Genomic DNA, 72,089 nt, shown 5'->3' with positions numbered 1-72,089 from the left:
AAACAGCCTCCTGCAGGGTAATTGCCATAGCAGCCCATATAAAAGGAACAGTGGAAAGGTGCAAAAGTCATTAACAGGGGAGAAATAGGAAGCAATCAGCAACACTTTAAACAAATTATTGCCATGAAATTACACTCTCAGCTTGAGATAAGTGTCCTGGATCTGTTAAAGCGATATACACCTCACTAGCTTGAATGAGATGAGGAAAGTTTTTCTCTGGTTATTTATGAAGTGCGAGACCACGAAGGACTGTGATGCCTGAGTCAAGGCGGGCTGCCCATGTCTTCCCAGGCTTCCTTTAAAGATGGATTGATTACCTGCGTTAGGGACTGGGGTGCAGAGGCTTTTCAAATCCTCACCTGGGCAAGACACTACCTTTTCGCATGAAATGGAAACTATTGGGCCAACTATATTTTATTCAGAAGTTGTTTTCAGGAGAAAAGCCCTCAAGACTTTTTCCTGTAGGAGTGGGGAGTGTGGGCGTTCGCTGCCAGGAACTCGCTTGGCACCCGAGTCCTCCCTCCCACGGCCGCTCAGCCATCGGTCTGCAGAAAAATCTGCTTTCCCTTTTCAGACTTGGCCTTACTTGAAGTCCTGTCATCCACTCTGGCCCCTCCTTTGGAAGTGGCTTTTCAAAATGTCTTCATTTCCTAGTGACTCAGACTCTGGTGGCTGTTTGCTTCTTCTCTTACACCCTTCAAAGCTCTGATCATGAACTGCTGGCTGATCCCAGACTGCTCTCCCGCCCCTGCCGCCCCATCAGCAGCCACTTGGACCACTGCACTGGGAGTGGGGTTAGAGCACCCCTCCCCTTCAGTGAGCCCCGCTCTGCAGCATGGTTGTCTGTTCTCAAAGCTCTTGTCTGCCTGTCTGTTCTTGGACCCAATGGACTGCCTGTCGTGGGCCACTCACGGAATCAAGTTGGTACCCTGAGGCCCCAGATGCTTTAAGTGCTAGGGTGGGCTCATCTGGCAGTTGCCTCAGTTTCTCCCTCTAGTGCGCAGGTATGTGCCCAGCACTCTTCCATTATATTTGTTCCCCAGATGGTTCATTCCAGGTCTCAAAAGCCAGCCCAGGCTTAGTGCTTATTCTCAGTTAACAGTTTCCTTCTTGTCTTCTTGTTCTAGCCACAAGGCAAACTGTGAGAAAACAAGGCTTTGATTTTCTTTTTAAGACTTTAAGTTGAAACTTGGATGCTCACCTTTGCTGAGAAGTGGGAAGGAATATGTCATGTACACAGTGCACAGTGAATTCAGGCATGGAATAAGACGACTTTTTAAAGTTACCGTGGATGAAGTGAATGAATTTTGATGTCATTGTAATAGGGACTCTTCTTGTCTATACTCAGAAAAGTTGTAGGATTAGAGAATGTAGAAACTATCACACCTAATCTCGAAACAAAGACAATAGTACCATCTGTACATACTTGAACTGTTGTAATTCCAGTCTATTAAATCTAGATATAAGAACTTTCAACCTACAAAGAAGCCCATTCCAGTTAAAACAGTCCCAACATTGTTAGGTAATCCATTCTCATATTTAAATGCCTCCAAGCAATACCATTCTACTGCTTTGTTTTGCCTTCAAGAGATATGTGAAAAGTTAATAATGCTATCTGGAGTTGAAAAATGTAGACAAAACCCTATTCCATTGCAATTCTTCAAATCTTTTTTTCCCCTCCAAATGAAGCATCTCTACTTCTTTTAATTCTTCATTCTGGGACATGGCTTCAGGCTGTTCTACACTTTGGTCTCTGGCTTTAGATTCAATTGGTCAATTGCTATTAAAATTTGGTTCCCATGTGTGATAATGGTGAGAGCCAGAGAGTCCGATTACTAAAGAAGATGCATAGGACCCAAAGTAACAATGCTTATAAATCTGTTGATTGCAGACAAATATATATACATATGTATATATGTGTGTATATATACATATATGTATGTATACGTATATATGTGTATGTATATATAATATAGCAACAACATAATAAAGATACCCTTCACAGTCGTAGGTTGCTTCATGGCAAGAGGTCCAGAAATTCTGGATGGGGTTCTAAGTATTGTCCCTTTTTAGGGGCCATTCTAGACATGTTTTCTTTTTGGAACCATGTGTGTATAGAATACCTCAGAACCAGGGAGCCCAGAATGGATTCTTGACTTGGGGGCTTCTTACACCTTGCTGGCCACTTAGGCATGTTTCTTGCTGTGTGACAAGACCCAGGGACAAAGCCCTCCTGGCTCTCCCCAAGACTGGGCACAAATCATTAGTGTCAATTTTATCAATAAACAATGCTGACAAGCTGATAAAACCACTCTGAAACTTGCCTTGGTTACCAAACAACACTATTATTCAGCACCTTTCACCTCTTGAGCCAGTCATGATGGAAGTGCAGGGACCAGCAGTCCGGGACCTTCTCAGTACCACAGAGCGACTTTTCTTGCTTGATGCCTATGATGCACTAAGGAGTCAGAGAAACAAAGTTTACATTACGAAAGCAAATGGAGGACTAAGAAATAATCTTTTCCTTAGGGAACTGGTTGTCCACAGTTACAGACAATAGTGAAGAGAAAAAGAGAAACAGAGAGAGAGAGATTTTAAGAAATTGGCTCATGCAAATATAGGGGCTGGCAAATCTGCAGAGACTGGCAGGCTGGAGACTCAGGAAAGAGTTGACGTTTAGCTCCAGTCTGAAGGCCATCTGCAGGCAGAATTCCCTCCTCGGAGGAGGAGGTTCTTTTTTTTCTCTTAAGGCTGTTTTGGATGAGGCGCATCCACATGATGAAGGGTATGGGCTTTACTCAAAGTCTGCTAATTTAAGGGTTAACCTCATCCAGAAAATACCTTCTCAAGGACATCTACACTGGAGCCAAGTTCATACATAAAATTAACCATCACAATAGGGAAAACTATGTTTTGGGGGGAAAACAAGGAAATTTCCAGACACAATCCTCATAATGTATATGAGGATTGAGTGGTTAAGGAGGAAAGGCATTATAAGTACGGGGAGTAGCATGAACAATGAATACTAAGTAGCCTAATTAGAAAAATCTGTGTAGGCAGCAGATAGCCATCACTCCTAATACATGGACTGAAGCCAGTCCCATGCAAACAAGTTTTAAAAATTATTGCATTCAGGTGATAGTTAGAAACTGATGAATTGTACTGAATTTTGCCACTCTCCCACCCCCATACACACACTTTAATTGGTTAATATGTAGACATTGTCTCCTAGACTTATCCTTAGAAACCAGACTGATCAGCCACTGATTATTCCTTTGTATGGAGACTAACTGCAAAATCTCTTTGTGAAAAAGAGGGTTGAGTTATAAGGCGAAAGCCTTAAGTCTCCTTTCAAATTTGCTATGTAACTGTGCCTTATAAAAAAGTATACATCATCTGGCCTATTTTCATAATCTTCCATAACAATTCCCATCCAAAGGCAGGCAATTCCTAATTTTATCATATGCAAATTTGTGGGGTGAAAATTTTACTCACTTCTTACAGGCCAAGTTAACTACTCATTTTTATTCCCCCTCCCCAAATTGTCCTTGGTTTTATTTTCCATGTTGTCAAATATTATAGTTATTTCTACTACTCTTGATTGTATATTTACAGCATTTCTAATTATCAAAGAGCATTAACATTTCAGTAACAGAAATAACACTTTGACATTTATGGCAATGATATGTTGTGGTACTTCTCTGAGGATTGACTGAAAGAGGTAAGGTAGTTGTTTTTATCACCTCTCAACCAGATTTTTGAGATCTCTCATGTTCTAGCCTCTAGGGGAGTTTCTGGAAAACAGATGGAAATAAGCAATAAATGGAGCTTTAAGGAGTCTGTCATGGGAATAGTACTATGACAGAGAAATAGTACTGCAGAACCTGGTGGCACGAGACAGGGGTGACATGTTCTATCTGTCTGTGCATGGCTGGCCATAGGACAGATCAAAGGCAGCTTTACAGAAGATGTGATGCTAAGCTGGGTATTGGTGAATGAAGTGATTTCATCCAGAAAGGGATGGGATGGCCTTCTCAGTAGAGGAGCCATCAGGTGCCATTTCAGACAGTGTGAGATGCCTGGTGTAACCAGGAAAGGCCTGCAAGACCTAAATGGCCAGCGGGAACATGGAAGTGAGAGGAGAGGAAGTGAGACTGAAAAGGTAGATGTGCCAGCAGAGCCTGATTGCTAATTCAATATTATTTTAATTCATTTTTGGTACTTATTTATTCTTTGAGTTTTTAAAACAAAAGTAATGCATGCTAATTGTAAATATCAGTATCTCTTTTAAGTTTAATTGTTTTGTAAGGTAAAGGTGGCCAAAGATCTAAATTTTTTAAATTGATTTTTTTTTGGGGGGGAGAGAGAAAGAGAGAGAGATTTGTTGTTCTCTTATTTATGCATTCATTGGTTGATTCTTGTATGTTTCCTGACCAGGGATCAAACCTGCAACCCTGGAGTATTGGGTCTACACTCTAACCAACTGAGCTACTGGGCTAGGGCTGGTGACCAGAGATCCAAAGGTTTAAAATTCACTCTCTTATCTTGTAAGGTCAGTGCAGTACCTGATTTCAACTTGTTTAACCCAGAAACGTACATTTTTGTACCTGCCTTAGAAATAATTACAACACCTTCTCTAACAGAAATCATAGAAAAAACAGAGGAGTGCTGAGCAGTGCTTTGTAATAAGTGCTTGCGATATGTTTAGATATTTGAAGCTTAGTTTATGCAAATAATTTCTTATTAAAAAGCCTAATTGTACCTCCTTAAATAGCTAGTAAAAGCAGTTAAACAACAGTTTATAAGCCAGTGCAAAATAAATGTTATCTAGTACAGTAATAACAATTCCAATGCAATTGAAAACAGACATATTTGTTTTATATTATTTGACTATAAATACAGTCTTGAACTATTTTTAATATTTTAAACCATTTACGGAAATAAAATAATTGTGTTAGAAATGTCTCTAAGAATCCATCCTGCCATTATTTGGTTACATCCACATTAATGGAGTAAGGATCCATTTAAAATACAGAAAATATAGGCCTTGGCTGCTGTGGCTCAGTGGATCAAGTGCCAGCCTGTGAACCAAAGGGTCGTGGGTTCAATTCCCAATCAAGGCACATGTCTGGGTTGCAGGCCAGGTCCCCAGTAGGGGGCATGTGAGAGGCAACCATACACTGATGTTTCTCTCCCTCTTTCTCCCCACCTTCCCCTCTGTCGAAAAAATAAATAAATGAAATCTTTTTAAAAATAAATAAAATACAGAAAAAATAGATTATATAACTTTCATAAATCACTTGAATAATCTCCACAGAAATACAGGCTTTTGTTTCACTTGTCCCAACTAAGCTATGCTTTAGTTTAAATCTCTTACCTCTTTCATCAGATCTTAACAGAGACTGAGCAAATCAATGCATCCTCGTAACAAGCATACTATATCTGTCTTACTAAAAAACAATTGATACTAGCTAGTTGCTTAATTGTGATGATCACTTCTAACCGTCTTCCTCTGAGAGAGATGCATACACTTGCATCCTTTTCATAAGTGAAGAAGCTGCCACTGCAGCAAGTCAACTTACGTGAGCCAATTCAGCAAACCTCTTTGAAGAACAAAAGTTTATGTCTTTAGTCTCTAAGCACATTGACCCCCACAGTGGCAGCTCCTGAGACTCTCAGGCTGGAATACTGAACAAGGACGCCTGCTGACTGCTTTCCCTACGAAGTAAGTGACAGAAGGAATCTGTAGAAGTTGTAGAAGGAGAGATGGTAGAAGTAGACTTCAACATTCTGTTGGTGGTAATATGTTTTAAAACGATTGCAGGGCCAAATGCTATAGATTCTATTCCCAGGTTGTTATTTGAGGGAAAGCTTTTATTTGCAGGGTCATGTTTTAGGGTTACTAAGGGACACCCTTGAACCATTATGCTGAATACTCATTTTTTACAGAGGAAAGATCTTAACTGTGAAGATTTCAAAATGAATTTGTTAAAAGTCCCATTATGTTAAATATTAGATTGTAGGAAGTAGAAACAAAATATTTTGAACTAAAAATATAAACATGGAAAGGAATAACCTGTATCCCACAGCGTATTTAAATACTTCAGGAAAAATTCTGGAGTGCTGCCTTTCTCACCTCCTGCACTAATGGCCCCACGCTATTCATCTCATTAGCTTTCCAGTATTATGATGTATTACTAGTTTAAAAAAAGAATACCCAAGATTTGTACCCAGAGCTCCTAATAGAGACTTCGAATGTATCAGCATAGTGACTGTGAGTGAGGCCAGAGGGTAAGGGGATGGGGCCCTGGTGAAAAATGGCCGCGGGAGGTCCTCAGCATTGTTCTTCCCCTCAAAGCATCGGGTATCTTTTAAAAGTGCTCTAACCCTGGTGTGTGCGTATCCAGTGTAGTTTGCACAGGAAAAGCCAGTGAAGACACGCTAGAGAGGCAATTTCTATCCCTTAAAGCTCTTTTCTCTAGAACGTATTTCTCCTTGAGTAGAAACTGAATGCAAGGAGCAGCATCTGGAGGCTTTGTGATCCGAAACACTCTTCGGTCAGGACATGTGATGGCCCAGCTCCTTCCTCCAGGCAGTGTTTCTGACTCCTCTCCTTACACAGCACTCCAGACTGTGACGGTGAGGTCTCCCGCAGCACTTTCACAGCTGTGGCAGCCAAGGTCAGAATCGCTAGAGACGGCCTAGGAATATAGGGCATTGCCCGCACTCTGGTCTCCGTGATAACTGAGAGGGACCGCAGGGCAGATTGGGCATGCTCTTCCATTGTGTGGGGGTGCGGGGAGGGGGTGGGAGCGAGCTGCAGGGTGGAGTGAGGGCAAGGAGCGGGTAGAGGAAGGAGACTTAGGGAGGAGAAGAGACTGGGAAGTAAGCCCAGGGCTGGTATCTGGGGAAGGGAGAACCAATACCTCTTTTGTTGTCAGGAAAGCCCTGGGCACAAAGGGTGAGTTTGAGTTTCACTGCAGGTCAGTTCAGGGCATTCTGAAAAGGCGGTTTTCAGACGGCAAGCTTAACTGACTGACTCCGAGGTAATTAAATCACTACATTAGGCTGCTGACCATGAAAGCAGAAAAATACAAGCGCACAAAAAGAAGAAAACAAAAACCTTACATTTGTATCTAATTATATCATTAAAATGTTTACTGTCCCATGTAATAATTGCATGGTTCATATTTGATCATGATGGAGTTTCTCTAATTGGTTAAAAGTTTTACCCATTCTTCTTGTGAGACGAAATTTGGCCTTACTTAGTAATTTTTCATTCAGGCTTGCAGGGTTCCATGCCATCTGACTTTGTTTTACTCTGGCCAGGGTTTTGGCAGCTTCTGTGGTAATTTTTGGTTTGATTTCCTCTCTCCAGTGATGTCTGTAATTGTGGACAACCAGTTACCTGAGGAAAGGATTCTTTCGTAGTCCTCCATTTCTTTTCCTAAGGTAAATTTTGTTTCTCCGACTCCTTAATGCACAGTAGGGGTCCAGCCAGAAGTGTCGTTCTGTGTACTGAGAAGGTCACGCAAAAAGAACATGCTGGCCTCTGCAGTTCCATCCTGACTGGGTCATTTTTTCCCTCCTTCAATCAGCATTACTCTTGCTTCCCAATAATCAAGGTTTATATCTTGATTATTCAGGAGTTGAATAATTATTGTATGATACAGACTATCTAGGCACTTAGTTTCTCTTCCTTCTTACCTCCTGTTTTCTTTTAATTTTTTTTCTTTAGCTAGTTGTGCTTTGCCATTTTACAGAGGAACTCCAATAGCTATCACAATAAGGCATGTGGAAGAAAAAATGACATATGGGACAGTAGTGACATCTGTTTTTGCCTTATTCTGGTTAATGGTGGAAGGAGAGAGTATGCTTAATTTAGGACTTGTTAAACAATTTCAAATTGTAAACTGTAATATCTTTAGCATAATGTTTTACTGAAAAAAATATTCTAGCTCTCCTCAATCGGTTGAAAAGATACATGAAGAAATTAATTTTTCTACAAAAGGAAGGAAAACTCAGGGATTCCTTCATCTTGAAACAAAACTTCACCCAAAGAAGTGCATATGTGATTCTTAACATAGATGACCATTTTTTAATGTGGAAATAAGATAGCTACTATTTAAAATCTGATTGTTGACCCACATCCCTTGAGTGCTAAAGTAAGAAAGCTTTCCTGAAGTCATTTAGTTGAACCTTCTGGTTTTGTAGGTGATAAAAATGGGGACTTGGTAGGCAAAGTGACTTAAACAAATCACTAGTCACTGAACACCAGAGCCAGAACCGGGAATCTAGTGTCAATCAATACCCTGTTCAAGGTGCCATGTTATTATGGAGATCTTCTAGTAATGAGCACAAAACAAATTTCTAATTTTGGGACACTATCTTGGGAAGTTTAGTTCATAAGTGAAAATTAAGAAATGAAAAATTAGCCTATGTCCACACGAGGCAGAAATATGAGACCCTGTCAGTCTGTTGTTCTACGGGGCATATGCACATATCTGAGGGAGGTCAGCTTTTCTTCCCGAAATGCAAACTGGTGTGTGGTCAATGTTTATGAAAGAAGTCAATCTGCTAAACTCATTGCTGATTCTTAAGGACTTATCTCAAAGCTCTTTCTCCAGTTAATCGGCTGCATACTTTTATTTCTTTTACCTGCTAGCCATCAGTGTCTTCACAGAAAAATCTTAATTTGTTGTAGCCACAGGGGAGATACTTAAGCACCAGGCTGTCTGTATTAGTTTCCCTGGTTGCCATAAAATATTACTACAAACTGAGTGGCTTAAGACAGCAGTAATTTATTCTCTTACAGTTCTGAAGAGCAGAAGTCCTAAAATCAAGGTGTTGGCAGGGCTATTCTCCCTCCACAGGCTCTCAAACAACTTCTTTTCTTCTTTCAACTTCTGATGAGTGTTAGCATCACTCTAATCTGTCTGTTTTAACATCGCCTTCTCCTATGTGTCTCTATGTTGTCCCCTTTTCTGTATCTTATAAAGACAATTGTCATTGTATTGAGCCTCCTCACGCATCCAGGATGATCTCAAGATTTTTAATTACATCTTCAAAGTCCTTTTTTCCAAATAAGGTCACATTCACAGGATCTGGGAATTAGAGTGCAGACATATGTTGTGGGGGGACATTGTTCAACTCACTCTAGTTACCTTTTCACAAACAGCTCAGTCAACTGTGCAACTTGCTCTTCCACAGCCTGGGTGACCAACTGTCCGTTTTCTTTGCCCAAACTATTTCCTCGGAGTGGGACTTCCAGTGCTGATACAGAGGAAGAACTTGAGTAAACTGGGATGGTGGTGAGTCTGTAACGGAACAGATAGCCTGTGTGACCAACATCTGCATTCTGGAGGCTTGGAAGCCATCATCACACGATGTCAATGCAGGAGAAAGCAAACATCTCTGGGAAAAGGTGGGTTGGCCCTGAGGTGCCCCTTCTTCTCCTTTTGACCTGTGCTTTGACAGCTTTGTTAAGTGAGTCTGAAGCTTCTGCTGGAACAGACCTTAGGAGAGTGATTCTTTCTGTCAGTCACTCTCCAGACTTTATTTCTGCTCATTACCTGTGAGAGAACCTTGCAGTTTCTCCTCAGCTGTTGGCGTTTCTAAGAGCTGCTATGGTAGAAGCAGCTGGCTGGTTCATTCTAGCTACCTGGCCAGTGATACCTCAGCAAAGTGTTTCTTGTGGATTTAGCAATGATTTATGTTATGCTAAAATGCCTTCCTTTTTTTCACCCTGCCCTCTCCCTCATAACCACTCTTTCAGCCTCCTCTGCAGGAGAGTCAAGTGAAGCAGTGAGTAAAAGCTGGGGCTTTGATCTTCTAAGAGGCAGTGTCCCTTTCTCTGCTTGAACCAGAGGTCACTGAGTGAGGAGCAGCAGAGCTGACCTCAGCCAGGGCCCACATGCCTCCCTCTTTGAAGAGTTCATCACAGCCAAGGACAATGAAAGAGGTCTGGTGTTTGCTCGCTGTGGAGCTGTCTGTGTGCTGTAGCCCTCCACCTTGTTCTAATGATTTCTGCTTTGAGAGAACAAGATAATCCTGCCTTCAAACCAACTTTACGAGCTTCTGGCACTGCACATATCCTCTTCTGACCTGGAGCTTCATGGTGATGGAGGCTGTATCTGGTTGCATTTTTAACCCCATTTCATTCTCTGTGCTGAACACGATAAGACTACTTGTGGGAAAACAGCTGCTCTGGATCCAGTGAGAGGCAGTAAATTAAAATACAAAAGTAACATGAATGAAATGGTGGAATCTGGACATGATCTTGATGATGAAACGACCACACTTTCTACTTTTGTCACAGATTGATCTAATTTTTCATTTACACTGATTTTACACTTTTTCATGATTAAAAATTTTAATTGTCTAATTCAGTGATTTACAAAAAAATCTTTTGATTGTTGTCACATGTAATTGTTTAAAAATTTATGTGCAATGCTGTTTTTGAAAGCAAGCTTTTAACAATTTAGATATTCTTAAGAACCATTTTCCATTAGCCATTCATTTATCCCATTTTGATTTATTTATAGTGTTTTGGAGTATATAGCTTTGTACACTTTTCTTAGTGGTTGCTTTCTGTATTATGGCATGCATATGTAGTTTGTCATAGTCTACTGGTGTCAACTTATGTTTTACTAATGCAAATGAAGTAGAGAAAGTTCACTCCCATCTATGTTCCTTTACCTCCCTACTTTTTAAATAAAATTGTCTTTGTATCCCTTAGATACATTGACCACCACCTCACATTGTTTTAAGACCTTTGCTCCAAACATCAAGTGTGACATAAGAAACTCATAGGAAGAAGGATAATTTATTATATTTGCTCATTTTGCCTTTTACCTATTTTTACCCATTCCCATGTTCTATTTTTCCTTTTTGAAATTCCAAGTCTCCTATTATCATTTCCTTTCTGTATAGAAAACTTCCTTTAGCCATTCTTCAAGGGTAGGTTTGCTAGCAATAAATTTTCTTAGTCTTTCTCCATCTGAAAATGTCTTGCTTTCTCCTTTGATATTGAAGAAAGTTTCCACTGGACATAGAATTTGTGGTTGACAGTTCTTTTCTTTCAGTGCTTGAACAATATTGTTCCGTATCCTCTGTCCTCTATGGTTTCAGATGATAAATCCCCTGTCATTTACTCTGGATACTTTCAAGATTTTTTTCTTTGTCTTTAGTTTTCAGAGGTTTAATTTTGTTATGTCTTAGTGTGGATTTCTTTGAGTTTATTCTATCAAGGGTTCAGCCCTCTGAATGTGTAAATTTATGTCTTTCTCCAAATTTGGGAAGTTTTCAGTCACTATTTCTTTAAATACATTTTCAGCTGCACACCATCCTCTCATTCTGGGACTCCAATGGCATAACAATTAGCTCTTTTTCCACTGTCCAACAGCTCCCCAAGAATGTTCATTTCCCTCCCCTCCATTTTTCTTCCTGTAATTTAGAATGGGTAAACTGTATTGATCTATCCTCAGATTCACTGAATTCATCCTCTGTCATCTCTGTTCTACAGTAGAACTTACCCAGTGAGTTTTTTTTTTAATTTATGTTATTGCATTCTTTGTAATTTCTATTTCTTTGCTGACATTTTCTATATTTTTACTTGTTTTCAGAAAATTTATAATTGCATATTGAAGCATTTTAATGATAGCTTCTTCAAAATCCTTGCCAGATAATTCCAACATTTGATTTATCTCAATATTGGCATTTGTTGATTGTTTTGTCTCATTTAAGTTGTGATTTTCCTGGTTTGGTAAAACCAGGTGTTTTTTTTTTTAACATGAAATTTTGATATTATAATGGTCTGGGTCCCATTTAGTTTTCTTTATTTAGCAGGAAGTCTTTGTTGAGATGGAGCTTGAAGGCTGGGCACGTGCGTATGTTCAGCTTTTGGCTGAGCCCCACTGACATCCTTGCAGAAAGTGGAGCATTATTTATACTGCCGTGATGCAGACAGGTGAGGTGCACTTCACTTTCCCTTTGCCTCATTAGCAGTTTCCAGGAGAGAGGGGAGCACTGCTTTCTTGTTTCTGAGTCAAGGTGTAAGCTCAGCCCCCTTGGGCCCTGTTGATACCGCAGAAGCAGATGCAGAAGTGGGGTGAGTATGAAGCAGAATTCTAAGTAGTCCTGCCTCCTGACACCTCTTACCACCTAATTGGTGCTGGTTGGGAGTAGAGGCTCAGCTACTCTGAACCCCACTTCCAACACATCGAACCCCTCTGATGGTGGGGAAAGTGGGGGAGTCATTGTTTGGACAAGCCCTGCTTTGTCCTATATCTCATTCTGACTCATTGATGCCAGGTGGGGAATGGAAGATTAGCTTACTGCTCAGTCCCACCTATACTACCTGAAAGGGTATGTCCCACCTATTCATGTATTTCAGTAGAAGTTCTGCAATATCCATTATATTATGACTCCCAGCATTAAAGCAGATGCATAAGATCAATAAAGAATAAAGAATAAAGACAAAGTTGGATCTCTTCCTTCATAGATCTTGCAGTCTAATGAATAAGACAAAAATTAAAGAAATAAATGTCTAAATAAATATTAAAATCAGGTAAAGTGTCAAGAAGACTTACAAAGGGAAAGGCAGAGAAGTTTTCACAGAAGACATGATATTTTAATTAAATCTTGAGTGAGTAGGAGTTGACTTGATGAAGGGTGTTCCAGGAAGAAGGAACAAATAGTTGATGCAAAAATCATGAACTAGGAAGGACTGGGCACCAGGGAAGGATTATCAAATAGAACTATGGTAATATTAGCAATATATACAATATTAAATTTTCTAGTAGCCACAATAAAAAAGTGAAAGGGAACAGATGAATTTAATTATAATGATACATATTAATCTCAAATATCCCCAAATACTATCAATTGATATACAATAAGCATAAAAATTAATGAAATATTTCATATTCTTGTTTTTATACTAAGCCTTTGAAATCTCATGTGTCTTTTACACTTATGTCTCAGTTTGGACTAGCCATGTTTCTTGAGCTCAGTAACCACATGTAGCTGGTGGCTACTATCCTAGGCAACTCAGATCTAGAGTATGGTAAGTCTTAACTGAGTGATGGATGTTGAAAGTTCAGGCTTAAACCAGAACAAGAATCATAATGCCTGTGTCACCGAGGTGGTTTGACATGGGAGACACTGGGCATGGACTAGACAATTGCAATGTGCCAGATGAGAGAGGTTAGGCAGTGAGGAGGAAGATAAGAGAGTAGTTTGGAGGGATATTTCAAAGAGAGAATTGCCTGAATCCACGAGATTCAGAGCCTGAGTTGTTGTGGCGATGGCTTAGCGTCCTGGTATGAGCTCTCTTCAATGCTGGGAACACTGGAGCAAGAGCAGGTTTGGGTGAGAGGGACATTTGTTTTAGACAAATTTAGACTGAGATGCCCATAGGACATCTTGTTAACTAACAGCTTTGTCAGAAAGAGATGATCACTAGTGCTTATTCCAGGGATCAGCACAGACATAGCAGAGCGAAGGCCCCCATACTGGTTCACTTTCCCACATGTTCTTAGTTTAGTACCAATCACTCAGAGAGCATGGACTTGTATTTCCAAAAGCATGACCAGGCTCTGTCCTATCTCAGGGCATTTGCATTTATAGTTTCCTCTGCCTGGGATGCTCTGCACAGCATGTGCCCTCGTCTTTCAGGCCTGGGCTCCCATGGCACCTCCTCAGTGAGGCTGTCTCTGACCACCCCATTAGAAATTACAGTACTCTACTCTCTACTCTTCCTCTCTGAAAGTATGTATTACTTTCTTATTCTCTACTGTATTTTGTTGAATCCTGAATGCTATCACTGATGATTTGTAAATTATTTTATGGCCCACCATAAAGGAAAAATCACCAAGTAAAATATGACTCACCATTAGTTTTAAAATGTATTACTAAATTACATGTGTTAAAGTGTGAAAAAATTGTGTATTAAAATCAATGAAATCTGATACCCAGTTTAGTCATTTAATTGTCTTTAATGTTGGCCTTTGCTACCATTAAGTAAACACCATGAGAGCAAGGATTTTGGTGTGTTTGTTCACTGTCTAGAACAGGCCCTGGCCCCTAGCAAGTACTCAATGCAATCGTTAGGGAATGAATGGGTAAGCATGTCTTCCACCAAAAGTAACTATGGTGATAAGGCATAGACTTTTAGAAATAGGCATTGCATAACAAAGTTCAGGTCAGCAGCAGTGCCCCAAGCCTGTGCTTGTGTACACCTCAAAGGAAGGGAACAGAATATTCTTGCTAAAGCTCTTATTTTAATTACAAACATACTGTGTCGCTAAACCTGATATGTGTTAATAAATAGCAACAAGACCCACCTCCATTCTTCCTATCACAGGACCAAAGGATATTTAAAAATGAAAAAGGAGAGAGGATTTAGGAGTAGATTAAGCATCCAGTTCCCTTCTACTACACAGCACAAACATTTTTACTCATGTGCCCACACTTGACCTCTCGTTTCCCTCTTTCACCCTGGGCTTCTGTAATAGCCACATGACAAGGGCATCTAATCATTTCTAGCATATGACAACATTTGATTCAGATTCCCTTATCAGCATCACCTTTTCTTCTCTCCTATTTGTTCCACCTCTGCCTTTAAGGAGACCCGGAATGGACCTCAGAGATCAGTGACACGTCCACCACTTCTTCAAACACTTCATGTAGAAAATCGTTCAGAGATGTGATTGCGGGGCCCTAGACCTGGAAAATAACTGTCATCAAGACCTTTACATCTGTTAAAGGAAGTCATTCCAATGACATTGCTTGGCCCCAAATTTATTGTTAGAAATATATATATGAGAGAGAGTGCTTTTTAAATGCACTTACAATAAATTTATCTGCATTCTATTATTTCCATTTGTTAATTATGAATCAGTTTATTTGAATAATTTGACGAGTCCAATTTGGTTTATACATGGTATCTCTCAATAGCATCTGTAAAACAGGCTTTTCAAAGGTTGTTTTTTGCCTTAAAAATGTGTGGATATCATTATAGCAATTTTAATATGTTGCAAAAATTCAATGCATTTACATTACATACAAATGCAAATTCAATAAAATGAAATTAAGTTATATCTAGTATGTATTTTTGTACTTCCTGTTATCATTACTTCTTAATGTTCAGGATAACAGATTCAGTTAGCCATGCCTCTTAATTGACCCTTAAAAGAAACTTAAGCTGCTGAAAATGTTGCTGTTTAAAATCAGAATTACTTCCAGATTTTTCTAGTACTCTAAATAAAAATATATTTTTAAATATGCCAAATTGTTGGGTGGGAGGAAAACCTGACATTTCTACATTTTGATTGACCTGTAAAGACTTTCTTCATGATTCATTTGAAAAAGCATCACCTTGAAAGTCAAGCTATTTTCGGGTGGTGATCACACAGTACAACATACAAGTGATGTGTTACAGAACTGTACACCTGAAACTTATATACATATAGTAACCAATGTCACCCTAATACATTCAGTAAAAAAGAGTCTACCTTTAAGAAAAGAAAGTCAAGCTATTCTCCAAAACTCTGTGTAAATCCACGTTAGCAGATTCACTGTGATCCATGATCCTTGACCAGAAGCAAGAGTGAGAAGATTTTCTCACACATCCATGTCAATCTTTTCTGCACCTGCCCAGCTTTCCAAATACGGTGAGAAAATAAAACATTGTTAATGCATAAGCAATCCCCAGAGAACCATTTATAATTAAATCTTTTATTTTTATAAAGTTATAGGATAACAGGCACATAGTTAATATGAATTGTGATTCTCTGCTTGATTGTTATATTTCCTTTAATTTGTTTTCTAGAATATATGAACAATGTGAACACCAGACAGGTGGAAGAAATCTGAAGCAGTTTGAAATACAAATAATTTGGGGTCAAACAGGTATTGCATTTTGGTTAAATTTTAAAATTTAGTTTTCTGTGTTTTTTATAGTTTTATATATATATAATATTATTTTTATCTGTACCTGAGGATATGTTTTATTGGTTTTTTTTTTGAGAGAAAAAGAGAGAGACATCTGTGTGAGAGAAACTTTGATTGGTTACCTCCCGTATGTACCTGAGTGGGATTTGGACCCACAAGCTAGGTATATGTCTCAATGGGAATCAGACCCATAACCTTTTGGTGTATGGGATGATGCTACAACCAACTGAGCCACCTGGCCAGTGCTGGACTCTTAATTGTAGGAGTAGCTACTACTGTTTGTTCTGTGGAAAGTTCTTTGTATACACTGACTCCTTTCACTCCTACTGCAACACTGGAGCAGGCATCATCCTCATGTGGAGTTGACAGAGTGATCGAATTTGGCCTAGGCCCCACATCTAGTAAGAGCTGGAGTAGACATTCAAACCAGGGTCTGCCTGACTCCAAAGCCTGTGTTCATCACCATCACACTCTCTTGACTCTTAAATATTGTTGTTCAATTGGGAATGTCATTTCATACAAGGCTTAAAGTATTCTTTTTAAGTCCTACACGATTATTGCTCAAAGAGTCTTCAAACAATATTCCACAGTGTGGTGTTTCTTACTTGCAATGGTTAATTAATAAATTGTATATATGCTAGAACTAAATCTACATTAGGTCCTCTGAAAGAAAATAATAACTAGTATTTATTGAACTTTTATCATATGCTAGATACTATACCAGGTCCTGATACATATCATTTCATTGAACATGTACAACATTAAATAGTCCTGAGACAATTTACAGTATAGTTGGAGAGATGAGATATATATTTGCATGCACAAAATAACATTAAAAAAAGAGACAAATAACAATGCACAGCACCATTAAGTCACGTGATAAATTCCCTAGTGAATCGTATAAACGATGTGTGCAATGAGGTTGGAGAGTGTGAACACTGTGGGCTTCCAGGAGCTACTGTGGACTCATTGAATGTGACTGTCTTACTGAATCTTACTGAATTAAAGGGTGAAGTTTGTCTTCATTTACTAAACTATGGAACATGAGACCTAGAAATAACCTTAAGAAATCATTGTAGGCAAAACATCTCCTTTATCACCTTGATAACATGGAAGCAGCTTATTACTCTTATATGGTGGATTGTTTACTTGGCGCTTTCAAATACATTGTTCTGTACATCACTTCATTGGATCACCACCCCACCCAAGGGAGAAAAGCAGGCCTAGGGGTCTGTCTCCATTTTCCAGATGAGAACCTGCAGCTCTGGTTCTTCAAAGAATTGCTTCTGGTCACTTGGTAAAGGAGAAGCCAGGAATTCCCCAGCATTCTTTCTGATGCTAATACTCTTATGACCTAGGAAGAACCTGAATCCATGGTAGTTGGCCATGCTGTGTCCACTGCTGGAGTCATAGTTTCTGTACTGGCATTGGAACACCTTCTTGGGAATAAACATAGTATAAATATTACTTATTTTACGGTGGTGGAAGTCGTCCTGAAGATGGAAACTCAGGGAATAAGTAAGTAAATTGGTCCCTAATGGCAACCCTTGAGTCATCTGCTTGGGGAGGATAAGCTTGTCAGTGCCTTTCTGGCCACAGTGAGCTGAGTGAATATTGGCCACTTCCCTGGAGGGTGCTCCTCGGTTTGACTGGATAGAGAAGAGCATAGATAAGTTATCAATGCACCCTCCCCGGCCAGATATAATCTGAGCCTCCAAACCTTTGTAGATGATCCAGTTGGAAGTTATTCTCTCCACCCTCCTACCCCCCCCCCCAAAAAAAAAAAGAATCTTGGACTTGCCTTTGTTGAATTCAGTAAGAAGGAGTTCAAAGAACTCATTGATTCCTCCCTAGGCCTATGTCAGGGGCAAGGAGTCTAGGGCTTGTGGTAGGAGTCAAGGGTGGGCAGCGGCAAGGAACAAAAACTTTCAAAAGTAAGGAAATGAACTAGTTCTCTTTCATTTTTTTTAAAGATAGGAATTATGGTCATTCTTTAAAGAGGTGCTTACAGGGCTTGCAAAAGCCAGCAGACTCTTTTATTTACAGATCAAATTCAGCCACATCTTTCTTCTTTCAGTTTTTGGCCATCTCAGGCACAGGGTAAGATTCTGGACACAGTCTGGAAAAACAGTACTGTGTACAGGTTGAGAGCATTGCAGCTAATCGCAAGCCTTGGGCACGTTGCCAAACGTTCTGGCTTTCAGTTTCCCTGTCTGTGAAATGGGGCAGTGGTAGTCCCTTAGGGGTAGGGCTTGCGGGGGAGGGTTCCGAGTACAGCCAAGCTCTCGGAACAGTGCCTGGCTCCAAGTAAGTGCTCCAGACGTCTCAGCTGTTCTTACGTCTTGAACAAAACCATTTTTTTACTATTTTAATTTTTCATATACTTAAAATTGTTTTTCTAATTCTGTAACATATTCTTGGAGCTATTGAGACATTTTATTTACACTTGCTTGTATTTTCATCTAATTTCTACCAAGAAGTAAATTTTGTGGGTTTCTTATGGGGTGAGGGGGTGCAGACAGGCATGAATGCTATAAATGAAGCAAGGTTTTAGGTTAAAAACATATTTCTAAAAAGTTGGATTCTGTCTTTTAGACTCTTTTTACCATTTACTTTATTTATATAATTGAAATATTGTACAGTTACCACTTTCATCTATGTGTAAATGATTCCTTTTATTAATTTCAATTTACATATGATCCTTCCAGAAATCAGCCCACTGTGTAATGCAAGGTACATTTACAGTGACTTTGTCCGTAGACAGGGCCTTGGATGGCGGTCCTAAACCTGGTCCCCCAAGCACCAAGCGGTAGTGAAGAAGCAGTTGCTACTCTTTCGGTATTCTTTTTTCAAATATATTATGTTCATGGTACACTCACATTGCTGCTGACTTGGAAGGAGTAGGGGAGAGTTGCTGAGTCTGGTAGCTTCCTCGGGTCATTTGAAGCCCCTGGCAGTAGCTAGTGGGCTTGGCCAGACCCACAGACAGAAGGAGGCTCACACCCACTCAAATACAAAGGGAAAACATATGCACTTTAATTTTTTTCTTGGACTTTCATGTCCTATATTTTTGGTCTTGTAATATTTGAATGTAATATCTTCAACAGTAATGTGGGTTTTAAGATAAATTTTCTAAGCATCATGACAACCCAAATATATTCTTCCTGCAGAAAATACTGAAGTGTAACAGTCTCTTCTTGTCGTGTTTTAAACTTAGAGAGTAGCTGAGAGCTTTTGTGTTCTATGGGACAGTCACCTCCCCCAATCATGTAGAATCATAGGAATAACCATGTTTGTTGAAGAAAGAAAATGTAACCTCACAGTATGTTGTAGATTTATAATATGCTTTTAAAAATGTTTGCAATCAAAAGAACTTTCCTGGCAACCATGTAAGTGATTGGACAAGACAACCTACCAGGAGAGATATGGGGGTGGAAATGAGTGGAATGTTTAATAAAACAAAAACCAATTAGAAGGAATTTTTAGTGCTGTTGATGGTAGTAAAATGGACACTTAAAAATATTCCTAATGGAAGGAGAATAATTTGTAAACCTGTGAGAAAATTTTTCGATAAGTATAATATATTTTATTTGCATATAAATATATATCATATATAATTGTTTATATGTCATATTTATTATATAACATCTATGGAGAATAAATTAGTAAATGTATGGGGAGATTTATAAATCAAGATACCTATATTTATATATTTCTATAGATAAATCAAGAACAAAACATTGCTTTTTCTCCTAGTTTTATTAAGGTACAATTGACATACCACATTGTATACATTTTAAGTGTACAACATAATAAGTTGATATATGTTTACATTGTGAAATGATTACCATGATATGTTTAGTTAACATCCAAGAACAAACACTTTGATCATAATTTCATTTCTAGGGAGTTATTGTACTGAAACAATCAGATGAAAATTAACACATTAAAATTGTCACAAGAATTTTTATAATAGCTAACTGATAGAGGCAATTTAAATAAATGTCCAGAAATGAGAAGTGGTATATTAGAGCTACTCTACTTGAGGTAATATTACATACAAGTAGCAATTATAATTTGTTAATAAGGGATTTCAATGACATGTAAAAATGCTTATGATAGAGAGATAGTTAAATGAAAAAAGAAGAATATAATTTTTCTGTGCAATGTCATCCTAACCATGTAAAACTTGTATAGAAAGAAGGCTGGTTATATCTGGACGTGGGAATCTGAGTTCCTACATCAAATTCCCACATTCAGAGCAATAGGAGGTTTTTTTTAGAAAAAAATACTGAGCTTAATTTTATGAGAAAGAAATAAATCACAAATAACCAAGTTAAAGTAAAGAATTTGTTTAAAAGTGTACATCCCAGGACAGGTCTTTGGGGAGTGATTTTATTCTTCTGCAGCTCTTAAAAATGAGATTTTTAATGGTGAGCCTGAGGCACGTTACATCCTGAGGCACTTCTGAATCAAGGATGATTTTGCTCCGTATGACTTTAATACTAGGAGAGCACATCCTCTTCTCGTTGTTTTGAAACTAGAAGTTGTGTAAGGGATATACACAACTCTGTGTAAGTAGAAGATCCAAGAAAGAGAACCCAGCATTTTCCCATCATTATGTATCATCTGACGATTACAGTCTTGTGGCTGCAAGTTTTATTCACTTAACATTATACTTTTATTAATAATTACTTGATTAGGATCTTACCTGGCCTCAAACAGTCTCCTGCGTGAAAAGGTCTACATCTGAATGATGAGAATAGTTTCCAAGTTTCTTTAGGCAACGCCAAATACGACCTCATGTCAACTGACAGGACAATTTCCAGCACTAATACGTGGGGCAGTGAGGAAGGAGAGGCCCACCAATGTGTTTCACACAGGCCACTGCATCGGGCTTTCCAGGGCTACCGTTAGGAAACTGGCATCTCTCCAGGAAGTGAAAGGCTCCTTTTCACTCCCTGAGCTGCCGTATGTTTTGAGTTGATGCTGATACTTTAAAGGTTTTGTGAAGTGGCCAAAGGGCTTTGCTTGTACATGTGCCTTTGGTCCTGTTTTTGAAGACTATCCCCCACTCCCCAGTGGTCATTCTGGGCATTTTAACAGCTTTGCTTGTGCAATAATATGGATACATATTTTGGTTTAGAATCAAATATGAGCTCTGAATTGAAGACAAGTGTTTAATCTGGCCACCAAAATGCTCTCCTTCAGCCTGTGCCCAAGACAGCTTAAGTCTGTGTGGCACCTGTGTGGATCCCTCATGTGGGACTCCAGACTCAGCTTTCCAGACTCAGGCATTTCAAGTACTCCTTTTTCCAGCTGGTGACCTGACCTGAGATATCAGGTATTTCAAGTGACTCTCAATTGTCCTGCAGTTTCCCTAGGTCTTGCCCCTTTGGCACTTTAACATAACAGTTGTCCTTATAACTAACTTCTGGGAGAGGACAATCCTTCAGTTTAGTTTGTCTGATGGCAAGCATTTGGCTGAATGTTTGACAAATAATGAATTAGTTTTAGAAAGGAATGAGCTTACAGAGAAATGATAGAAGCCTTTTGCATTTGAGCTGGAGGGATGTAGGTCCTAGAATCTTGGAGTGACCCCAGTAAGTGGCTCCATGCTTAGTAGGTTATTGAACCAATAATGAATAAGGGTATACCACATGATTAAAAAACAATAAAACAGTTCCTAGATGGGCAATTTGCATAGTACAAATTGACAGCTGGAAGAAATGGAGACTATAGAAGCAAGTGTCTGGAGTGGGACTTGATTTAAATGCAGCAGTTTGGAGGAGATTTGAAGCACATCATAAAGGAACTAAACTAAGTCTCCTTTTGGGAGTATCTGTTGGAACAGAATATCTGTTGTGATAAAACAATGCAGAAATATTCTCTATAGGACGCAGAGCGTCCCTCTGATGGTGCTGAGGCCTCCTCTGTCACGAGCCTGACAAAGAATGTGTGCTTGAAGAGCAAACTCCTGCCTGTACCCAAGCTTTCTTCACAAATTCTTTAAATACTCATTCTACTCTTTGTCAGAACTGGGCTTTCTTTAAAATCCAGAAATCAAAATGATTATTCTCTCAACTGAGTTTCCATTACTTATTTTTTCATTATTTTATTAATTTATTTACTTTATAAGTATTTACTGAGAATCTGCTCTGTCCCAGACACTGTGATCAGTGCTGGGAATGCAAAAAGACAAAATCCCTGATTCCAAGACACCTTGTGTATTAGAATCTAAGTAAACAGACGATTAAAATACAATGTTCCTAAAGCTTCTCTATTGTAAATATTTAGTTAAATGTCTGCTTCTCTACAGGACCTAATTTAAGCAATGTAAGCACAGAGATTAAGTCTCATATAAATTTGATTCCCTAACATTTGGAACACATCCTATGCATTTAAGTAAAATTATCAAATTTAATTTGAGTTATATAAAGAAGTCATATCCAGTACTTATTTTTTTGCTAATATTACTATAGATAATATAGTAATTTTACTATACTTTTGTATAGTAAAATTTTTGTATTTTGTATTTTGGAAAAACACTATATACATTGAGCCCAAACTGATCTAGATCTGATCCCAAAATGTAATATTTTAAAATATGTATATTTTAAAGGGAATAGTGTCATATAGTGGGAAGAGTTTGGGGTTTGTATTTAAAAGGAATGGATTTCAGTTCTCTGTAGGTGACATCTTACCTTAAGCCTAGTTTCTTCATCTCTAACAGGAGAATAGAAACTAAAACTAACTCAAGAGTTTTAAACGAGATTAGGTTAGACAATATATGTGAGAGTCAATTTTCAACTATAAAATGAGATGAAATGTTAATGGCAAATCAAAGAGTCAATGAAATAGAAAAAGCTATTCAGTGTTGTGGTAGGCAATTATTACTTTATTTTCTGTTCATCACCTGCTCTTTCCCAGTCCCACATGACTTTGTTACACCCCTGCCTGGACCCCAGCTGGGAACATCTGACTGAGTCTAGGTCAGACAGATTCTGTCTTTTTGGAACTGGGACCTTGTGCAGACACGCGGGCGATGGAGGCCACTGGAGTAGCAGCAGAATCCGAGGGGTTCTAGCAGTTCCCCGGGCGGGAGAGCCTTGGCACCCTGGTCTCTGCCCCTTCCCCAGGCCTGGATGTTTAAGCCTTCCCTTCTAATCTGTGAACTGTTCAGTAGATTTTCAGAAAACTCCTTTCTTATCCTTAAGTTAGTCACAGCTTTTGTTTCTCACTGCTACAAGTATTAATTGACAAAGGTTCTCTCATAGGTGGATTTTAATTAATGTTAAATAGTAACTGAGTCTTTGTAGAGTCGGTTCATACTCACTCTCTAAGATGTGAGATGTGCTTTCTGACTCTGAGAAGCTCAGACTGCTTTCTACCCCATGTTTCTCAAACCATCCCCACTGGGGCTGGAAACTGTCTCAATTTGTGCCACGCATCAGCACTTCCCTGGGGAAGCATGTGACAGCTGGAGGCTGTGGGGAAGTTCCCAGGAGCATCTCTCAGGCAGTGTGCAGAAGAGTCTTCTTGACCGCTCCTTGGAATTTACCGTTGCCCTCTCTGGCTTCAGCTGTCTAGTGGTGAATCTTTCACTGCCAATGCCCAGAAGGGCAGCTGTTCTGGCAGTGTCTTCTCAAAACTGTTCAGCTTCTGGGGCCACACTCCTGAAACATGCAAACTCGTGTGAAATGCAGTAGTGATTCAAGGTAGATGACCATTCAGTGTCAGATGCGTGCTCCAGAAAACAAGCCCTGGAAACTCCTCTTTGGGGAGACTTTTTGGAAGATTTGGGACTCCTATTGCTTCTCAGAGGATGCGTTGGACCTGGTCAGACAGAGAAGAATGAAGTGAGGGTGTAGGAAATGGGAGAGCAAAGATGCTGAGGGTGGTAATGAGTAAGGCTTTGACTAGCACGAAGAATAGACAACCGTAAAATGGAGGGAGGAGTCCCGTGGACCCACAGAGCTCCACAACCAGAACTCACGTGAGTGAAGCACAAAAGTGTGGTTTGGCTGGGAACTGGTGTGTGAGATACAGCTTCCCTCAGCCTTTGGGATGACCTGGAGGGAACTGGGGCTGAGAGAGCAGCCAACCCCAGCTGTGATCAGCTGGGACCGTATACGCAGAACACCAGCAAGTATTACCATTTTCAAGATGTGCACGAATGACACGAGTGACAAATGCTGGGAAGAATGACTATGATACTAGTGGAGGACGAGACAGGAGAGGTAGTGTTAAGTCCTACGGCACAGGAAATTGAATGCCATGGTAAAGAATTTGGTATTTCCTGGAGGTCAGGGGAAAACTACTGAAGGGTTTTGATTGACACAAGTTTAGCATTGTCATAAGGCCATGATGTATTAGACCTAAGAAAGACCCAGATACAAGTCCTTTAATCCCCTCATTCTCAGTCTTAGAGGGAGGAGAAAAGACTAGGACATACAGTGTCACTTGCAAACTTTGTCAGGAAGTGCCCACTCCTCTCCCGGTGCAGACTCTGGTCCCTCTGATGGGGACGGTGGTAGAGGGTGACGTCTGTATCTGGCGCAGCCATTTTTAGCCTTTGTGATCTCACGGCACGCATAGACTAATTTCTTTCTGCAACAACTGAAAATATATTATCTTTGCCAGCCTGAACAAAAATAGATATAATTTTGATTGATTTACAAAAAATAGTAATAGCAATCACCTATGCATCTTGCTTCAAAGTGAATTTTTTAAAAATCGGGTGCCTACACTTGCATGTAAGGATTTCTGGTACCAAGAATTAACCAGTCAGATGCCACCTTATTATGCAATGTGACCAACAAGGTGCAAATCTACTATATGGCTTATATATTTATGGTATAAGACAGGGCATTCACTTTGGACAGCTATTGTTGTGTTGGCTGTTGTCATCTTTTTACTTGACAATCTAAGGGAAAAGAGGTCAGTACCCCTGACTAAATAGTCAGGTATTGCATGTTTTAAAAATTCTTAAAAAAAATGCAGTGGATTGGGTGCTGGCCTGAGAACCAAAGGGTCGCTGGTTCAATATCCAGTCAGAGCACATGCCTAGGTTATGGGCCAGGTCCCCAGTTGGGGATGCATGAGAGGCAACCGCACATTGATGTTTCTCTTTCTCTCCTTCTTCCTCCCTCCCCCTCTCTCTAAAAATAAATAAATAAATAAATAAAATCCTTAAAAATAATTCCCTCAGGCACACTGGTTGAAAATCACTGCTCTGGAGTTTTCTTCAGTTAAACTAGTCTGGTTCATGCTGATTAAATCTACAAGGTTTTTTGGGGTTTTTTTCCCCAGACATGTGGATCAACAACTACCCTGATGAACTGCCCATTTTTTCTGTTCCTAAGGGAGCTCCAATCAGTAAATCACAAGCAGATTCCTTCAGGTCTGATACTCAGATCACCTCCCCCGTCTCTGTGGCCTATTATTGCCATCACTCCCCGCAAGTCCTCACACCAGTATTCTGTTATTGCCATTATAACAGAACCTAATCCCACAGCAGCATCTACACCCCACTCCCCACTTCTGGCACAGAGACATCCCGGCACCTCTCTAGAGCTTTCTAAAGTAGAGCTTTCTCTCATCAAGGCATTTCTTAATTGGAGGAACATCCTATGGATCTTCTGAAGTGGGGGCAGGGGCAGGAAAGGGGTGGGGTGATTGGACAGGTTGCACATATAGATCACTAAATAGTCAGGTATTGCATGTTTTAAAATTTTTTGTGGCAAACCAGTTGGAAATCGCTGCTCTAAGCCTTTGGTCTTCTGTTCCTCCTGGGGCAATTGTGATGTTTCAGCCTCATTTACTGGTTCAATTAACCAGCTAAGGAAACTCTTCTGCAGAGATTCTCAGCCTTGGTGCTTATTAGAAACATCTGGGGCAATTAAAAAATTTCTCATGCTCAAGCTACTCCCTGGAAAAATGAAATCACAATCTCTGGTGGATCTTAGCACTATTAATATTTTCAAAGGTCATTTCAATGTGCTGCCCAAGTTGAGGACCGCTGTGTTAGGCTTAGGTGAAGTACCCATATCAGGACATTCAGTCACACCCAGCTATTCCTGGATCCAGTCTGTTTCCACCTGTTTCCCAGGATCCTGCTGGGACTTCAACCTTTAAATTCATCCTTTTCTATAACTCAACCGAAGTCAAAGAACAAGTCAGTGGTAGAGCCAATACTAGAAGCAGGTCTTTCAACCCCACATACTGCTTATTCTACCACACCAACAGGGCTTGAGGCTGATAAATCTGGACGTACCATAGGGAATAGCCTGGGAAGTGCATTTGTCAGTTTCTCTCTGTGTGTGGTGGGTGATGGCAGAGGGATTCTGGAAACCAGGGAAGCAATCCAGTGCTCGTTACAAGAAGCTAGAAATGAAACTATAAACGTAGGACCGAGGTGAAAGCAGCAGGAGTGGCAATGAAGGAGTGGCTCACGAAGACCTTTGAAAGGAATTGCTGTGATTTCTTCAGTGAAGGCATGAAAGGTGAACAAAGGCTGAAGGGGGAGCCTACTTAGGCACATAGGTGAGGAAGAATTTGCATGTTAGTTTTTCTAATTGAAGCATAGGGGTGTAGACTAGAGTTCTAAAAGGACAGAGAAATCAAAGTCAGCCCAGTTGCCTCTTCCTGGAGTGTGCACCCTCTGGCATGCTGACTCTGGCAGTGGCTGTGCGTGCTGCTCAGTGTCACCATCTTTTCCTCAGCACCACTTGTGACAAGCGCACACGCTGGAAGGACACCTGGCCAGGGTCAGGTGAAGTGAATGACACAGAGTGACAGGCTCCCACAGGCCAGTCTGTGCTGCTGACCTCAATGTACCAGAGTATCAGATCTCCCTGGTCTAGAGTCTCAATTCTGCCACCAATGTCCAGGCAACCTCTGGCACTCCCAGGACCTCCTGCAGCCTTTGAAGCTTCGACTCTGACTTGGGGCTAATAAATAATAGTCACCTTTTTATCATTATTTTAAACTTTGTATCAGGTAAATTAACTTGCCACAAATTTATAATAGTGACTCAAGGTGAAATAAGGAAAATCCCAGCATTTCCTTTCCCAGTCCAGGAAGCAGAAAGATTTAAACTCTTGTGTGAAAAGCACAAAGAAACTAAAAGTGGAATCTGTTAAGTTAGATTATGAGAGACTGTCTTTTCAAGGAGATAGTAATCACTAACGCAATTGTAGGTGACAGCTCTGGTCCAATATATTCCCCCCCCTGAGATGGTTAAAGAATTAATAAATGTTATCTTTCCCTAATGTGTGCTTAGGTAACTATTTTTTATATAGAGATATAATATTTTACTATATAAAAACATTAATGGTTATATTAAGATCCTCACGAATTATCAAAAAAGCAGGGAAATTTTACATTTGATACTTGGGAAGACTTCCTCACAGCAAGGCTTATCATTTTATAGAAAATGTTCTCAAGGGAAAGGTTGGTAACTCTGATGTTTGTGTTACTTAGAAGTTAGACTAGCTTTTGCACTAAAATTTTGAATGTGAAGGCAATTCCTTTCTTCAGTGGGAAGAATGATATTCATACATTCAATATTTTAACTTCCCACATCTTTTTAATTTGTTTTTAAGCTTCCCATCATAGGACACTAAGTAGTCCAGAATAAGGCAAAAATTGAATTTTGAATGATCTCAGTATTTTCCTGTGTTTTCAAGCACCTAAACCTAAGTCAGTAGTTAGGCTGTTATTTGTTAGTTCTACAGTGTTGAGTAAAGCAATTGCTAGTCAAAAATGAGAAATTAAGTGACAAGTTAAGCCATATTTACTGCAGCTGTCAGATGACATTTATGTTAAAAAACCATGATTCAAGTAACTAGCTTTAAAGGCAATCACTGTGTGAAACAACTGTATGTATTATTTCATTCCCTCTGCTCAGCAACTTGAAAGTAATGAAAAATTCCCATTTTATAGATGAGGAAATGGAGGGCTCAAAGAAGTTAATAACTTGCCAGGGTCATCAGGTTAGCAGGCAATAGACTTGGGCCTGGAACCCAAGTCTGTCTGATTCCAAAGCTCCTTTCATTGCATCATACACTGCCCCCACAAGAGAGTAGCAGCAGCATTGCTATTGACAGTCAGCTAGATCTGGAAGCGTGAGTCCCAGCTGAAGTCAGGGTGCACAAGGTATGACTTTGGGAAAAGTTCATAGGAGGAAAATCAGGATCAACCTTTAGAGTGAAGACTGGCTGGCTTATATGGAAATCGATGACAGGAAAGGACCCTTTGCCCTTACATAAATAATTTTTTGGCCAGTCATTATCCTGGGTACTTAAAAATTCTGGCATAAAACCATTTCTTTTGTTTAAATTACTGCTAAAATGCTTTCAGAAGGTATCACACACTTAGCTCTGCTTCTCTTTTAACATCTTATGTTAATTAGTGTTCACAAAACTTGTTCTCTATGCGGGAATTCACTGGATGGGACAGAAAAAAGTGCAATATAAGGAAAGTAAATTCTGACACTCTGGAGATTGGGAAGAAAGTTTTGGAGTGGAAACTACATGAGAATGGCAGGGCACAGTGGAGGTTCACAGCAAGGGACCTCTGCTAGTCCAGGAGGTAGTGTGAGGGTGTGGGGAATGAGGGATAAGGTGGGAGAGGGGCCACCAAGGGTCTGTGTATCTTCTGTTCTATAATTTTTAGCTAAGAGTGGCTCTAAATTAGGGTTTGGGGCACATGTGATGGGAAAATCAGATAGTGTGCAGAGTACTAATTAATCTTAGTAATTGTCCAGGTTAACTTGGAAATGGATTGAAGGCCCGGGGGCTATTACTGTTCCTAAAAGTGGAACCTGGAAGACAGCAGGTCTGGAGGTTGATAACAGAATTCCGGCCGGCCGACTGGAAGATTAGCAGACTTCTTCCAGCTTGTTGCACAGGTGGGATCTGCCTCCCGGAGTGAAATGGGAAGCCAGTGAGACACAGGGCCAGACCACCCTGAAAAGGAAACCATGTGCAGAAAAGAAGGAAGACTCAGAAACAGAGTTTCATGTCTATATTCAAAAGAAAAATTACCCCTGCGGCTGTGTGGTGAGGAAGGATGTTTCTGTTAACACGGAGAGCTGGGAAGAGTCTCAGAGGCTGCGGGAGGCCCCCTGTCGTGTTCTCTTGACCTCCCACTTGACTTGTGGCACCTTGCCTGTGACGGACACCATGAGCCTCTCCCAGGCCTCCACTTGGGAGTGTTGAAGTGTTAGTCTCATAATCCAGCCTACAAGTGGTCAGTAAGATGGAGTGCATAGGGCACAGTGCAAATTCCAGTCCCGTCGATAAGTCCTCTGTGGCCTGGGGCTTGCCTGATCAAAAGGTGCAGACTGGGATCAAGATTCCGGATAAGTAGAATGAGTGTCTGGGGAGAGGCCCATTCAGCCCTTTGAGGCCGGCTGCTGTGACTTGTGATCTTTATTTAACCCATGTGGAAGCTGGGATTCTTTTCCCTTTCAGCTCAGTTTCATGGACAGCCTGTCTCTCCAAAGGCCTGAAATATAAATGCAGTGCACGCCACAGTGAGGCATTTCCCCATGCAAAGCCAAAGACGGGTTCTTGAGTCTCCTCTGGGAGGGCAAACTCCAAATACCATAAATGTTTAGTTATAAAAATATTGGGCTCTGTTATCTGCCCCTCCTCTGGACCACATAATGAAATTGATTAACTGCCTCTGGGCCAGGATTCTAACTAACTTTCCCATGTAGCCTGTTTGCTGGCCGTGGAAGTTTTGAGGATCTTATCACCAGACACTTTGAAAATGAGGAAATTGTCTCAGTGATTGATTAATTATGGATTTCTTTGCTTATGTATATATAAATGTAATTTGGGTAAAATAGATAAACTGAGGAAAATGAAATATCCTGGGAAGGAGATGTTGTGATAGCAGATAACGAAAAAATCTTGATTCACAAGGCTCTGTCTTCACTAGAACAGAGGAAGGATACCCACAAGCGTCTGAGACGTAGTCCCACAATATACAGATTCGCACAAACCAAGAACTGCGGATTCTGGAAGTAAAATGGCCCTTCCTCTTCACAAGTGGAGAGGGGGCCTTACCTGGTCATAAAATAACTTTCTCCCACCGAGGGAAATGCTGGAGCACTCTCAGCTCAGCTTGTGTGTGCTTGCTTGGTCTGCAGCCAGAGATGTAAAAATCTACCTCGGATTGATTCACCAACACTGACTGTTCTTTCTCGGATTTCCACTAGAAGTCTTATTCTATGTAAACGTACGGACACTGATGAAAATAATTGACCCTGCAAATATGGTCACCGCAGATGTCTCAAGAATACCTTTGAGAGAGAGAAGGAGCAAGTGAAGGGTCTGAATTGGAAATTGTTTAGACTGGACTGTTAACTGTGTTAATAATGTCAAGTCACTTGCACTACAGTTACGTGATTTGCATTTCATTCATTGGTCATCTGAAAAAACGATGTGCCTGCTGATTTCTGAATTTTCAACATTTCCAACACTTTTTACCTCTGTGAAAACACAGAGTCAGAGTGACATCCTAGTCCATTGTTATCTGATTAGAAAAACTAAGTGAAGAAATAGTAGCTGTTGGTTTCTACACAGAAAAATCCATTTTTACCTTCCACTGTTCTTTTTTTATTTTGTAAATTGTTATTATTGATTAGCTGAAATATGCAAAAGTAGAAAGATTACTATAATGAACCATCATTACCCCATCACCCCAGACATATCTTGGTCTTCACTAGTCTTGTTTCATATAAATCTCCACCAACTCACCTCTGTTTACATTCTGAGGGACATTCGAAAATCATTTCATTTTATATGTAGATATTTCAATATGTTCTAGGGTTTATTTTAAGCCCAAGTATGAGCAACAATTTAATTCCAGAAATAAAGAAAATCTTTGAATAATAACCCTTCTTTGACAAAGAAATTTCTCCCCATTTAAAAAAAAGAAATGCCCTTCTATTTTAATAGAATGTCTCCTATAAAATTACTATTACTAATCTGATTTTTGGGGGAGAGGGGTCCCTGAAAAGGATTTTACAAACTTAAATTTGTGCATGATCCTAAGTAGTGTGGCCTATTGTTTTCCTAAATTGTAAATGAGACTGGTAGATATTTAAATTGTGCCCCAAGATTAGTGGTTTTGCAGCATGGGGGTGGTGCAGGGCACACTTAAATCCTTTAATGAAAAACACAACTTTATTTGAAATAAGGGAATTTGATATGTTTTATTACATTTGGGCTTTATAGCTTTCTACTGTGCTAACAGAAATCTGGAAGTTTACATGTTCCTGGCAACCATGTTGCCTTTTAAAACTTGAAATAAACAAAATCTCTTTGATGAGTGACCCTTAGTGTCATAACTGGTGGGAAAAGCGCAATGAAAGGAGCTGGCCAAAGCCATGAAAGTTTTATGGAACAAGTGCTACCAAAATAGAACCACAGCCTTCTGCTAGGTGACAGTCAGCACAGCACATGTGCTTTTCAATACATTTCTGCTGAAATTCTATGTCAGATCTTGCTGAAGTCACTTTGCTGGAATTGCATTAAAAATCCTGGGTTACAAAACAAAGCCAAGGCTTCACTTAGTCCTTTGGTGGAATATGGACCACAGCATTCTTCCAATTTATATTTGGAAATCAGTGCATAAGCCAGGCATCGACATTTCAGTGGTAAAGGAAAAGGCATCACGTTCTTCTTTCCCCGGGCCAGCTACTTTTTCAGTTCCTTCTCCCTGTGCTCGGAAAACAACCCGGGATCTGAGCTCCTGTGAGAACCTGTCTGATTTAAGCTCTGCCAGGAAAGCCTGAAGTAGTTTACCTTACACTGCCGTGCAAGCTGGGTGAATAAGTGGGCTGATCCAAAGGGGATAAGGTCAGAGCACTGAATAGAACCTCACGGAAATCCATTCCTAAATAGGTTTCACTCAGCATCCCTGCGTCCTGTGCCTGATTTCAGATCTCTGTTTAGGTTACCTTTTAAGTAAGGCTGAGTTGATTTTCAATTCATTATAAAGTAGTATGAACATGTCAAAAAAAAAACCCCCACAAAAAAACAACTCAGAAGGCAAATGCGACGGTCATAGCTTCTTTTCAGAAAGATGGTTATCAGCATGATCAGACATCTCCAGTCCTCACTCCTGGGAACAGGCCTTCGTTTAGATAGTATCTGAGGATTAATTGGCAAAAAGCTGTCTCCTGATATTGAGTTTCTTCCTTCCCTAGCTGACAAGTAAACACCACTCCCTCGAGTTTACTGTGCTTTTCTGATGCTTGAGAGCCCGTCTGAAATGGCCCTGGCAGACCTGCCTTCCTCCACATTGTCGTGCACCTACTGGCCATTCCCAGAGACGAGTGTGTGGTTAGAAAGAAAAACAATGGCTCTCAGTGCCACAGTATAGAATGGCAATAGGAGGAAATGACAGAGACACAGGAAACAGGGAGAGAGGTTTTCTTACACAAACAAGCCCAGGGAGGAACAGACTAGGAAAACAAAGGTAACACTGGAGAAAGCAGCTGCTGTTCCCCTGGGAGAATGTGGTCAGGGCAGGGGCCTCTGATGGCAGTGGAGCCAGGGACCTCGGCGCCTTGTGGCACTTCAGTTACCAAGGCTTTGGGGGCTCCTGAAATCTGAGGCACCAGAGAAGCCTGGAAGGAAACCTAAGAACATACTAACCCCCTCGGTTTCGAGTCTCTGTGAGGTGTTACCCCGTCCCCGTGGGCGTCAGGAGCCAGCTCCCTTGCCTCTTTCTTCCACTCCTTCTGCCTCCCCGTTTGGCACAGGCAGCAGTGGGTATCCACGATCCCCTGCACAGCTCCTGCTCTGGAATCAGAACTGCTCTCTCGGATTGCCTGCTCAGTAGTTCTCTTCCTGCCAAAAGTGGCAGTTCTTAGCCTTTTTAACAGAGGCTGGGCCCTTGCTCAGTCCTTCTTGGTTGAGGAGCTATTCCTCTGGGATTGGGCCCTACCTCATTGCTCCTGTGCCTGAATTCCCATAACTCCGGGTAGACGTCCTTATCACTAAGCCTGCATGCTCTCTTACCATTAGTTACTCCATGATCTTAACACAGTGCCTACATTCAGTAGGTGCTCAGGAAAAGCATAAGAGAGGAAGTTAATTGAACTTGCCTGCACTTTTGTTCCCAGGTACAACTTCCCTGTCCTTGGGCTTCCGATTTGGCCATTCCCTGGTGACGCCTCTTGGCCACTTGCAACATTTACTTCTTTTTTTGATATCTTTCTTTCAGAAAGGAGCCAGAGAGTGTTCTGATAGAGCCATAGAAAACCCTTTTGGGGCTGGAGAGGGTGTCACATGTTAAGAGTATGATCTACAAGGCGAACGGAGAATCCTGACTTTCCTAGTATTTCTTTGTGGAATTAGTCTGGGAAGGTGTTACCCCACGCCCACCCATCCCCACAGAGGGAATGATTCAGCCAGGGATGGCTCCAAGCGTGGCTTGGAGGGATGGCGATGGCTAAGGCTGCCCTGTAGTCCACACGGCCCTCCCTCCTACGCCACCGTGAATAAAGACAACATGTTTTTATAGGTGCCACTTTTCTGTGTGTGTGAGTATTGCTTTTCTCTGAAGGTGGTATTTAATAAAAGCATCTGTGCTAATCTAAGTTGGAGTTTAGATCAAGTTTCCTAAAAGGTAGACGGAAACTTGAAGAAGATGTTGTCAGGTCAATAGGAAGCACTAGCTGAGCCCAGAAGGGGATGGTTCAGAACAAACTTGCTCTCCTAGAGAGGGTTTCGCTTTTGATGTAATCCCCTCTTCAGCTATGAGCCGTACATAGCATGTAGTTTGGCACTTCTTCTCTCATGTTTTGTGATTCCCCTTAAATTTGCCCAGCTGTTCAGGGACACCTACATATTCATACGTATGTGGTGAGGTTATGGAGAAAGGAAAAGGCCCTGGAAGGTGTGGCTCAGTGGATTGAGCACCAGCCTGTGAATCAAAGGGTCGCAGGTTCAATTCCCAGTCAGGGCATACTCCTGGGTTGGGAGTCAAGTCAGGCCCCCAGTAGCAGGTGCATGAGAGGCAACCACACATTGATGTTTCTCTCTTTTCTCCTTCCCTTCACCTTGCTCTAAAAATAAATGAATAAAAGTATTAAAAAAAAACAGAAAGAAAGGAAGACATGGGCCAGTAAATGGCGGTGAGCCCTCCCCCATACTCCACCATCCACCATGGGCCCCGGATGAGGAGCAGAATTTTATAGGGGTCTTCCGTAAATGGCAGCCAGGTAACTCATAGCCTGTGGCCCATGGTACAGTAGGAAGGAGCCCTCACTCAGCTCAAGGGACAGTGGTCAACTAGATGACTGGAAATCAGGTGTGAGGCAGAGGAAAGTAATCCTAAAGTGGAGAGGGAAAACACTACTGGAGTCACAAAGTAATTGTGTGAATAATTGGTTAATGTATGTCCCTCTCATTAACTTAAAAACTCCATGTGGTCAGTAACTGTGTCCAGTGTTACATTCAATAAATATTTGTTGAGCAGGTGACTAGATGCATTTATTACATCATTGATTTTTAAAACTAGTTTCTGATTTATTCATTTAATCATTTCAAAACACAGAAACACACTGACTCTTGTCTCTGAGCTGCACACTGGACAGATATTAAGAATAATGTAGAGCTAACAAATAATGAAGATTCTGCATTATGATATACTTCTCTGACATAGCTCCCAAAACTTACAGAGCTTATCCCCAGAATTCATCTTTGCAAGAACTTATTTTCATTCATCATGCTGAAACTCAGGCGCTACATATGCTATTCATTTTTACTGGACTTACTGACAACTTCTCTATTTCTTCCAGTTGGAATTATCTCTTCCTTTCATGTTTCCAGTGCATACTTAGGATTCTTAAAGCTTTAGCTCCTTTATCTCTCAAACTCCAGAGACGTGCAACAGTGATAGTTTGGTTGAATTTAAGTGAATTTCTAAAGTTAGAACCCATCACTAGATCTGTGAAGGCAGAGATGAGTCTAGATTTGACAATAAGCCGATGAACATAGCACTGTTTTCTAAATGTTCTGGAAGTTAATAGAGCTGATTAGTCTTCATTTTGGACTTATGGAGTGGGGATTTTGAAACTAGAAAGAAACTTAAAAACAACCTCCCCATTTTTCTCATTTTACAAATAAGAATAGAAGCCAGTTTCTATTTTAATTCTGGTACTTCGTATCTGGTTGTCTTAGGCAACTTCCCCTAACATCTTATCTACCAGGTAGATCTGAAAGAGATTAAAGATATGAAAATACTCTGAGAAACTTAAAGTGCCACATAAATGTAATGCTTTTGGAAAGCTAGATGGATACTGACTCTGTATTCTAGTACCTGGGAAGTGCTTTCAGATAAAGCAAATCATGGCTATTCCTTTAAATGAGATAATATGTGTAAAGCTCTTAATATGGTAGGCTCAGAGTCAGCAATGCTCAGTAATGTTCGCTATTATTTTTTTCTTTTCTATCCTGGAAAATATAATAACCTCAGAGCAATACATTGACCAATTGCAGTTGAAAATAAACCTATCTTGGTTTATACTGAAAACAATATATGCATAGAATATTTTTATCTTGATTAACACAATAAGCCCCCAAATAATATTTTCAGGCTGAGGGAGTAAAATCCATGCATAAGATCTGGAATTAAGGGGGTGGGGGAGGAGGTAGAAGAAGGAAAAGAAAGGATAAAAGGTTTTGGAAGAAGACGTGACTTGGGGTGGTGAACATACAATACAAATATTATTATACATAATTCTGATCAATTTTTTATCTCATAGCAGAAGCTGCTGAGTGGGTCATTCTCCAGGTGGGGACATGGAAAGGCCATGTGAATGTGCTATTTTAAAAGTGATTCTAAGGGAAAATTACAAATGAATATCTCAGACCACTGTTACACATTATACAACTTTCCTTCCCAGTTTATGATGTTCTTCTTGTAATAAGAGACTGATGTTTCCTTCAGGGTGTAAATTACTCACAGAGTTTCTAATTTGACATTTGACTTGGCTTAAGTTTTACTTAAAATAGATCCAAACTGAAATGGAATGCTTTGTGAGAGAGTTAACTCCATCCCTGAATGGTTAGTCAGATTCTGCGTGCTGTGTGCTGAGGATGCTGAAGACAGCATCCTTAGGGAGTTGGCCTATATGGTGAATAGAGCCCTTTCCAACTCCTGAGATCTTATTCTAAAGATCTAAGGTGGCAATCACATTTATCTTTTGCTTTTATTGTCTATTTGCATGAGATATTTGGCATTTTGATTAATTTTATGCTGCTTGTTCTTTTTCTATTTATGCATGCTTGATTTTAAACCCACTTGAGAGTTGGTAATGCCTTAGGCAATTGTCACCAAGAGCTCCTCCCAAGACTGTTCACCTTGGGAGAGCCCCCTAGGAGGAGATGAGTAAGTCTGGAGTGATGACAGGACTGTGGATCCTAGAGGTCCAGTCCAGAGAGCTTGATGCAAGGAGGCAGAAAAGGAACAGAAAAATCATTAGAATAATTTAGTTGCAATTTAGGAAGCAAAAAGCTAAGACAGTAAGATTCATAGAGATATTCAAATGCTTTCCTAAGGAAAGTGGAGGAGGCACATCCCAGTTGGTAACTAAGGAGGTGGCCATGGTTTAGTTAGAAACTCTCTTCATGGTGCAAAATGGATTAGAATCTAAATTGCCTAGTAGAGTTGTTCTATTGCTGTCTCCTCATCTCTTCACTGCTAATATTCCACTGGAGTTCTATATTTTTCTTGGGTAAGGTCAGCTCATGAATATGGCCCAGCTTGAATTCCCCCAGAGGCCTCCAAACTTACATAACTTGGAAAACTGGGTCCCTGGGTGTCTGAGCAAATGTTCAAACACCTGCCTTTCTGTCACAGCATGGGAAAAGTAACAGTGGCCAGTTGCTCAATTTTTTGTCCACCAGCTTCAGAAAGACATGGAGGCTGAAGGAGGAGCTGGTAACGAAGTCTTTAGATAAATGAGAGCAGGAACAGTAAAGAAGCTTGATGGTGATGAATGTTAACTAGATTTATTGTGATGACTTATTACCATTTTGTAGTATATCCAAATATCAAAGCATTATGTTGAACACCTTAAACTAATGTATGCCAATTACATCTAAATAAAACTACTTAGAAAAACGTGTACCCCAAACTATGGAACCGTAGCATTTTAGACCTAGCAGAAAGAAAAGAGTGTTTTGTATGAGAAATTCCTCCTTGTTTAAAGGTCTTTGTGGAATTTAGATTCTAGTAGATTCAGTGCTTTAAGGAACATCTTCTCCTTCAAATTTCAATCAGAGGAGGTGTCTATTTTACACTAGCATTCCTACTGGAAAGAGGGACAACTCCTGGTCTGACAAGAAGAGAGTCACTGCTAAGTCACGTGGAGCCAGAAACTGAGGAGCTATCACACGAGAGCTACCTCACTGATGTGGCACCACTTTAAAAAAGAAGGAAAAAGAAGCAGCAGATACCTTACTGTTTACTGATTCTCCACCCTGACTGTACATTGGAATTATCTTGCTTGCTTTTAAGAACAGTACCAAATATTGGGATTCAACCCTAGACCAATTGATTTCCTTGAATCGGCCTCATGGCAACTACCTTATTTTTCTGAGGAGGGTGGGGGAAGACCTATGGGTTCGGTTAACTGCACCAGATTCTAGAGCAAGTGCTGCCAGAGAGAGGCTAGCACCAGCCTCAGGGCAGTGTGATCCCACCAGGAAACACGTTTTAAAGTCCCATTTTTCTCCTTCATTTCATTTTTTCAGTTCCAGATTGTAATAGTAATACTCCATTTCTTCACCTCGTTTCTTTACCGCTGCATTCACCAAACAGCAACTACATCTTGGAAGGATTTCTTTTGCATAATAACTTGGAAACTCCAGGCTGTTTTGTTTATTTAAAGAACTCTTGACCAGAGGCCCTTGGAAAAAACCCAGATTGTGTGGAGTTGATGAAGCTCCCACATTAAGGCACACTATCTTGAGACGAAATTGGCCAAGCAGGTGGGTTCAAAGGGGTAAGAAATGTGATTGGAATAGGTTAAATGTGCAGGAAGGCATTCTTGTCTTCCTTCCTCTCCATTAATTCCAACTCCTAAACTACACTGGTTAACTGGGTCATGTAAGAGGCTCCCAGGCGGCCCAGCCAACCTCAAGAGGAGACATTTGTGGCCCTCTGACCTGAGGGCAGCGTTTTTCTTTACAGACTTGAAATGAGGCTCTAAGGCTCGAAAAGGGACATTGTCAGTGGAGGGTGGCTGACTTTTACAAACCGGAGCAAAAACTCAAAGCTTTCAGTCTTCCTCATCCCCTCCCCACCACATTTCTTTTCACAAAACAACAAATTCTGGCTGGTTATCACTTATGCTCCACCTCATTCTTCTAAGTCAGCTTTTGTGCAGGAAAATAGAGGACTGTTTTCATTGCCTTATCAGCGTCCCAGGAAAGGGGAAAGGAGCGTCTGGCCTGCTATCTGCGCCTTGCTCGGGACAATGAACCGCTGAAAGCAGGCTCCATGGGCGAGGGGCTGCCACTTCAGACCCCCCAAGTGTCTGCAAGGACCTGGGAAGGAGGAGATGAAGGAGGGGCTCTGCTTAGCCTTCTGAAAACATAATAGCCCCTGGGGTGGGCTGCTGCAAACAGGAAGGGTGCGGGCAGGATCTGAGTGCAGCTGCCATTCTGCTCATGCCGCCCATTCCCACAGCCTTTGATCAGCAGGCAAATGGCATTTTGTGCCCTGAGATAAATGCCTGGTCAGAGGGTGTGTGTGGCTGTGGAGGGGGATAAGGATTAAAGATGACGGTGTTTTATAGCCTGCCTTAAGGATGTGTTTTTCAAAGCTGGGATCAGGGAGGTGCTAGGTACAAGGGAACAGGAAGATTTCCTATGGATGCATTCATTCATTCATCAAACACTTTTCCTTCATGCAGTTAAGTTCAAGGCACTATGCTAGACAAAGCAGGAGATATGATGATGAATGATACACAAGCAGTTTCCAGTCTAATATGGTGAATCACAAGCATGGGGAGGTTATTTAAGATGTCAGAAATTAGCAGAGTGGGGTGACAAGAGGTAGGGTACTCTTTAGCCTACATGCTTTCTCCCCCATCATAGACTTAGAAGCACGCCACCTTCGTCTCTGCCCCTCCTCCCCATGGGATGTGTGCCTTGCTGTTGAGAATCACTGAGAATGAAGAATGCTTTGGGCATGTGAACTGGGTGAGGGCAGATTAATAAAAACAAGGGAATCTACTGTTTGGCCTAATTGTAAAGCTGAGGCTCATACAAAAATAAACAAATAAGCAAACAACAGCAACAAAAACACCCAAAGCCTACAAGTAAATAGTGAAGAATGTCATTGCAATCAGAGAGCTGGAGAGCTAAAAGACTGAGAGCAGAGAGGCAAGGCTCCTTCTAGCTAGGACGGTGGTCCAGATTGCGAGGGTGGGTGTGTGAAGAAGTGTCACAGAGGCGTGGTTCCTAGAGGGAGCCTGGAAGGGTGGGCGAGACGAAATTTAGACACGTGGTGACGGGCAAAGGATGCTGGGAAAGCTGGGAAGGGTAGAAAGAACATCTGGGGCAAAAATATGGTAAGTATTGTAGGTAGGGTGAATACACCTAGTAGAAATAGACCACTTTGGCTAAGGATGTCTATGTTAACCCCAAGAGACAGAAGGCTGGAAAAGGAAGTGGAGCCATTCTCTAGATGGCTCTCAGTGGAGATGAAGAACTATCACTTACCAACCTTAACTTTCCCAGAGCCTGAAGGAAGCCCCCCAGATTCTGCAGTATAATGCCCTGCCTCTGGGCCACACACCAAGTTTGAGGGCAAGACACCATGAAAGTTCAATAAATGGTCTAAACCCTTTCTGACACTCTAGGTGAAGACCTCTTACCTAATTTATTTATTCATTCATAAAATAAATATGTCACAAAGGTGTCCTATTTGCCAGGCGTTGTTCCAGGCATTGAGGGATAGAGCATTGAACAAAATATGCAAATTCTTGTCCCCAGTGAAATTCTAATTGGGGAGAAGCAGCCAACAAACGAATGCAGTAAGTCAGGGCTGTGAGGAAGTGTAATGCAGTGTGAGGCTGTAGAGAGAAAGGGAGATGGTGGTGGTGGCAAGTTTGTGCAGGATGGTCAGAGAAGGCCTTTCTCAGAGCGAAGTGATGTTTGGGCAGCAACGTGACTAAAGTGAGGAAAATGTGTTTCAGGCAGAGGGAGTTGGGGGAAATTTGGTCAATTCTATAGTCAAGGCAAAGGGCAGGGACATTGTCAAGTCTTATGACGGATGCATACACCTTCTCTTCGGAAGCGAGGAGATGGGCAAGGGAAAGCCAGTGCTGCGTGCTTGGCCTGGAAACAACCTCCTGCTGCCTCTGGGAGCCTTGCTTCTTGGTGGCCAGTTCTGGGTGTTGCTCAGTGCAGCTTTCTTAGGACGGAGGCAAAGAAAGTTTATCAAAAGCATCTCCGTAGGCCCTGATTTCGGTGAGCAATCCTGGATTAGGAACATGTTGTGGTTTAGCATTCTTCTATGACACTGGAGGTGGTTTTGAAAGGGGATTCTAACAATTTAAAAGGGTGTGGAATTGTTAAAGATGAGGAAGGCCTCCTTCTAAGTCACTTCCTTGTTAATCCAACAAAGTTTTCTCCTCCGAGGTGAAAGAGAAGATAACGACTTTTTTTGCCCACTTGTGAACTAACAGCTCGCCAATAAACAATCAGCTAACGTCAGAGTTTTCTTTGGCAAGTGAAATCCCTGATTAGACACTGCAAAATCTGGTACATTTCTGTATGCCTGCTGTGTCCCCAAACTTATATAAATATAGTTGGAAGGGTTCCAAAAGCTTGTGTGACAAAAATAAAGGTGCGTGTAAAAATTAATAAGCAGAGTGAATTCAGCAAGAAAAATATCCTAATGTTTAAAGAAAACTTTAGACATAATTCAGGAGCCATTGTCAATATTAATTAAAGTTGAGTGTTATTTATCACTAGTAGCAGCCTTCTAAGATATATATTTATTTCATTTTAATAAAATAATGAGGAAATGTAACTTAAAGAGGGATATCAAAACTTTCCTCTATTCTTTCTCTGTTTTTTTTGAATGTCAATTTGTTAAGTGCCATCAGACCCGGAAGACCCTTTTTAGGAGATGAGGCCTGTTTGCACTTTCTCGGGTTCTGGGGGCCCTTCTCTTCCGGCCCCTGCGGGATCCATCTGAGCCACGGACACGCCGGGACCTCTGAAAGAGTCAGCGAATGTTTTAAGTATAAATGGACTATTCAACTACATGCTCTTCAAACTGGGAGTTTTAAACTAGAGAAGGAAAATTATTCCCAAGAGACTTTATTTTGTTCTGTATCAGGTCTCTGGACTTTAACATGCACATGTACATATATACATATGTATTTGCACGCATGCACGAATCTGTAGAAAATATAGCTCTTAACTTTTCCTCTACTCATGACTACTATTTTTTTTCCTTCTTCTCCAAATCTCTTGGAAAATGGTGTGGGACTGCTTTAATGCTCTCATTGTTCCTTTATAGAGCCACATACCCTTGACCATGAGACTCTAGCCTATGTGTGGGATCTAGGTCTTGTCTGAGACATTAGGAGCCATCTGCCTGAGCTCTGGAGTGACTCCGTGGCCCATTGGCCTGGGCCCAGCTGCAGGTGGGTGGGACTACTGAGTGATGAAGGAAGGGGGGGGTCTCATCTCATCTGCTCCAAGACTGGTGTTTTGGCAATGGCTGCTTTTGAGTAGCTTGCCTGACCTAACTGGTAAACCCAAGGGATGAAGCATTGAACGGACTTCCCTGTTTTAGGATTAAAAAAATTTTCTGGGGCAGGTCCATGCTAAAGCAGATACTTTAGGCATGGATACAAATCCATTTGATCCACACTTTCAATAGTTGAGGTCGCCCTGGGTGCAGTTCATCTTTCTTCAGCTATTTCACAGGTCTGAGAAATCGGGTGTGCAACCTAACCTCCCTGAGCTTCTACTCTGGCTGTACTATGGGTAGCAATGTCTTCTTCCTAATGGTACTGAGGCCTTAATTAGACACCTGTGAGGCACCCATCATCACTCTTAGCACATACTTGGTGCATGATGTACATTGGTTCCCTTTCCCTTGTCTACAAACAGAGTGTGGGCATTGACTCAGGTGCTCAGGCCATGTGGTAATTATTCTCAGACCCTCCTGACATACGAACATGATATTAACCATTGCCGTTGTGAAATCATAGGAAATTCCACTTTCTTAAAATCAGCATTAATTCATTCAACACGAATGTCTGCTAGACGCTGCTGAACTCTGGAGTTGTCAGTGAAGTCCAGTGCTCCTCTGCAAGCAGTGCGGAGTTGAGGAGAAAGCACTAGCAGGCAAGGATTACCTGGAGCCAATCAGGCAAGGAGGTGGGAGGATGAGAAAGGTATTGGGCGAAGGCATTTTTAATAAGGGCACAAGATGATTCAGATGGAGGTGGCTCAAGAAACATACTTGGAAAAAAAACTACCTCTCTTAAATACATTTGTTGTAAAAGTCTAATTTTCATGACTAATGATGTCAGGTCACTACGCAAAATAAGATGGTTTTATCACCCTGTCTTAGTATGTGTTCCTACATTTTTTTTTGGTAAGCTTTGATTCTATTTACCAAGAAAATCAGCCTGTCTCCCACACCATGTCCATCATCACATTCACAGAAAACAAGCAATCAGAAAACTAAATTCGCCCAGCTCTCTCAAACTGTTAGACCTCTATGGGTGTGTCCCGTCAGCTGTCAGGTCTGCGCTGAGGTCCCAGCACTGCAGACAGTTCTGTGCGGGCTAACTGCTGCAGACACACGGATGCATCCCTGGTCTCAGTGGCACACCAGTGTCCAGGGTTCATTCAGCTGTATTCAGTTTGATTAAAGAATAAGCATTAAGTGTGTATCATGGTCATTGTATAATAACTGTTGAACCCTTTTGTTTGAGTGTTGCTGTAACAATGACTTAAGCGTTGGAATTGTGTTTATGTATAACTATAACAAATTGAAAAGTGAAAAAGTTTAACTAACTAGCTGATTATGTTACCTTCATGTTGTACCAGTGGTTTTATTATTTTCTAACTTCACCAGAATGACTATTTTGGTGGGTAACAAGTACAGCTTTGAATAAGTATTTCTTCCATCTGGCATATATTATTCTTGTTATGGCCTAACTTCATAAAGATCTATTTCATAAGAAGAAGCCACTTCTGTTCTTGCACAAGGCCGGGTGTGTACTTTTGCCGACTTAAAACGGCCCCTACAGACTGAGGCGCCCGGCTCTGCAGCATCCAGGCTCATTCATTCGCAGAATGATCGCCCTTCCACCAGAGGTGGGATTGCTGATGTAACAGGGCTGGTGTTCACTGTTTTGATTTGTCATAGTGTCTGGAAAAAGGGTAAGCACTGTATTCTTGGAAGGTAGAGCCAGTTGCAGGTTTCTCTTCTTCTCAAGACTTTTTTCCCCCACTTGAAATGGCCGGTGTGAGATGCAGATGGCTAAGTGATTCCGTTACGCCTGGTGTCTCACACATCTTTACCAATCAGGAAGGGCTGTAGAGAATTACATGGAATTAATCCCACCCAGGTCTAGGGACAGCCCTTGCTCCTCAAACTCTAGTTACATGGCTTACAATGTCACAGAGCCCCTTGGTAGGATTAAAGCTGTGTGTCTTCGGGCAGTTTGTCTATTATTCTTTGTGGGCAGCGTGCACGTGTGTGTGTGTGTGTGTGTGTGTGTGTGTGTGTTCCTAAACCCGTGTCAGTATTTGTCAGGGGTTAGCATGAAGCCACATTCATTTTATCCAACCTACCAAGCCATGGGACCTTTTGAAAATGGCTACTTCTTTTATATTCATAAAAACCATGCCACTTAGTTGACTTCTTGTGACTTTTTAGAGTGTTTGTTTTGAAGTTTCATTTTATACAGGAAATAGACATAATCACCAATAAATTTAACTTTAATAACTAGACCCTGGGAGCCTTTCCTGGTTGGCAAAAAAATTCCCTGCATGCTGCAAATCCTCCCGATGGGATATCCTATTTCTTATCTGGAGTTGAAAGTCAGGATTAATCCAGATGATTAAGAAAATCTTCTGAAAGATATCCTGCATCCTCTTTAAAATTAAACTCTGCTTGGAAGTTTCCTTTCATTTCTTACTAAAAACATAGCATTGATAATAAAAGTGAAAGGAGATCACAGGAATTTTGGTGTTTTCCACAGGTAGTTTTGGTACACTTGGGATTCTCTCAATTTACAACACCACACACACACAAAAATGATACAAACATTTTGAATCAACTGATTATTAATAATCAATATCCATTTGACAATGTATTTAATATACCGAAAAAGTTGCAGGAGTATATCAAGTGTTTAATTCTTTCAGTGAAATTACCCATTTAGAAAGCTTCCATATCATAACACACAGTGCTGTATATATGTGCTTGAGTGAGTACACACACAGAGTTAATATGCTTTGTCAGTTCTGAAAGCCAGAAACCTTTCTGCAGATAGGATTACGGAGGTTTCTCACCCTTCCCTTTTGCTTTCTAAGGCGTGGAACAATGTGGCTCCTTCCCAGACAGTCAGACGTGCTATAAAAAGTAACATCGGCCATGGGAACTATAAAGGGAGGAGGGATATGCCATAAACAGGGATAAACATCTTCCTTTATGCAAAGCTGCCAGACCCCTTTGAGCGGAGAGCTGCTCCTTGTCCCCACTGCGGCCTCTCTTTCCTGTCCAGGGACCAATGAAGTCGGGCTTTCCTTCTAAGTGACCATCGTGAGAGGCTTAGATAAGGCACAAGTTGCCCTCAATAGACTTCAAAACCCCCATCTCTGGGACAAAGTTGGAAAGCTATACTTTTGTTACCGCTCTATCAAGGAGAAAAAACCCAAGGCAAACAAACATGCACTGGACAAAGCGTACTTTATGTGCTGGGAAACCCTGATCCTTGACTATTGTCTCCAATCTTATTTATGCAACAGAGATGATTTTTCAGAGGTTTAGCAAAATTATCAGCAGGGCAATTTTAATACTGTCTGTTTATTTGGTTAATGCCCTCTCCATTTTCTAGGGGAAGAAAACATTCAAGTAACTTCCTTGAAACAAAAGTTACAGAGGGAAGAATATAATGTTCATTTCTGAATAGGAAAGGCTTCTCACTGTGAAACGCTTTGATAGAATAAAAAGTGTACCTTAGGATAAGCCTTAAGGAACTTATGTACATGTAGTGAGTAGATGTATAATATTTATATTTGTATTGTATAGTATATAGAATAGACATTATCATTTTAATTCGTTTATGGTTTAGTAAGTGCAACTACTAGCTAGGATGGCTCTTTCTGACAAACTCTGAAAGCCAAGTCGGTTTTGAATCACATGTAGCTTTCAGCTTGCGGGAGAGACAGGAAATGGGGGGCAGGCGGAAAGTGCAGAGGCAGAGAGATGGAGCGGGGCAAGCATGAGTTTTGGGACCTGATGGCCCAGGTTCTGAATCTCACCTCTGCACCTTGACTCCTAACAGATCCTGACAAGTATTATTTTGTTTTGAGTTTTAAACTCTCATACTGGGATGAGATAGTCCCTTGCAGACCTGCAGGGACACTTGTAAAAACCCCCACTGTAAAATAGTCATGAAAAATAAGCTTTAAGTGATTAGGTACCAAGAGTAGATAGCTTTGGAATGGCTTTGTTTTCTGCTCTGCCCCCCTTTGAGAGGCTGAGAAAGCCTCGAGAAGCTTTTGATATATTATGCCAATGAATTGTCAAACTAGAATTTATTGTTTCATCAACAAATATTTATTACTGATTCTGTGCCAGACACCAGAGGAATTCTGCAAAGTGCTTCAGGAAGCCACAGACATTTGATTTAAATTTTATTCTGAACATCCACTTTAACTGTTTGAAAAAGGAATGGGAATGACATTCATGTTTAATGTGCTAAATACTAAATTTTAACTCTTTTGATGCCACTCATGCCTTAACTTCTGTTCCCAGATGAACTCATTTTTGTATTGCCTCAGAACATAGCTTGTTCTGCTTCTGAAATTATTTTTACTTCCAAATATGCCATTGGTTAGCAGTGTAATGTGCTTAAATGTTCCTTTGAACACTCAGACCTACTCAGGTGTACTCAGGTAGAACTGTACAAGCACATACAGTGTTACATGAATGTTGGGTCTGATTAAATGCCAAGTCAGGCCCGAGGATCTGCTCTGTTTCCAGTGTAATTGCATAGTCGTACAACAATCAATGACAAGCTATCTTGTTCAATGCAGTTTGCGGCACTTACTGTAAATTTTGGGTGCTTCTCTTTTAACTTTTATAATATTTATAAGAAAGAATAAACAGCTATTATATATTGTTGGTGATTCAATTTCTGAAATAAAATGTTCCTACTCACTTTTTGAAGAGTATATTGAAATTGCAAGGGTAGCCGTGCAACAGTTTTAGCATTTGTAAGGACTAAGATCTTGAATTAGGATTTTTTTCAATACTGTGCAACAAGAACAAAATACAGCAAAGAAGGAAATATTGAGGCCTATTTAAAATTATTTTCTAAATCCAAATACTAGTTGTGCTCAATGATTGATTTCATAATAAGTCAATATTATAAATTAATTATATAAAAGAAGGGCTCTAAGAAAATAATGTTTTTTCTGTCTGCCTTGGGCATAAAGTATTATTAAACATGTATGTAAACCATGGCTCTATGTGTGACTTTCTCCGAAAGGAGGATCATGGGAAAGAGAGGAGCCAAAGTCTATAGTAACTCGGTTTAAGACAATGCTATTTTCCTTGTTCCTGGATAAAATGGAAGCTTAAACCCCAAGCATGTCATTTGTATAGCACCGCAGACAAAAGTGTTCTACAACACAAGTGGATGTTGAATAGAATTGCAAGTGAGATGTTCTTGAGATGGTCATGTTTGACTCATTTTATTCACAAGGTCCCTTTTGTGAAAACATTATCAAATTGCATTCTTTATTTTTCCCCCAGATTCCAAACCACATGTATATCTGGACAAAGGTCATGTGGACTCTTGGTCATGTGGACTTCTGTGGGGCTTATTTCTCCTTTAATCAAAATGTCAATCCACTTTTAATTCTTTAAAACTCACAAGAAAAATCACTTGGGTGTTTGAAAGCAAAAGCACCGGCTTTATAAATATTCCTGTGGGAATGTTTTTCTTGCTGTGATCAACATTCAGAGTGGATTACATCCTTAGTGTCCATCAATGTTCTGTTAACACCAAGGAGTAAATAGCACTTCCTATTCCCAGATCTTACCAACTGAACGGAAGGAAAGAAGAAATAAGGACCGGCCTTCCAGCTGCTGAAGCTGAGGCTTCCCTTAGGTGATACATATTGGATGGAGGCTGTATGTTGTCTCAAAAAGTTTTTGTGCATTTGGAGGTGGGGTGGGGTGGGATGGGGGCATTAGAAAAGCTTTTATTACACGCAGTGCTCCGCATGAGTAATACTGTTTAATTATTACTCCGCTTGCAGTTTAAATGTTGACCTTTACGTTAATGGGGATTTACAAGTTACTTTTTGATCTGTTCCACTCATACATTATATAATTAAATACATGCAAATTCACAGGTAAAAACCAGGGATATATTTTATTTCATCTTATTCTTTAGGGCATTGGTGTGATAAAGCTGTTTTTCCAGCAACTCACTGTCACCTGGTGGCCTGATCCCTCTGATCCACTTGGTCCACTGAGGTCACACACCTCTCCTACAATGTTTGCAAATTACCATCTACTTACTTTTCATTTCTCAATTTCTATCTTCCTCTATTGCCCTTTTTTTCTGGTTGACTTGTCTCACATTTTTTGTTTGTTTTCTGAAAAGAACATCATGTTCTGTTTCTAAGATTACTCCCTTTAGTAATTTTCTGCCCACGATCATAGGTATTAATGGAAATAGAGCCCAAATGACCAGACCTAAATCCAGTCATTTGTTATTTTGGAACGACTCTCCCCGACCCCCAAACCAGGTTACGATGCCCAACATATTTATCACTCTTGGAACTGGCATAGCCTGCTGTGGGTCACCACCCAACTAGACTGAGTGTGAACTGGTGGCTGAGCTAGGAAAAGATCCTGATCATCCGATCTCTCTCATCCCTTACACAAGGCACTTTAAACAAAAGACACTCACAGCTAATCATCTGAAAATCCTGCCAATGTAAAAACAAGCAAAACTTCAAAAACATGTTAAAACAGGTGGAAAGGGATATATCCTTATGCTTAACTGAGTATACATTTGAAATCATTGTTTTCCTTTTGCAAAATAAATGAGTGGGGGCAAGAGTAGCCTAGAGGTTAGATTTGGTCTGAGTTCTTGAGATATAAGCTTGACTGGGACTTATTCTGTGTTCTTGAGCAAGTCCCTCCTTGTACCTATTTCCCTAACCATGAAAGAAACAATGTCTCCCTCCCGAGGGTCCTGAGGCTGACTGTCAGTGAAGTGCTTTAGAATCCACTGCTGAAAGGCGCTGAGCAAGTTCAAAGCACCAGTATTAAGAAAGGTTTATCATTTTTATAAGCCAGTAAATCCTTCCCATGGATGTAAAGTGATTCTTTCTAGTTTTATTCTCAACATAGACTAGAAAAAAAAGGCTGTGGATTCTTCCAAACGATCAACTTAACTCTGCACTCCAGCTGTTTACCCGCACAAAACTCTCCCCATCCTCTTTTGATTTGCAGCGTGCCCTGAGCCCAAGACAAAAGAACACGCGATTCGCAAGTGTGACTCATGTGAAAATTGAAACTTCATGCTCCGTTTTATTAAGGGCCTTGCTTTCTTTCTGTGGGTAAGAATAATTGGGAATAAAGACGAACACTGTAAAATAAACAAGAACACTGACTTCGTCCAATAAAGTGAATTTGAATAAACCGTTTACCAGCAAGCCCAGTGGACGAGTGAGGAAACTACAAGTTTGAAAAACTAGCCCTGAACCTGGTCCGTTATTTCAGTAGGCACTTTATTTAAATACATTATTTTAATTAACAGAAACTGTGTCCGATTACAAAATACATGATGATTATTGTACTTGAAGTTTTGTGCGCAGGGATAGTGATCCCAGAAGAAGAGCAGAGGTTGCCTGGCCGGCAGCTTGGGTGAGGGAGAGCAGGGAGGGTGGCGAAGGCCGAAGACCTGACAGGTTAGAGAGGGAACGGAGGGAAGGAGGCTTTCAATGTGCATCAGGTTTGTGCCAGACATTATGCTACGTTCCTCACATTTAAGTCATTTCACCCTAACAATGACTTTGCAACATAGGCATTATGGCTGTTTCCATTTTATTGAAGGTGGGAGCTTATGTCAGTTTTTTCCAGAGTAATAGAACTACTCAGTGATAGAACAGGAATGCCTAAACCCCAGTTTCGAATGACTCCCAGTCTAACCCCTTATCCCACAACCTGGCACCCTTTTGGAAAATAACTCTGTTGATACTGAAAACTATTGTTAAGTTTTCTACTAAGACTTGTTGATAAGCACACCAAGATAATGCTATTAGTTTTCATCTCGGCCTAGTCTCTTTCACTTGGTCTCCTTCACTTCTGTGTGGCCATATTCCCTTTTCCTAAATCATATTTGGATTACAAACTAGCTTTTTGAATAATTAGACTGAATTCTGTTTTACATAGGATGTTGGAAGTGAAATATATACATGTATCAGGTATGATGCTGGATGTCTCCCTAGTGCAATGATGATGAGGGTGGGCAGGCATTGAGATAAAAATTTGAGAATTTTAGAGAAAGTTTGGTATAAAATATAAGAAGAGATAACATCTTTTTGAACATTACTTCAGATTTGTGTGTGTGTGTGCAAGTGCTATATTAAAGAAGGAAAAGTCTAGTTCTGGGAAATTCTATAAAGAGAAATTAATGTCTCGATTACACTGAAGCAACTTTTGCCTCACCTCTCTCTATCCTTCAGTATCTGCCTCCCAAAAGTCTCTAGAAAGAAGCTTTCTAGAGGTCAGAGATCCATGTATGAAAAATTTTCCCAACACATAAAATATAATCTCGCAATCAGGTATACTACTGTACCAAAAGAGAACATAATAAAATTCAAAGCTGGAAAAATTGTGTATTTGGTCATTCTTCATTTACTATCTCATTCTGCTGACTAATGTAGAATGTTAATTTCTCAGGTGACTTGTAAAGGTTTTAAAACTCACAGCTTATTTTGTAAGCTCACTGAATAGGAAGGAGTCTATAGTTGTTTAGAACCTTAATTATCTCTTTTTACTGACAAAATCCAAGCAAGTTACTACCTTTAAATCCCTAGGAATGAACAGTTGGTCTTTTGACTTTCCCTGCCAGAATTAGTGACTTTAAATCTTTGCCAGCACAGGTTAAGAGATCAACTCTTCTCTCAGAGCCCACAGAAGTCAAACTCATCTGACTTGGAGAAAGTGTTTGATTTTGCCCTCCCTTTTCATTTATTCTCTTCTACTTTCCCTGAAGCATCTTTACTGTAGATAACATATACAAGCTTATGATGAGGCAAATTCACTGTGTGCTGGCCCAGTCCACCTGCCCCCTCCCCTTCCCCCCCCCTCCCCTAGCCCCACACAAAAGCAAGAGCCTGATCATATCTAATTGACCAAGCTTTTCTGGGGAGACTCAGGGATGGAGACTCTCAAGGTTATTTTAGGACAAGTTGTTCTTAACCTCTCCTTTCAACCACTCCTAAAGTGGTAACAGAAACTGTTGTGGCTCCCCACTTTGGGGAAGGAATAAGCCTGATTGTCTGAAGATTCTCAAAGTGGGATAGTATTGGGATTCTCTTGTTCAGGATTGCCAATGCTTACTGATAATGAAAAGCACGCTGACTTTTAGCTGGGTTTTGTCACTATTTTAAATTCTCTATATACAGTACATTCGTTCATTGCCTGTATTTGGAAAAACTATTGTCACTCTTCCCTCAGAAAGCCATTGTTTTTCTCTCTTTTCTGCCGAGAAGCATACCGTGCTATCACCTTTTCAAATAAACCAAGGGAGACTTGGGTACAACCCTGGATGGTAAACTCTGCAACAGTAGGAGCCAAAAAAAAAAAAAGGCAAAGGAAGTGATCATTTTTTTTCCGTCCTGAGAGATGACTCCATAAAATGGATTTTATTGCAATTAACTGACAAATAAATTCCAGGTTATCATTACAAGTGCCAGTTGTAATTGTATTACCTTTGAAAAGTCTCCTTCTCAATGGAAGAAGCTTAACCAGAGATTATTAAAACCAAGACATTAACTAATATCCATTTTTTACTTTCATTTTACTCTTTAATATTTCAAGTCTCATATCAGGCACTGTCTCCTCTGAAAAGTTCTTGGAAACCAAAATTAGCTGAGGTTCTATCTTGGGTCATGTCCCTAGCAACAAAGCCTAAGACAAGACTTTTGGTGCATAGGGCTTTTTTTAGTATATCCTCTCAGGATAAAGGGTGAAGGAAGCAGGATGGGGCAGGGAAACGGCAAAAAGAACATAATCTCAGTTGGAGATATTTCCATCCTGATCCCACAGAGAACTCTGGAGCGTGAATGGTATCACAGGCTTTTATATTGCACATTAATGGTTGCTCCTGTTAGGGGGAGGGTTTGCATTACCTTTTGGGAGAGGTAATTCTCATTGGTCAAGAGCAATTTTCCCGTTAAGGGAGCAGCTGTGAGCCATTAGCAGAAAGAGTCAGAGTAGCTGTGGGTCTAGTGCACCAGCTTGGAAAAAAGGGATCCTGGCAGAGCACCAACAATATCCAGAACACTCTATCCCTTGTACCACTCATATCCACTTGTTTCTCACATGAAATTCATTCCATCTAAGAACAGATTTTGCAAGATCTGGTTAGCTAGGGAGGTGGTGTTGAGTGGCCAACTGATATCAATGGCTGAGTCATTCTGCCCACAGTCACTTCATGCCTGGTAAAGTAAATGGTGCTGATGGAGAATGTGATATATTCACCCCTTAGGTCCTTGAGAGCAGTACCAATTCCTGCCTTTCCATTTAATCTCTGAAGCATTATCTTGGAAGTTTCAGGGATGCTTACTTAGTTTTTGTCACTATAATAGCTCTGTCTTTACTAGTCATTGTGATGTTTTTTCCAAATGTTACATCTATTATGATTATAAATTTAGCTGGTCAAGAAATAGCCACCGGGGAGGTTCATGGACCCTGTAGACCTACTTTGAGATGGATGTGGGCTAGAATGGCCAACCCACACATAGTTGTTGTCTAACGGAGGATCCATGATGGTACTTTGGGTCCTGAGGTATCATAGTCAGCTCAGATCTGCGCTTCAACACCCCATTTTCCTCGGTGTATGTTTACCTGAGTAAAGGACCATTGATCCCTTTGTAGAAAGACTAGGGGAATTGATACTATATAAACTTTCCATGGGTTGCAAGATCCTTTCTCATGGCAACTTGGCCACCACTTCAAGCAAAAGATTGTAAGTCTGAGAACTAACCCAAGTCTGTAAACTGAACAAAGGATCATGATTTTCTTTTTTTTTAAATTTTTATTTATTTATTTATTTTTATGGAGGGAAGAGGGCGGAGAGAGAGAAAGAGAGAGAGAGAGAGAGAGAGAGAGAGAGAAACATCAATGTGCAGTTGCTGGGGGCAATGGCCTGCAACCCTGGCATGTGCCCTGACTGGGAATCGAACCTGCGACACTTTGGTTCACAGCCTGCACTCAATCCACTGAGCTGCGCCAGCCAGGGCAGGATCATGATTTTCTGTTGAGGTGACTGACCTTGGTCTTCTCAACTGTTCATGATATATTTTCATTGGTTATGGATTTTAAGCAAGAGTCATTGCTTGCCATGAACCTAATCCTAGAAACACTGTGTTTTATTAACTAGCTCCATAAATCCCTAGTGAGCAAAGCCTGCTAGTCAACCTACTGAATGTCAATAATCACGCCCACCTTGCTGCCATCAGGACTCTGCTATTCTGAGATTCTATCATCCCCATTGCTAGCAAGGAGCATAATTCAATAACAGAATGACCTTTTATAAATCCTAATCTGCACAGGACAGCCACCACTGAGCCTTTCAACAATTCTGGTGCCCCTCTCACCGAGGAGATAAAATTGACATTTTGTAAAAACAAACAAACAAACAAACAAAAATTCTTTAGAGAAGGGTGCAGCTATGTGCTTTTAGCAGCCAATATTCATAACAGCGCTGACTTGGGTATATCAGGCAGAAGAAGGGAATCTTGGCAGGGCAGCAAAATCATCCAGTACACGGTCTTTCCTTTTACAGAGCCCCTCTACACGGTTTTGCCTCAGTCCTTGCCTGTAGTGACATTATCTGTTTACATTTCCCACTAGGGCGAAGATCCATCCAGAGTAGCTAAAGAGAACCATCTTCATTTATCTTTGTATCTCCCAAAGGTAGGACAGTGCCTTTCAGATACAGGTGTTCAATAAATGCTTATTTAAACTCTCATCAGTAATAATAAAGCAATAAATTAATTAATGAAGTAAAAATATAATGCATGTGTATAGTACTTCATCTTTTTGAGTCTGAAAGACCACAAAGTGCCTACAAAACAATAGCTCCCAACACAAAAAATAGAGCAAAAGATGCACAAAACTAAGGTGCAAATTTATTTCTGTTGTAGAATATATTTTTCCACATTTATAAATCCTTACGCTCCAATAAATACAAGTGCAATTTTAGGTCTTTTGTCAATCAATGTACCTTAAATATCTATGATACAACAGAAGTTCATTGGTAGCTCACCAATGTCTCTTGATTCTCTCCAAGTCTCTCAAAAGTATTAACATTCTTGAAAGTAAAATCAGAAATGTCCTAAGTTTAGGATACCAGTAGGATTTAATCTTCAGGTAAGTCCCCCTCAGGCCATAGAGTCTATAAATTATTCTTTTGAAACATAGATGAATTGCTTATTTCAAGAGTGCAGGGGTTGTGACTCAAGAACAAAGTAGGTTCTAGTGTATGTATTTGATGCTGAAAAAGCACCTCAGGAGACTTGGGACTTCAGAAAAGGAAATTACTGTAAGTGTTCAAGGTTTTCTCCAGGCGTTGGTTAGATCTCCATACTGGGGTATTTTTTCCAGTGGAGTCTACTTGTTCTTTCTAAGCCCTGCACTGATAATGAGTTTGACCAGCTTAGCTCTGTTTTCTGTACTATATGAATTCTGTAGAGACCATCTTTTCAATCCATATAATTCATACCAAATTATTACTATTTATCTTTCAGATTAAAAAGCATCCATGATTCTCGTAGCAAACTTGAGAAGTAAAGAAAAACATAAAGGAAAACAATTTAATCCTGCCATCAAAAGAAAACCAATGTTAACAATTGCATTTACTTCCAAATGTTTCTCTCTTTGTGTGTGTATATATACAGATACATATATATATCTTATTTCTTACTTAACACGAATTTGTGTGAATTTTATCATGCCATTAAATAATATTTGAGGACTGCTTTTAGTGACTACATGGTATATTGTCATAGGATTGTATCAATACTAGCATTACTTTATTTAAGCATTTCCTAAATTTTGGACAGTTAGATTTTCTCAATGTTTTATTACTTTTATGAATAATACTGCAGTGAGCACACTTTTTGTCTACCTTCCTAGTCTCTTCATTCAGTGTTCCTTTAGTTAGCAGATATGTACTTAGCGCCCATGATAAGCCAGAGGCACTGTGCAATCAGCTCAGCACACAGCAAAAGACGGACCAGGCCCCTCTCCGCCCTCCCTGCCACCACGGCAGTTACGATCTGCCAGGAAAGCACATCCTGAAAACACTGCAGTTATGAGTGTAATGCCTATTACAAAGAAGGAGTGCAACGGGCCCTGTGTCTTACTCATCTCAGCCCGTCATAACAAAATACCACAGACTGGGTGGCTTGACCAACAGAAATTTATTTTCCCAGTCTGAAGGCTGGGAGTCTGAGATCAGGGTTCCACCACGATGGGGTTCCTGTCAGGGCTCCTCGCCCGGCTTGCAGATGAGCACCTCCGTACTGAGTGCTCACACCACCTTTCCTCAGGACTTGTGCTTGGAGAGAAATCTGTCTCTTCCTCCAGTTCTATTATATTAGGACCCCCTTCCTTATGCCATAATTGAACCTTAATTATCTCCTAAACCCTGGTTTTTTAATGCAATCCCATTGGAGATTAGGATTTCAATGTAAGAACTGGGGTGGCGAGGATGTAGTTCATACCACTTTGGGAGGATTTAAGAAGAGATCTAGTTGAATATTTTCTTCAAATGTTTAAAAATGTGAGGGTTTAATAATTTTTTTTTAATTTGAATGCACTCTTTTAAGGTTGCCCAATTTAATAAAGATACAGAATGCCCATTACATTTTGATTTCAAATAAATAGCAAAAGTATTTTTGGAATAAGTATGCCCCATACAGTATTTGGTACCTTGTAATTTCCCTGGCAATCATTCTTTTCATGCTTTAACGTGATCAATGCTGCTTTTTTTTTAAGTCCATGTAAGAGATTATATCATATCCCATATATTTGTTATTCTGCAGGACATCTATCTTAGGTATTTGTTTGTTAAATTAACATGTGAACAGTGAGATTAAATATTTTTAGAGTGTCCAGGGATAATGTATTACAACTTTTGTCTTAACATTTCTGTGGGTAAACACTTAAAAATGATATTTCTCCTGTATGTTTTTCTAAATTTGTAAATTCTGCTATTATTTGACTAATCTTTAAAATTATTTATACTACATTGGTTCCTAAAACATCAAAACATATATATTATATATTTTTCTTTACTTTAAAATAAAACTTTAAGCAGACAGAGTCTTGCTTAAAAAATCATTCTCAATTTCTTATCAATTCTTCACGGACTCTTTATTATAATGTGAACATTTAACTTCTCTTGAAAAATCTGTACTTCTGGAAAACTACTTTTTGTAAATACTTAGAACAATGTGGCAACGCTGTAGGGCTTTCAGATGACATGTTGGTTGCACCTCCTCACATTAATTCTTTGTCCCAAGGCTGCCATTCACTGTATTTTAGGCAAGGTAACTCTTATCTCAGGGGTAGGGTTTCACCTGCTAGAATACTTTGTGACTCTCAACCACTTTCTCTGCCTTAGAGGCTTTATAACTGTTCCTTGAAAAACACTCAAGCCAAGAAGGTGGCACAATTAGCATTTACCTCAATACTGTCACAGAAACGCTACCCAAGATAATTTTACACTCAGCCATAGACACATTATACGATTTTTTTCAAGGGATTACCAGTTGGAAACGAGAGCTGAAATGTATCCTATACAGTATGATTGTACATACAAAGCGCTAACGTCTAAAGAAACACAGCGTTACCCTATCTATGGAATCTAGCTGCCCAACGAAATATTCGACAAATATTTATTACATGGAAGTATCTGATTTGAATGTCAGTGTTCTCTAAATTACTTTACTGGTCTCCAAACTCCTTTTCAGATTTCCTAAGATTGCTTTTCTTTCCCTTCTCACCTCTAAGTTCATAAACACAGTGCATTGTCTCGCTTATCATCTCTAAAGGGGTAGGCACTACTTGAATGTCCCAAGCTCCTGGCTGGTGAATGCTGAGTTGTAAGCTGTCAGAGATGGGGAACATAAGAACATAAAATTATGTTTTCCTCTTTTAGCTAGGTTTTGATGTAATTCACATAATCAGAAACTATGAATTAAAAATATTCTTGTGAAGAGTTGAGAGGGATATCTTAGTTTTCTGTTTCCAAAGGAGGCACGTATTTTAGAAGTCTGAACTACAAATATTTTAAAACAGAGTTTCAAGTGACAGCTGCATTGCTATGGACTCTTCTTGACCAGTAGTGACTTTCAAATGTTACAGTCCCTTTAGGACCTAAGCTACATGGGAATAAGAAGTTTTATTTATTTTGTTCACCACTCCATTTCTAGTGCCTGGAGCAGTGTGTGACACATGGTATGTTTCCTTTAAACATTTATTGAATTTATGAATAAATAAAATATAGCAAAAAAGAGTTTGCTTGATTCACCTCCTGAGTGTATAATCATGAGCGAATGCTTGGTGAAGTAAGAGGGATACTCATAATTAGCACTAATTTCTTTCTTACTGTCAAGGTGGGTGTTCATCGGGCATACCAACTCTTTCTAATTGATGTTTTGAAAATTCCCCTTGCCAAACATTAGTGACTTTTGTCCTGCCATGTTTACATACCTTAGACCAAGCACAGGCACTTTTTGAAGTTAATTAAAGATTCACTTATGTTAAACATTTCCGGATGATAGCAAGAGACCAACTTGGTAGACAATAGAAATAATCTCTAGTACTTCCCTCTGTGATTTTTCTCAGACAGGTCGTGAAGGGCCTGGTCCTAATGGGATTGATAGAAGCAAGACGGGGTGATGGGGAGACGCTGTGCTACTGCTTACAGCACGAGAGTGCAAGGGAACTCAGAGGCAAAGACCGCTCACTTCATCCTGTGCATATCTGACTGTACATTATCTAGGACAAACAGAAAACTCCCTCACTGCTTTCCCCCGCCACCCAGCGCCTTTCCAGTATGCCTTTCATTTATTTGTTGTTGTGTGTTCGAAGGCTAATTTTATACCAATTTAAAGATAATCTTATCACCTGAAAATATCCTTTTATTTTCTCTCATGATTAAGTAGGTTTTGATTTTATTTATTTAAAAACTGTATTTATAGACTAATATTTTTACTTTAATTTTATTTTAGCAATTGTTCATCGGTTTCTCATCAGAAAATGATAAGCTGTTGTTACCACAGGATGTCATTTAGTTCAGCCAAGAGCAAAGAGACTCATCGTTAACCCTGAGGAAGTTTATCATGGGCAAAACATGTGACTCTCCTTAGGTTCTGAAATATTCAGAAGAGTTTCTGCCGACCCCTGGGGGTCCCAGGTTGAGAATCACATTAGGATGCACATTGGGACCAATTAGGAAGCTCAAAAATACTGGTGCTCAGGCTTCATTCCAGACCAATTAAATTAAAATTTCTGGGCCATAGAGTGACTTTTTTAAAATAATACACTCACAACACTAAAGATGTCCAACACTACAGAAGAGGGATTTAATGCATTCATGGGGTTAAAACCACTACACACACAGTATCGTGTATCTAAAGCAAACGTTAAAAACAAAAGGAAAAAAAAGAAAAGAGAGAAAAAAGTAAAAAGCCGGCTTCAGAGGATCCATCAGTGACTGGCCTTGGGAACTGTGGGTCTGGCCTTGAACGCTAATGGCAACTTCAGGGCAAAGTGAGGGCAAAGTGCCCCCTCTTCCCTGAAGCACCTCCACTCTCGGGGCATCTCTCAATAATAGAACAGGCCACTGCCAAATCCGACAGGAAACAGGAGACTGAGCTCCAGCTCAAGATGTCTCAGGATTAAATTCCCTGCTTTCAATTAAATACACGCGGGCACCATTTATTTTTCAACTGGCGTTCCTCCGGTCAAACAATCCTGCAAATCCTGCAAATGGCTTTCTTTTCTTTCCATGCAGCTTTGGTGTCATCCATTCTCTCAACCCTGACTTCTGCTAACATTTCAGTGACAACCGGGTTACACAGCTGCCTTAGAGTAAGTAAGGGATGAGCAGGATTTTTCCTCCTCCTGTGGTTTCACAGGCCCCAGCCCTGGCCCCCTCGTTCCTCACTGGTGACCATTCAAAATCTCAAGAGAAGTGACGTCTTTATTAAAGATGCCCAATATTGCCCTTTAAGCTTTGCAGATGAACAGAAGCATTCCGAGTGATTAGGGAGATTATTGCTGCTGGAAACCTTGCCTGTGAAGGACAAGATTGATAAGAAATGAACAATAAAATGATGCAGTGTGAAGATTCTCTGATTCAATATGTTTGCAACTGTCTTGTAATAAAAGGAGGAGACTTTCATAGCTTTACTTTGATAAAGTTAGTATATTTGTGGTACCTTATTGATTTTACAAAACAAATGCCTTTTTTTTTTTCTTATCATGTCTTTCTAAAAGCCAGGCATTGTAAGGAACCTTAAATAAAAGTCATCGCCTTCTGGCTAAATTAGGGAATGCAGAGATTGTTCAGTGACTACCCTCAGAGGCCACTTAGCTGAGAAGACAGAACAAAGGCTTTGGAGAAGTCCAGACCTGGGGTTAAACCTATGTTCTATTTTTTTGCTAGCTGTGTGATTTTAGGCAAGTTACTTAACCCTCACAAGGCTCAGATCCTGTAAAGTGAGACTGATAACACTGTCTTGTAAAGTCGTTAGGGTTAAATGGACAATGTCTGCCAAGCTGTTAGCGCTGCCTCTGCTGTTCAGGGGAAATGCACTTCTTTGTTTTTACAGAATTTTTAAAAATTCACTTTCAAATGCTTTTCATGCATTTCAAGCAATGCTTCTACATTGCTTTTCATGTAGATGGGAAATTAAATCAACCATGACATTGTAGGAATTCACAAAAGAGATAACCTGGCTATCGAAAGGCTGGAAACTACTGTAGGACTTTATATTTTCCAATATGCTTTCCTATTTGATTATTTGATGAGTTTAATCATCAAATAATTAATAGGTAAAAGCACAAGCTTCTAAATGTCAATGAATTGGGTTTGCAGTTTTAGGAATTTTTTGCTCTTGATTCTGTTTCCCCAGATTCCCTTGCAAAAATCTCTGTGCTGACAGTAGTATCACATTCTTGTTTCTGCAGCTCTGCTTTTGCCTCTGCACCTCTCTCTCCTCCCAAGACCTAATCCTCACATCTCAGCCAGCTTGAAACCCAAGCCCCTGACCTGGAGGAATTACCCGTCCACGTCATACTTCTTTCAACACCTGTAGGACTTCAATTCACCACCAGCTGGTACTTCATCATATGGCTCATTTTCCACTTTGTATCTATTTCTTAATTTCCCAGCTCGACTGTGAACTCAGGGGCTGACCGTTGTTCAGATCCATTTGCTAGACCTTATGTTCTATATAACCTACAAATTTTAATTACATAAATTGGATCATCATACACCCACATATTCAAATCTTATGCTTTTGAGAATACCTTGGCTTTCTGAGATGAAGAATTTTTCAAACATATATATATATATATATATGTTTATATATATATATAAACATATAAACATATAAACATATATATATGTTTATATATATATATGTAGAAAGTAGATTAAGTGATTTGACTCATAAAGGGACAAACATTTAAAAAAAACTGATGTTTGGTTAGAATGCCAAGCTTAATTATAATATGTATATTTATATTATGCATGTTAGATCATGGGACCAAGCTGAATACGGCAGTCTGTATAATGGCCTTCACATGTTCACTTACACATATAGCATAGAATATCTTGGAGGTGGACAAAATCACCATTAGGACAAGTCCAACTTCTCCAAGCCCATGAGGTTTAAATTCACACTATCTTATTAACAATATACTCTCAGGTACATAGAATTGACTAAATATATCATTGTTTTGTGTGAAGTGGGTTTTCTATAGCCCTGCTGACCTAATATGCCACTTGTTCAGAGTAAGATTTTATCAGAATTCACAATTGCTCCACTGTTCACAGGAAGGCTTAATTTTTTTGTGCATGGGAAGAGAGTTTTGGTAACTGCCTTGAAAGAAGGCATTGTTATTTTCTCATCACTTGAGTTACTATTTCTTTAACCATTTGTTATTTCTTTTAGTGATGAATACTCTCCTACTTTTATATGTTTAAGCTTCTCATTTTTAGTTTTTACCTGATTTAAAAAAATCAGTTTTCAATGACTATTAAGTGTAGATATTTTACAGAAGACTAAACATCTTTCCAATGTATGAATATTTTCCATCATCACTGTCATTTCCTCAGACTGATCTTATTAGCATAATTCTTCACAATGAAAAATACAATGATGAATCATCTCATTGTTGGACAAAAAGCATGACTACTAAAATGTATGTATTATACTAAGTTGTGAGGATTAGAAAAACTGAAATTAAGGTGTAAAAGTAGAATTTAGAATTTTAAGTATTTAATAAAGGCTCCTTCTGGAACTGAGGATTCAGTTGACGTGGGTGGCTAGACCAGGTATAGGGAGTTAACCCACTTAGTTATGGTTAGAAGGGCCAGCCCTAAGGACGTACCCCATGTCGCTGGGGGAATGTTTGTAAACAGGGGGTTAACAAATAACTAAATACTGTATATGGAGGACAATGGGAGCCAGACTTCTCACTCTTAGAGATTAATGGTTCAAATACAAAAATGCAGATCGTCAGAATAAACATTGGGTTGGAATTTGTGGTATTGATGGAGATGCATGAGTTGTTTTCTTTGATACAGGTAAAATAGAGATATACAGGGTCTGGCACAAATAATGCCCCTTTTTTATTACAAAATCTTTTATTACAGTGTCAGAGCATGTAGTTCTGTAATATAGCAATATCATACTCAAGCATACCATATGCCATTTTAGGTGAAATGTTCAAATTAAAACTATGAATTATTATACCCATATTACTGTCCTACAATTCACACTCAAGCAGGCATTACTTCTGCTGGATGCTATACATAATATATGATATAGATATAGATATAGATATAGATATAGATAGATATAAGTAAGATTCCAATTGCATTAGTTTGGTTGGGCTGCCATAACAAAATACCACAGACTGAGTGTCTTAAAAAACAGAAATTTATTTTCTCATAGTTCTGGAGGTTGGAAATCTGAGGTCATGGTGCTAGAATGGTTGGATGTGGCGAGAGCTGTCCTTGGCTTGCACACAGCTGTCTTCTCAATATGTCCTCACATGGCCCGCACCCCCCGCTCATGCATGCATATGGAGAAAGAGAGTGCTGTCTGATGGTTCTTATAAGGACATTAATCAAGGTGAATCAGGGCCCCACCCTTATGAATTCATTTAATAGTTACCTTCTTATCGGCCCTGTCTCCAAATACAGCCACACTGGGAGTTAGAGATTTAATGTATGGATTTAGAGGGACACTGATAGTCAGTCCACAGCACCAATATATGTCAATGAAGATACGTGGCATCCAGATCTTGTTCACTGAAAGGAGCCAGGACTGTCTAGAGAAATGGCCGATTTCAGGGCTAGGGCAAAGAAAATTCAAGATGAGTCTAGAATATCTTATTGTGCCAGATAGTAAGCAAGTGTTCAAATGATGGCACATAAACCACCTTGAGTGACCTCCCCCTTGCCAAGTCTGGGATCATTTAAGCATCAAAATGAAATGATGGATTATAACTCATTTAATAAAATAGAAAACTATCTATCTATTAGTAACTCTATAGATAGATAGATGTTAGGTAAAGAAAAGGAGGAAAGGGAAAGCTCTACCTTACAGTAGAAAGAATAATGGAATTAGGAAATGACCACTTTACAAATACAATTACGATGATCAATTCAAGCAAAAAGAAATCATTGATGTTGGCTAGCTCATGATAGTTTGGTGAAGGTCAGAATACTTATATTGCTGATGTATATCCTAACAAAATGCTTATTAATAACTTATAATAAATAGTATGAACAATGGCAGACATCATCATAAGTAGGCAGTAGAAGTTAATAGAACCCACAGCGGGGCACATGGACATTCAGCGCTTCCTCAGGCAGTACTCCAAGGAGAGCGTGGCACCACTGCTGTGCTCCCTGTCACAGAGCATTCTCTGGATCTGATCATGCGGGAAAATAGAAAAACCCAGGTGGAAGCGCACTCCATGAAATAACAGTTCTGACCTCTTAAAAAATAAGGACATTGAACACAAGGAAAGACGGAAGAACTGTTCCAAGTTGAAGGAACTAAAGGGATATAGCAACTAAACACAAGGAATCCTTGATTGGCTCCTCGATTTATAACAATCTTATTGGAACGATCAGTGACATTTGAATGGAGCTTGTGAATTTGTTGGTTGTAATTTATCAGTGTTAATTTTCTAATGCAGGTGTTCTGTGCTTATGTAAGAGACTGTCCTTATTTTTAGGAAATACACATTAAAATTTGGAATGTTAATGAAGTATTATTTCTGCTACTTCTAGATGGTTCAGAAAAAATATGTACAGTATATGGAGTTATTATGTAATATTAGACATCTTTACACATATGTGTGTATGTATATACACACATGTACATATATGAGAGGAAATGTGCTAAATGTGAACAATTGGCTAACTTGCATGTAGGTAATATGGGAGTTCTTCATACCATTCTTGCAACTTTTGTGTATTTTTGAAATTATTTCAAAATAAAAGGTTAAAACATTAATGAATTCCAGTACAAACAATATAAGAAATTAACTTAAATCAATTAATGAGAATTAACAACTGTAAAACAAATATCCTGAAAGAACACTTTAAGGTGTGATATAGTGGAAGTAATTGTATAGAATAAAAATTCTTTTGGAAAGGGTCAAAATCTATATGAAGAGCAATAGGCTGAGATCAAATCAGGAGATTAAAGAGTGCAGACATAAAGAAAACCTCCTTCACTGCAACTTCATTGCTGAAGTTGTAGATGGTTATTCCATCCTCTTTCTAAAATGAAACATACTGAGGTGTGGACTTACTGGAGAAAAACATTCCTGGACTTGCTTGAAAATTAAATGTAATTATTTTCTAATTTTCTTCAGTGATCCAGGGAAAATGTTGCTGGATTTGCATCATCATGAAATTACTTGGCTCAGCCTTATGTCTGTATTAAGTCTTACTCCTTGGTAATAACTGGAAACAAACACTCAATATTTTTTCATCTGAAGCATTATCTAATCTGTAGACAACTGGAAGAGTGTAATGTGAGGATAGGAGTGCTCCCTTCTTACTGGGATAAAAGGACTTGGGTGCTTCCTGGAGGGCCCACATTTTTTAAACCCTATCCAACAATGACAGATGACCTGGTGCCGTTATTTATTTATTTATTTATTATTTAACATGTTTATTGTATTTTTTCGATTATCATTGAGTTCCCTTACCTCCCCTCACCCCCTGCAATCACGACATTGTTGTCCATGTCCATGAGTCCTTTTCCCTTTTTGTTCAGTCCTTCCACTCCCCATGTCTCCCCCCATTAGCTGTCATCCTGCTTTCTGTCTCTGCTTCTGTCTCTGTGTTGCTTGTTAGTTCAGTTTGTTCATTAGATTCCACATATGAGTGAAATCATATGGTATTTGGATCTGGTACCTTTAGATCAATGTGTATTCTATACTAGTGGTTCTCAAAGTCTTGTCCCCAACCAACAACATCAGCATCACCTGGGAACGTGTTAGAAATGCAGATTCTCAGGCTCTGCCCAGACCTATTGAATTAGAAATGCTAGGTGTGGGGCCCAACCGTCTGAGCTTATTGAGTTCTTCAGGAGATTCTGAAGCACATGTTAAAGGCTGTGAACCGCTGGCTGGTGACTCATGCGCTTAGCGAGTTGGAAAGAACCCTGTCTCTTAAGAAACACTCAGACACCTGTGTCTCCTCAGAAAAGGGACTAACTCCCAATTTCCTTACAGTTAAAAGCCTTCAGGAAAAAAAATCACCATAAAGTAAATGTCTTGAGCTCTCAGGGAACTGCTTAATATGACCATAAATAAAAATTTAAAAACAATTAGAGCATCACCAAAAGCTCATTTTATCCTCTTGTGATTAAATGCACCAAGGACTTGCCACTTGGCTGTTATAATTTTATATCCACCTCTATATTAAGGTTCTTTTTTTGCAGTACTTGCTTTGGGGAACCAAATGCCTGTCATTTTATGGCACCATAGGGTCATTAGAAAAGGCTTTTATGTAATGCATTGGATCACTATGTGAACATAACCTGTGCATTAAATGGAAGTAGCTTAATACAATACCTGCAGGCGAGCCATTATGAAATTTTTCTGAGGGTAAGCAGAGGAGTCTGTTTAAGTTTAATATAAAGTAGGATGGGAAGTCAGACAGCTTTAGAAGAAATGTGGGAAGGATGAGGATTGGGAGGAAGCAGAAGAGGGAAGGTTGCTTCTATAGTCCCCATCTGCTGAGAGCAGAAGTGAACTCTCAGCAGACGTGCCTAGCCGGCCAGCTACAGATTGCTGAGTGGTTTGGGCATCATCCATGCACCAGCTTCGAAACGGTGCAAGAGTACTCAGTCACAGTTTGTTTGAATGTTTCTGACATAGATAGTGTCTTAGTCTGTTTGGGCTACTATAACAAATATACCACAGACTGGGTGGCTTAAACAACAAAGATTGCCTTCCAATGGAGGACGTCCTGAACCGCCACCGGCCCTTTGAAGGGAAAACAGGTTTCCATGAGTATTCTGCGGTATTAGTTCAAGTGATGTGCAATTTCTTGCCTACACCACAGCTGGGACAGGTGGGTACAGTTCAGTTTAGTTACCTTCATCCTCTTTGCTCCCGCCAGTCAGAATTCTGTGCTTTCTCTGGAACATTCAGGAACATGCTATGCTCTTTTACCTCTGATTCTTTCAACACACTGCTCTGTCATCAACAACAACATTAGAGCTACAATTTGTGGAATGTCTACTGTGCTCCTGATGCTTTCATAAGAATATTACATCTATGTGTTTATTTAAACCTCACAAAACTTTCTGGGTAGTTCCTATTGCTATCTCCATTTTTAGATAAATACTGAAACTCGGCATTGTCTGTTTTCCCCCAGGGCTGATAGCAAGTAAATGTTAGAATACAAGTCAATTCTGGTTGTTGTGACCCTTGACCTGGCAAATGCTTACTCATCCTTTAGTTTAGGGCCATTTGGTGCAAGAAGCTTTCTGACTCCAATCTAGGAGCTCCTTTGTTCTCCCATAGCCTTCTCTGCCCCACTGCACTGCAAGGTTTTGTTTTACACCTCTCATTCCCCTCTTGCTTCTGGCTTAGGCCTGTTTTGAGAATGGTATTTCTAAAGATGGGGGTGGGGGTTCATGACATATTATCAATATTTTTGCCTTTGGCACATCTTCGGTTTAAACTGTAATTGTGTACAAAGTTGTTCTTTAGTTGTATTGATGAAAGGTACTTAAACTGCTTGAATTCCATCTGTTTGATTCCTTTTGGTTACATTAGAACATGAGGTGTTCAGGATTAAGGTAAGAAATTACTGAAAGAAGGGCAAGGAGGTTTATACATGTTTGGCGTGTTTGAGAGTCCAGCGCTTATGAGGACACTATACGTCTGCTCTTTGGAGTCGGGCTGCTTGGCAGGGTGTGATCACTGCATTCTGAAGTGGGAGAACAGGATCCTGAACCCAGGTCTACCTCTTATTGGCTGGGAAACTTTGAGCAGATCACTTATAATTCTCTGAGCATCAATCTCCCTTATTTAAACACTTTCTTAATTCTAAAGCTATATGATTTTAGTTCAAAACTATATTTATAATACTGAATAAAAATATGAAATGATAATTCTCTAAGTAAAAGCAGGCAAATATGAATAATCATACATAGAATTTCAAATTCTTTCATTTTAACTAAAGAAAGCAACAATGTGCAGCCTACAGGAAAAAAAGACTATGTGCTTGCAAATGACTGCTTTTTGGTGCCTCTGCATTTGCAGTTCATACAAAAAGCAAGTACCTTTATAGGCCTATTTGGCTATAACCCCAAAAGGCTGAATATGCATAGTTTGGAGCTCTATGATTTTTATCAGCCATGTGATCCAAGCTGACAATAGCAGATTCATCCAGCTTGGTGTTTCATAGAGGTGTGGGCAGCATTCAGGTTCTCGTCTCCCATAGATTAACTTACCCTTTTCTTTTTAAAATTTTATGTACAATTTCTCTATTAACATTGAGCCAATATTCTGGGAAAGTCTGTGCAACAAAAAGTCCAGGACGTGACTTGGACAGATTTCTGACTGTCTTTCACAGGCTGGATTTTATGAACTCTTCCATGTATGACAGTGTTTTGTTTTGGTTTTAATGTATTCGATGGTGGAGGGATGCTGAACCAAACCATTGTGGTCAGGCTCACAAAGATTTAATAGAGTCCTAGGCAGGCCACAGAGAATGATTCATTAGGCGCCAAGAGTGAGATTCCAACGGTGTATATTCAAAACAGGACTCTGTCATTAACAATGGAGTTGGTTGAGGCGAAAATGCTTGCGTGTATAGCAAGCAGGTCATGCAGTCAAGACGAAAAGCTATCTAAAATAGACTGTGGCTATAACGAAGCATAAAAGGAAGGAAAAATCATCAGAGATGAACAACTAAATATCAAACACCATCACACCTCAGCAAACCTCATCAGAGACCCAGTTCCTGTAAACTTACTGACCTACAGTGATTTTGAAATCTCTTCTTTCAGGAGTCAATAATCCATCCAGTGAGAAATGTAACTGGGTGTTTGTTGCTGTATGACTGATGGACAGAATTATTCCTTTTCTACCTGGATATTGTGGGAACATAAAAATTTAGTTATAGGTCACAGTCACACTTTTTTATTTCTCAACCATGCATTTTGTGGAAAACAGGTCTTAGTATTTTGCTGGGGTATGTGATGTAGCATAAACTTTGAACTTACTTTTAAGGAGCTTATGATTTATCTGGAGAGAAATCATACAGAAAAATAACTATCATCTTAAATATTCTTTAAGCATTTGCTGTTTGCCAGCACTATATTAAGTGCTCTACATGTATAGTTTTATTTAACCCTTAAAGCAACCATATAGATAGATATTGCCATTATCCCCTTTAGCAGTTGTGGAAATTGAGACCTACAGACATTAAGTACCTTCCCAATATCCAGCTAGTAAGCAGCAGAGCTGGAATTTGAACTGAGTGGGTGTGTCTAGCCTCACATCCTTACTACCTCTTAACCACTGCAAATGGTATTGAAACTCTCTACAAAGTAATATGAGAACAAATGCAAATGTTGTGCAGACTGAGTTGATGAGCTTTTATGAAGAAGAAACAGAGTTTATTAATAGTAATGTTTCAGAGATGAAGTTTCCGTAATTTTCATTGATCAGAATGGACATAGAATATTGCCAAGGAACACAGTGAGGAAACTAAAATATAGTCAGAAGTATATTCTATGCCACTTTCTACAACAAAACGTCACCCCCTTGATAATCTGGCCTTCCTGCTTCCTTAACCACATCACCCCATGCCTCCCTACTTTGCCCTGCTCTATGCTAGGAGTTACTGCCTGAAAACCTGCGTAATAAATGGGAAAGTGGTCTTAGCATAGATTTGAACTCTGTCCTTTTCCTTGAAGAAATGTCATTGTGTGGATAAAGGGATTTACTTTGTGAATAAACAGCTCCCAGACTTGACCACGGCCACGTCCTTCTCTGTGGCCCACTTTCCTCCACCTTAGACCCTGCGATTAGGGTGATGGAGTGAGGCCACTGCCTTTGCCACCTGCACCGGGTTATCTTACCCTTTTGAAATCTGTTGTGCTTTCATTTGTGTTCCCTCTATGTAGGCCAGGCTGCTCAGGCCCTTTGATGGGCTCTTTATCTGCTCCCTGGGGTCTGTAATGAATCTCTCTCCTGCCTTCATACTCTCTTTACTCGGCCCAAACCTATCTCCTCTGCATTCGCTTCATCTTTTTCCACCGAACAGGCCCCACTCTTTCATCTGAACCATTCCCAGGCTTCATCCACGGTCTCTCCACTGGGAAAAGTCCTTCCCTTGCTTTCAGTTCTTAGGTCCTCCCCATTTTCAGTGATAATTATACTTTTTTTTTTTTTTTTGCCACGGTACCCCTGATCATGAAAAGCTCAGAGAAGTTGTTAAACTTAGTGATCATTTGTGTGCTTACCGGTATATTTATCATTCCCCGCACTTTCTTCTTGTGCAGTGGGGTGTGTGGTTATGCTCCTTACATTGTTATGTGCCCATATTTTAGATTTTAAAGTTCTAGGGAGCAGGAACCCTGTCTATTTTACTTCCTGTTAAAATGTTTTGAGCTGAACTCTGTGTATTCGGGCAACTGAATTTTATTGGGCTATTAGAACCAATGGAATGCAATTTAAAGAAAAACAAGATAATACTAATTTTGGACTGCCTTCATGGAATTCATTTATTTTTCTTTCTGGGTTTTGGCTAGCACATGTGAATTTTATGGTAGAGCCATACAAATTTTAAATAATTGGATAGAATAGTCTGAAGTGGTGAAAATTCCACATTATGTTCATTTCAAAATGAAAACAGTTGCATCACTTTCAGGAATATATAGTGACATGAATCATTTACAAAGTATTAACAATATTTGTCCAAGGAGATCTGTAATATTAGCATAAGAGTCAGGAGGCCATGTATTGTGTTGCACACTGAAAGACCACGTTTGAATGCTAATTTTGCATGTAAAAACTTTATGTTCCTGGAAAAGTCCTCCACCTTTCAGGCTATGCATTTCTTCTCCCAAATCAGTATTGAATATTCAGTGATAAACTATAAATAAAACACATAACATGTATATATTGAGCAAACAATTAGCATCCAAAACCATTTAGCTAATATTAATATTTTTACTTGGTTTTTGAAAAAATGCTTCAAAAGCACTTAATTTCTTTCTTCCTATAATCTTGATTACATTTATAATTTTCCCAGCAAACTCTTCATGGTTCTTCAGTTATGTACCTGAATGACTGATACATTCTTTTTGGGAGATTTAAATTCATGTGAGGAAGGTGGAATAAGAATAAGAGAACTTTTCCTCTGCTGCTTCCTCAGCTCCACAGCTCCTAAAAGCTGTCTTGTGTGAGCAGAGAAAGACAGAGGCAGGAGGTAGTGATGGTACGTCATGGTCTACTCTCTACAGTGGCATGCAGAACCAAGGCCTGCCTGCCTGCAGTCCCTCTTTCCTCTTCTGTTCCCAGTTAGCCCACAAGCTGTCTCAGAATTCTTGTCCAAGCAGAAATGATGGCACCATGGAGGGACCTCATTGGCTCAGAAGACTTTCTCAGGCCAATAGTGTAAAACTAAATGCAAATAAGCAGTTTATCAGAGAAGAAATCGTGCTAAAATAATGTTGGGTCTTTTGTCATAAGTGTTTTGATTTTTTTCTTTTTTGCTTTTGGTTTTGTTTTTTTGATAGAAATCTGTGAAAACAGTCTGTAAGATACCTGAGGATTTTACAGGCACTTCTACTTGGTAAGAGGTAGGAAATGTTATTTCAAAAGGTTTGGGATATAATAGTTGGGAGAACAAGCTGTTTTCATTGCTAATCAATAAAAGAAATGACCTGATGACTGGATTAGCTTCTCATTTCTCCAGAGCAGCGACTTTCTTATAATTATCTGAATCCCACCAGTGGCAGGTGGTGGGACCCACCGAGGGCAGAGCCTAGCACACGGTGCCTTTGCAGGCTAGGGGCTCCATTTTTGAGCACACCATTAATTCAGGGACTCTGGGAGGGCTCCTACGTCTAAACAGCTTGACTTGTTTGTTTACATCTACTCCCAGATAATCACTGAAAGTTTATTACTACTTTTAACAAAGTTTCTGACATATTTTAAATATTTCAGTAATCTATAGGATAGGTGAAGTTTTTGTTTTTTCATTTCTTTGAAATGTTCTATACATTTTCCAAACTAGTTATCCTAACACAAAGTCTTCTTAATGATTTTTCTATACCTCAAATATACACGTGATACTGAAAACTGAGAACTTGAATTTCCCTTTATTTTTATTTTTATTACTAATATAAACCTTTTCTAAATATAAATTCCTTGAAGTGAATTTAGGCAATGAAGTAGATGCATTATACTGAATAGCTTCCATAATCAAAGAAGCATTGTGAAAGACTGGACTTACAAAATCTTTTTTTGTCTTTCATATTATTTTACTTAGGGTGCAGACAAACATGTAAAAAAATCTTCATTCCCATTTGGCTCAGTGACAGTGAAAACAGACAACAGACAAGTACTATTAGGCCAATGCAACTCTGTAAGTGTCCACGCGGGTCAATTTGCTAGGGAGAACTATCTGAATTATCATATGGTACACTTAACCAAAAAAACTCCCCTTCAAAACTGTTTTGCTTTAGGATTTGTATAATCATTCCTAAAGGCCTAAAGATCTTGTACACATTCAGTGCATATTCCTGTGAATTTTCCTGTCCCTTCCCCAGAATGATTTCTCTAAAAAAACAAACCTAATCATTCCATCCTCTTCTTAATGGTCTCCCTTTGCCCGTGGGATAAATCAAACTACCTTCAAACCAGGCCCTTGAGGTCCAGCCTCATCTCTCACCTTTTCCCTATTGCCCCCTATCCCATGCTCCTGGGACTAGTTTGTAGGTTTGCAGATGTGCTGACAGATACACTCCTTTTCACAGCATTCCGTCTGAGAGAAGTGCGCTCTCTCCTTTGGCGCTTCATCTCTCTCTTCCCTTTCCTCCCCAGTACTTACTACCCGATATACAGACTGTTCTGTTCTGTTCACAGCTGTATCCTTAGCACTGTCATGTTTGGTACATAAGAGATGCTCAATCTAGATTTGTTGAATTAATGTTGGATATTTTAAATCATTATTTTCGGACTAAAAGAAGTATACTTTTTCTTTTGGCTGAGATTTAGAACATGGTGTTCAGCAGAAGACTTTGAAAGTTTATCATAGTCTGTGAGTGGGAGGAAGAAAGGGAGAGGAAAAAGATTGTATTTCTTGATTACAATTGTAACCTCAGGTGGTTTTTCTCAGCTAATGTATTCTTGCTTCTGTTCTCCAAGAAAGCCATCTAATCAGATCCTTCGATGGATCTTAAGGGGAAGGGAAGAAAATTCAATGCCGCAGTGTCAGCATCAAGGATCATGGGTTCCAAGATACAGGTTACACTAAATTTTATTTATTTATATTTTAGATTTCCGAAAGTGAAATGCTATACTTAAACCTGTATTTTGAAAAAAAAAAGCAAAATATTTGAGCATTAGTAAATGTAGCCACAAAATGGTAGAGACACAGAATCAAAACTCCAAGGGAGGCGTCTCTGCAGAGGTGAAGAGCATGTGCTCGAAGGGGCGAACGGACCCCTGTGGTTGAAGTGCTGGGAACACTGAGGGGCACTGTGGGTGCCCTGGCTTACACCAGGGGCATTGCTGCTCCTCACACCCTCAGGGGTGTTTCCCAAGGGTGTCTGGGGAAC

The sequence above is a fragment of the Phyllostomus hastatus genome, unplaced genomic scaffold, assembly GCF_019186645.2.
Source record: "Phyllostomus hastatus isolate PE091 unplaced genomic scaffold, TTU_PhHast_1.1 phas_contig_40, whole genome shotgun sequence".
Classification (NCBI taxonomy): Eukaryota; Metazoa; Chordata; class Mammalia; order Chiroptera; family Phyllostomidae; genus Phyllostomus; species Phyllostomus hastatus.
The sequence above is the reverse complement of the archived record's forward strand: the minus strand, read 5'-3'. Positions refer to the sequence as shown.